The sequence below is a fragment of the Eulemur rufifrons genome, chromosome 7 (genome assembly GCF_041146395.1).
Source record: "Eulemur rufifrons isolate Redbay chromosome 7, OSU_ERuf_1, whole genome shotgun sequence".
Taxonomy (NCBI): domain Eukaryota; kingdom Metazoa; phylum Chordata; class Mammalia; order Primates; family Lemuridae; genus Eulemur; species Eulemur rufifrons.
Window position 1 is genome coordinate 259,995,881 of NC_090989.1, and position 72,089 is coordinate 260,067,969.

At 36.1% G+C, this 72,089-nt stretch overlaps 1 protein-coding gene across 1 annotated transcript; it reads left to right on the plus strand.

Annotated features, from left to right (window-relative positions):
• Positions 1 to 3,407: 3,407 nt before the first annotated feature.
• Positions 3,408 to 49,727, plus strand: SMC2 (structural maintenance of chromosomes 2). Its single transcript, XM_069474504.1, has 25 exons — positions 3,408 to 3,448; positions 4,271 to 4,499; positions 5,094 to 5,243; positions 7,171 to 7,293; positions 8,394 to 8,432; positions 8,855 to 8,965; positions 9,156 to 9,200; positions 10,574 to 10,807; positions 11,033 to 11,182; positions 15,589 to 15,822; positions 17,395 to 17,554; positions 18,054 to 18,171; positions 18,777 to 18,915; positions 23,132 to 23,251; positions 25,493 to 25,697; positions 27,641 to 27,776; positions 31,481 to 31,605; positions 32,985 to 33,178; positions 34,342 to 34,485; positions 34,957 to 35,151; positions 37,044 to 37,244; positions 39,658 to 39,774; positions 45,037 to 45,197; positions 48,500 to 48,647; positions 49,551 to 49,727. The coding sequence occupies exons 2-25, from the start codon at positions 4,332 to 4,334 to the stop codon at positions 49,725 to 49,727; spliced, it is 3,594 nt and encodes a 1,197-aa protein (XP_069330605.1). The 5' UTR covers positions 3,408 to 3,448; positions 4,271 to 4,331.
• Positions 49,728 to 72,089: the final 22,362 nt, after the last annotated feature.

A 72,089-nucleotide genomic window follows, 5' to 3' on the forward strand; every position in this document is an offset into this window, starting at 1 on the left:
ATAATAGAAATTATGATGAGAGAATAAGCAGATTTCACAAAGAACCAAACAAAACATGTAGTTTTGAAAACAATATTGTCACTGAAATTAAAATAAATGAGTCTAACCAGATCCCATGCGTGAATGAATATAATTGCCTCCTTTTCTATTCCTCATTTAAAATTATGCTTAGCTATGTTTCTTTCCAACTTTGCCAGAGAGGTTATACTCAATAAAACACAGTACAAATAATATGGTGGTAGAAATGAAATACAGTCATGTGTCACTTAACAATGGGATACATTCTGAGAAATGTGGTGTTGGGAGATTTCATCTTTGTGAGAACATCATAGTGTACTTACACAAACCTGGATGGTATATAGCCTGTTCCTCCTAAGCTACAGACCTGTACAGTACATTTCTGTACTGAATACTGTAGGCAACTGTATGACAATGGAAGTATTTGTGTACCTAAACATAGAAAAGGCAATGCATTGTGCTATGATGTTACGACACCACTAGGAAATAGGAATTTTCAGCTCCATTATAATCTTTTGGGACCACAGTCATATAATACAGTCCATGGTTGACCGAAATGTTATGTGGCATATGACTGTAATCAAAGTGTGCTGCTACTCAATACAATTTAAAAATATAAACTTCCTGTCATTATCAATTCATCCCTTTGAATCCCAAAATAATTCCTTAGGAAAAAAAAAAAAAAAATCACCCTAGCTTATTTCTGCAGTAAAATCCTTTCTTTTTCTTCTTCTGTCCCAAGTTCCAGGGAGAGAGGACTCACTCAGGTCTCTGTAAGAGCTGCTTACTTTGGCACTCTAAAATTAGAAAAGTATACCCTGGGAGTAGAAGACCCATCTTTCTCCTAGGTTCTGCTTTATTACTTTATCTGAGTCCTTGCTGGTGTTGACGCTTTCCACATAAGCACTAGGACTCCCCACCCGCTACCAGATTTCTGCTTGAATCACTGCCTGCCAGTGTTGAAGCTTTCAAAAGATTTTAATCCATAGTGATGAAAGAAGTGTTCTGTTTATACCACATCTACCCTACAGTCTGTTTCCTGCCCTCACCTCTCCAAATTAGGGAGTATGTTGGCTTAGTACCTTGGTTTTCTCCACTTAACTTGTGGTGATCTCAGGAGGCAGAGTTGTAACTTAGCTATCACTGATTTCCTCAAGTCCACCTGTCTTATATTAACAGAAATTCCTTGGTGTTTCTGGCATGTGCTAAGAATAAAACTAATAGAAATCTCTACCTTTACTAGCAATTTTCACTTCAATAAATAGTCTTAATGAAAGTCGTTAGATGTGTGTATTCTTATAACCACCTCAAAGTCCTTATTGAACAAAAGTGCATTTGTATGTAAGTTTTCATTCATTTGACATGAGCATATCACCTAGTTATTAAGGTAACTGCAAAGGCTAATGTCTGTCCTAACACTTATATTTTCATGCCAAAGCATAGATGAAAGAAAGGGGACATAGCTTAAAGCATTATGTGTAAGATTCAATAGAATCAATACAAGTGAATAGCTGTGATGCAGAAGATGCAGGAATCAAGGTAGACAAAGATATCTGCTTAATTAAATTGATGTAGGCCATGACCTGTGGTAGACATCACCAGGAAGTGGGTAGTGTATCAGAGTAAATATATGAGTTTTTTAAACAAATACACAAACAAAACAACCCATAAAACTTATTTTATTCCCTTAAGTAAGGAAAGAAATTCAAAGTGTAGGCCCATTCTTGGTAGTTTGACTGGTTCCAAGTACTGCAATTCCATTCCAGGGCCAAGAAAGCAACTTTTAAATACATGCCCTATCCTACTAAATATGTGTCACATGTTGAAAACCTAACCCCTAAAGTGATGGCTTTAGCATGTGAGGCCTTTTGGGTGATGATGAATGGGATTAGAGCCTTATAAAATAGGCCCAAGGGTCCTCTCCATGTGCGGAAGCACCATGTGAAGACAGTTAGAAGGCACTCTTTATCAATCAGAAGCCCTTACAGACACTGAATCTGCCAGTGCCTTGATCTTGGACTTTCCAGCCTCCAGAAATACGAAGTATAAATTGTTCATAAGATCCCCAGTCTATGATATTTTGTTATAGCAGCCCAAAAGGATTCACACACCTTAAAATAGTATTATTGGCTACTCCATCTTTTTGTACCTCACCTAGGATAGTACCATATCCATTCTGGAGTTATGCCCTTACTAACTCATTAGTATTAACGTGCATAAACGTGAGTAAACCTGACACCTTTTTCCTTCTTAAGGACAATATATACTGATGACAGGATTGGTTACTAGCAATACTGGCTTCTACACACGAAGTATGTAATAAATATGTAATACTTTAAAACACCCGCTCTGGAGCCAGGCTTGCCCGAGAACAAATCTCGGCTTCTTTACTTGCTATTCAGACAAGCTGCTTAACCTTTTGTGACTCATTTTACTTATCTGTAAAATAAAAACAATATCAGATTTCGCGGGTTTGCTAAGGGCATTTAAAAAGCCTTTGGAACACAGCCTGACATACAGAACTCAATAAATAGTAGCTGTCCTAAAGTTTCCAGAAACATTCCCTGAGTGCTAGGTCTGCTTATTACACAGAAAGACACATTTGTCTGGCCCCTACTACTCGCCCCACACAATTTCTCCCCCGGGCTCAGAACAACTCTAGAGAGAGTATCTTAGTCCCTTCCGGACGTAGAAATTTGAGATGAAAAGGCTCGCCAGGGTCAGAAGCCAGCGAGGGGCGGAGCCAGGGGCAGAGTTCCCAGAAGGCTGGCGCCTCCCTGGTCCCAACAAAGTACAGCTTCCATTTCTCAGGAGTCTGAGCCAACCCGAGAAGATACTGAGGCTTCCGAAACAGAACGAGAACACTGAAAGGAACCCTCTCCACTCGCGGCCTCCGTCTCTTTGAGACGGTAGCAGCCAGCCAAAGCGACCACCACCAGGCCCTGGAGAAGGCGGAGTCTGGAGGGCGCGGCAGGCGGGCTGAAGGGCCTGCGGAGGGGCGGGGCTGGCAAAGGCGAGGCCCCGAGGCCGCGGTGTGGGGCTGGCCTTGGGTGTGCCGGACGCCAGTGTCAATATATATCACCTGCTCCTTTAGTCCGCAAGCCCGTGCCGTTGCATTCTGGGAGCTGCCATCATCGAGACTCTCTTTCCTGGCGCCTTGTCACTTTTATCGTTCTAGTGGAGGGAAAAGATGGAACCCTAAAGTCAGGCAGCTTCTAGTCACCAACAGAGGAAATAAGAGTGGCAGTGGGGTCCTTTCCTCGCGCCGAAATTTAAAGTAGTAAATAGTTCCGGTGAGGGTGCTGAGCTTGGGGCCGCTATGGCAGAGTTTGCTTCGTAGCGCTTGCTACGGGAGGGTTGACTTTCTCTCTGCTTTTGTGACCGGGAGGAGCTTTGAAGACGCCCCAAGCCTAGGCGACCTGAGGCAGCGGTAAGGCGGCAGAGTGCGCACGGCCGGCTGGGCCCGGCCTGGCGTCTTGGCGGGAAATGGGGTCAGGGGGGGAGGAGGATGGGTAGCAGAGAACCTTGATAATTAGGAGCCGGTGGAGGAGATGTAAAGAGAAAGGCCGGGGCAGACGAGGGGACAATCTGAGTAAAAGTAAGAAGCTGGAGAACATGAGATTCATCTCATCTCTTTCATTAATACTCAGTGACCTTCCCTCCCCCCGGAGTCGGGCACTATTCGCGGATACAACGTCGGACGTAGGCGAAGATTCTACGAGAACTCATAGTCGTAATGGGTTGTATGGACAAGTAATTACCATTTAGAGTAATCTTTAATTGCCATGGAGGAAAAAGAAAGCCGAGTTGAGGGGATGAGTAAGGGTGCTCTTTTACATAGGGAGGTCAGGATGGACCCCATTGAGTTGACGTTTGAGCAGAGACATGACTGTAGCAGAGTGAGCCATGCCAGTATTGGAGAGAAGCATGTTATGGGCAAAGAGAATGGGGTGTGAAGTAATCAGTAGTCTTTGTTAGCTAAAGTATGATAAATGTGGAAGGCAAGCCTGGAAAAATAGGTAGGAGAAGTGGTAAGGAGTTACGACTTCCAAGTTGAGTGGTTTAACTTGCAGATAGTGGCTTTCTCTTCTATATTTTTAGGTAGGCAAAGGATATCTTTACCGCAGAGAAGATAGTGTGGCAACTGGCTATTTTATTTCGATTTCCCTGTCATTCTTGTTTTAGTCTCTCACATGTATTATGATTCCAGGTTTATATGCCACTTACGTGGTGTCATTTCTGTTTTGTACAGAACTGGTTTGTGTCCTGTTTGATTCCCAGCAGAGGTTGATGGGCCCACGACAATATCGAAAATGCATATTAAGTCAATCGTTCTGGAGGGATTCAAGTCCTATGCTCAGAGAACCGAAGTTAATGGTTTTGATCCCCTTTTCAATGCTATTACTGGTTTAAATGGTAGTGGAAAATCCAACATATTGGACTCTATCTGCTTTTTGTTGGGCATTTCCAATCTGTCTCAGGTAAAGTGTAAACTTTCTGATTTATGTGAGTTTAAGTTTAGCAAGGAAATCCTCGCTGAATTTAGGAGATGCTGATATTCTCTTCATTTGCATTTTTTTGTACTTTGTGTGAATTGTCTTATACTTCACAGCAGCCTTTTAAGGAAAGTTTTTATTCCATCTGTTAGATGAGAAAACAGAAACTTAGAGAGGTTGCCTCAGGTTTATCCTCTCAAGATGTTTAGGAGTAACACTCAAACTCAGACATTCTGACTTTAAGGCAGGCTCAATGCAGAGTTTGTATTTTCACTCCTGTATCATAAAGCCTTTTCAAATCCTAATGGATTAGATGACTAATGAAAATTATAGGTACTGTCTTCCCCTAAATCTTGTAAGTTAAGTTTTGTTAAGAAATGAGTAGAAAACAATTCAGAGTTGAAGGGTCCCTTTGTAGAAAGTTGCCTGTTTTCCTTGCCAGTGGATGCAACTGCCTGTCCTTGTCTCCTTAATGGGTACTACACTGATGGGTTTTCCAACAGCAAGAAATCCATTTTTAGTGTTAATTTGTACAATATGGAATTTTGTAGTGGGTAAACTTTTCTTCTTTTATTTTAGGTTCGGGCTTCTAATTTACAAGATTTAGTTTACAAAAATGGGCAGGCTGGTATTACCAAAGCCTCGGTGTCAATTACTTTTGATAATTCTGACAAAAAGCAAAGTCCTTTAGGATTTGAGGTTCATGATGAAATCACAGTAACTAGACAGGTGAGTGGCTACTAAACAATTGGATACCTTAAGAACTTTTCATGTCCTATGTGGGCTTTTGGCAGTTTGGCTTTGCAAAATGATAAAATTCATGAGCACAATTGATGTATCAAATATTTACTAGATTCCTTAAGAATATTTTCTTATATTAAAATTTTGATGATGCAGATTCCATCAAGAGGATTGAAAGAGATCTGAAAAATTGTCCATCCAGTATAAGGACTGAACCATTCTTAAATTTTTTTTTTTTTTTTAATGATTTTTTTTCTTTCAGGTCACATGGTAACATGCTTAAATCTTGAACCATACTTATGTCTTCTCTGGCAGTGCTTGAACACCACCAGTACCTGAGATCTTGCTATCTTCTGAGATAACCCATTCTGGTTTTCGACAGATCTTATTAGAAAGTTATTCCTATAAATTCAGCCTATGTTTTCTGTCTTAAAGTTTTACTCTTTAATCCTGGTCCTCTTGAGAGCACCAAGAGCAAATCTTATTTATCCCATATTTCAGTATTTAAAAGATCTGCAAGTATAAATGTTTTCTAAGCGAAATTTCACCAGGTCTTTGACTTGATGTTTGTTTCTAGTTCCTTCACTTGCCTGATCACACCACGGTATATTCCAGTTTCCCTTCTTGCCCCCCATCTGTCTATCTATCCATATGTTGTTTTTAAGACATGGCACCTCAAATTGTATGTCAGAGTTGGTCTAGTTAGAATTAAGCAGAATTATTACTTCTTTTCATTTTAGATACTCTGCTTCTATTTTTTCCCAGTATGACATTGGAGTGTTCCTACTACATTGTTGATTCATACCATATTTACTTGAAACCACTCTGATTTTTTTCAGGTGTGATATTACTCAGCTGTGTTACTGCCATTCTTTTATGTATGCAGGTTTTTGAAACCAAAGAAGAACCTTACATTTGTCCCTTAAATTTTTTTCTTATTATAGTCAGGCAATGTTTTCAGCTTGTGAGAATTTTGTTTTTAAAAATCTGCTCCCGTTTACTCTCCATCTTAGCATTATGTCACTTATAGATTTTCTCCTCTCTATTAATGAAAGCCTCTGATTAAAAGAAAAATGGTTGACTAGGTTGAGACAGAATCCTATTCTATGTCATTAGGCTTCCATCAAATAATTACCCTATGAGAATTGTCACTAATTGTTACTAATCTACCTGATTGGTTCTGTTCTCATTTAGGCAATAAGCCTGTATCTTTACCAAAATATTGTCATGCAGTCCTTGTCAAATTACTTATGGCAGGTGTACTAGGTCTGTCTTTCAGGACCTCAAAACCTGGTGGGTGAGACGGTCTTACCCAATAAATGATGGTTTAAGTATGATAATAGAATATGAATAGTGTCTGGCATGACTTGTTCTTAATGAACTCATATTAAAGCTCCACAATTACTCTTTTTCTTTTAAGGGATCATGTCTTCATTAATGCCTTTTAGAATCTTGTCAAGAATTGAGGTCAAGCGTCTTGTCTTTAGGTTTTAATATCTGACTTCTGTTCCCCTTGAAAAGTGGAAAAATAGAGATTAACCTCTGAGTACGGAAAAATTACAGAAAGAAGATGATAAAGAAAGGAAAATATGTTTTACACATACTTAGAAACATAAAGCTACATAAACCTTATGGAAACATAAACCTTAGAGACCTAGTCTAATGTAAGGTAGGTTAGGAGGCCTGTGGTTGGTTATATAACTAGTTAGCAAAAGTGCCTGGATTAGAAGCTAGTTGTCCTGACTCAAGTTAGTGTTTTTGACCATGTCACACTTCCACTGTTTACTCAGAATTGGTTTTGTTTACCATTAGTTGGACAGAACAAATAAGTGCAAAGTAATATACTTAGTAATTTATCATTTTAGCATAAGGTGTGTGTGTACATTCATATTTTTAAAAATTCTTCCTTTTTTAGGTGGTTATTGGTGGCAGAAATAAATATTTAATCAATGGAGTAAATGCAAACAACACCAGAGTACAGGATCTCTTCTGTTCTGTTGGCCTTAATGTTAACAACCCTCACTTTCTCATCATGCAGGTATTTTGTTTGAGGTCTTTATATCTCTTTGATAATAGTGTTGATATCTTTTATTTTTAAGTACTACAATAGAAGTACCTTCTTTTTTGGATTTTCCATTTTTTATTTGCTTTTATGCTGTGTTTGGGGACATATTAAGAAATGTGGTTTAATTATTTGCACTGGTATCTTCTACCGTATTACATACATTTGAATTTTGGAGAATGTTTAGAAATTTTTCTTTAATTTTATTTTATCACTATAAGAATAATGCATGTTAACTCTTAAAAAATTGTCATATTCTTTTATTGTTAGATTAAAGCATTTTAATATTTTAAGCATAAAGTAATTTTCTTCATTAGTGACTTATGCAAATAAAAAGTAAAGGCAGATGTTATCTTGACTTCTATTATTTCACTTGACCCATCCAGCTGTCCCTTGAGAGAGTCACAGTAAGGCCAATGGGAAGATCCTGATGAGACCAACATAAAAATATTTTCACTACATCACATTTTCAAAGCTGGAAGTTTGCTTCAAGTGAATCTCAGGCCTAGTAATATAATTCTCTGAGTGTGCAGGTTTTTTTGTTTGGTTTTGGTAATGAATGAATTTAATGATTTTATAGCATTGGAATAAAATATTTTTTTATTCTATTTGAGGCCTAGAAATGTGTCCTCTATTTCATGAAATTATTTTGGAAGGATATCGTTCAAAGAAATCAAGAAATGTTCATTAATTATGCTAAAATGTATCTATTTACTTTCCATTTTTAAAATTGTTTGTTTCTGCATCTTTAATATTAACTGTCTCAGAAAAATGGTCTGAGTTAACTTTGTATCATCTAATATATTGTTTCATTTGTATCATTTAGTAACTTATGTAACACATCACTGGTAAGTCAGGAAGTAAATAGCAAAGTTCCAAAATTCTAGAGTTACATAAGCTGTCTTTGGTAACAAATTTAACAGAAGAAACATCTTTTCATGTAGGTAGACGATAGACCTCCCCTAAGATTGGTATATTGAGATTCAGCAGTTTCAGTAGAGATAAACATGAATGCCTTTAGGTTGAATTTTCTGTAATTTATTATCATTATAGTAAGTTTACCATTTTATTTTCAGGGCCGAATTACAAAAGTATTGAATATGAAACCTCCAGAGGTAAGAGTACTATTTATGAACACTAAAAATAGTAATTATAGATATTGTTTTAATCTTCTAGGTAATCAGTTTTTTAGTATAATTTCTCTAATTACAAAGTTCTTGGAAATATTGTTTAAGAATGATTAATAAAGTAATATGTTTATTTAATATTTGGCAGTATACCCAATATTAAAAGAAATTTTGACTGTATAATGTGGCCTTGCTCAACTGATATTCTGCATTAGGATTCATCCTTACAAAAAAACCCTACAGAAGAAGATTTATATAAAATTACTGTGTTTAACTTCTTTGGTCTATTTGGGCCATTATTTTTGTAAGATGCTTAGTGAGGTCAAGACTATAAATGACATACTTAGTGTAAACTCCAATGAGACACATTATCTTGAATTCTTAAAACATTAATACAATTGTCATTCCAGATTTTATCCATGATAGAAGAAGCAGCTGGAACCAGGATGTATGAGTACAAAAAAATAGCTGCCCAGAAAACTATAGAAAAAAAGGAGGCTAAGCTGAAAGAAATTAAGACGGTAATTAAATTTTTATAAAACATTTTTGGAGAAGAGTGTAATCTTGTATTTGGAGTTTGTGCTATACAGATGGAATTTTTTTTTCTCAGTTCAGTTTTCCATAGTCTTCCATGACACTTCTCTTTTGAAAATTTTTTATGGTACTTTTCATACTAAAAATACTGATTTTTTTTTTTCCTTTATTTTCCAGATACTTGAAGAAGAGATTACTCCAACCATTCAAAAATTAAAAGAGGTATATACTATATATGGGAGGACAGTGAGAATGTGTGGTGATATATCCAAAATTATGCACATGGGGATGAAGTATATACTATTTCTTGGGGATTGTTTTCTGGAATGAGATAAGGAGTTAGAATTGGTACTCTATAACTCAGTCTTCTGCTTGCAGAGAATATGTACTTCATATCTGTTAAGTCATAATGATATTGGAGAATGATCTTTCTTTTTTTTTTTTTTTTTTTTTTTTTTTTTTTTTTTTTTGTTGAGACAGAGTCTCACTTTGTTGCCCAGGCTAGAGTGAGTGCCGTGGCGTCAGCTTAGGTCACAGCAACCTCAGACTCCTCGGCTTAAGCGATCCTACTGCCTCAGCCTCCCGAGTAGCTGGGACTACAGGCATGCGCCACTATGCCCGGCTAATTTTTTCTATATAGATTTTTTTAGTTGTCCATATAATGTCTTTCTATTTTTAGTAGAGACGGGGTCTCGCTCAGGCTGGTCTCGAACTCCTGACCTTGAGCAATCCACCCGCCTCGGCCTCCCAGAGTGCTAGGATTACAGGCGTGAGCCACCGCGCCCGGCCGAGAATGATCTTTCTAGTCTCAGAAAATGATATATCAGATTTTCATTATTAAACAAGTGTGGATTTCCCTGGATGATTTGACTAGAACAACATTTCTTAACTGTACGGCACACTTAGTAACCCTTGTTGGTAGAATGAATGAATAACTTCTAGGATAAGAGAGGCTAGCACTGTAATTATTGCTGTCAAGGCATTTTGTAAGTGAAAGGTATTAAAACAGAGTTGAGTTTTCTCTTTGATTTTTGTAGCTCCTGATATAAAACTTGGCCATGTTTCAGTGAAAGAATACATTTATAAACTACATTGTTTTTATAGATATCCATTGAGGAATTTATTAAATGCCTGTTAAAATTTGGTAATGCTGAAAGCTGTTTTATTAATTCTTGTAGCAATGTAGGTGTTGGAAAAAATGAAAAATTGTGATTTCTGAAGGTGCCCTTTGTGTATACATGATTTAAAAATATACTTAATAGTGTATCACTGTTGGGTATGTAGATCATCTTTGTAGATTTCTTGCCACCAGTTTATGGACCTATCTTTCTTTGTTAATCCCAGCTGCTTGATTATATATTAGAAGAAATAGCCACATAGGATTCACTAGAGATGGTATAATGCTATCTAAAAATCCAGAATTTTAGTGTAATGTAATGTTTCCTAAAATTTAAAATGCCATGATCGTTCAATATGAGACAGAAATCTATTATATCATGTAATGGGAAATATGATACTTGTTATAGTTTGATTCTTTCCAAATTTGTTTAAAAATATGAATTTTGAATTATTTTCATTGGTGACTTCTCTTTCAGGAAAGATCTTCCTATTTGGAGTACCAAAAAGTAATGAGAGAAATAGAACATTTGAGTCGATTATATATTGCTTATCAGTTTTTGCTGGCTGAAGATACCAAAGCACGCTCGGCTGAGGAGTTAAAAGAAATGCAGGATAAAGTTGTACAGCTTCAAGAAAAATTGTCTGAGAATGATAAAAAAATAAAAGCACTTAATCATGAAATAGAAGAATTGGAAAAAAGTAAAGATAAGGTCTGGACATATATATTAGTACAGATAATATACTCTGAAAAAAAATATTAAATGATATAACTATTTAGGATTTGCTGGGCATTGTGTTCCATATTGATTTGTTAATCTTAAAGTAGGTTAATGAAATAGCTTGTAAAAAAGTAAATATTTCATATGGGAATCATATAAGAAAATGACAACATGAACAAATTTTGAATAATTTGAATCGGGTGCATTTGATTATAGGAAATTGGAGGTATACTTCGATCTTTAGAAGATGCTCTTGCAGAGGCTCAGCGAGTTAATACTAAATCTCAAAGTGCATTTGATCTCAAGAAGACAAATCTGGCAAGTGAAGAAAACAAACGCACAGAGCTGGAAAACAATATGGCTGAGGTAAGCAAATAAGCCTAACTTAATTGCTGCTAGTGTACATTTATCCATTTATCCATTAAATGTTTTGTATTTGTCTACTGTGAGCTAAGTGTAGTTATTTGGGCTGGGTATATAGCAATGGACAAAATGGTCAAAAGTCCTTGCCTTGTGGGTCCTTCATTCCAGTGGGGGAAATGATGATAAAATAAATAAAATGTATAGCATGTTATATAGTGATAACTGATGTGGAGAAAAAGTAAAGCAGAGAAAGGGATTAGGAGTATAGCGAAGAAGAGTGCAATTTGGTATTTTAAATTGAGTAGCCATTGAAGTATGGAGTTACCATTACCTAACATGGAAAACAGGAAGAACAGGTTTGAGTGGAGAAAATAAATATAGTGTGAACAATATAGGCTTGAGATGCCTGTTAGACATCTTAAGTGGTGATGCTGAGTAGGTAATTAAATATGTTTGAGTATTGAATCTAGTCAAAAATACAGATTTGGGGGTCATCAATGTATACATGATATTTAAATCCATGAGACTATATAAAATTATTAAGGGTGTGAGTATATAAGAAGAAAAGAGGCTTAAGGTTTGAGTGCTGAATACTTTAGAAGTTAGGAGACATGAGAAAGAATGAGCAAAGAGATTGCGGAGGTATGAGCAAAGTCTCAGGGCAGGAAGTTGTCATGGAGGCCAAATGGAAAAGGTGTTTCAAGGAGAGGTGGCCCTGAGTTCCTGATTAGTGTGTGTTCATACTCTCACAGAACGAAGGCAAAAACATTTAAGAGTGAGTATACATAACTTCTTGAGAAGTTTTCTGAAAAGGCTAAATAGGGAGCTAACTGGAGGGTAATGTAAAAGTAAAGAGATTTTTTTGGCTTGATTTTTATATTGGATAAATAACAAATTGTATTGATGGAAAAGATCCAGTAGAAAAGGCATCATTTGTGATTCAGAAAAGAGAGATTGGAGAATTATTAAAACAAGGTTCCTCAGTGGATGAGAGTAGAATAGAAACTATACAATGAGATGAGGTCACCTTTGCAAGTAGTAGGACTTGGTCATCCATAGTAACAGAAGATTCAAGTGTATAGTCTCATATACGGGTAGATAAGTAGGTGTGTATTGGAGCTTATGGAACTTCTCTTGAGGGTGATTCTGTTGTCCCAGTGAAAATATACATTTGTCATTTGTCTTTTCATTGAAAAAAATAATGAAAATAAAATATTTCTGTATACTTTCATATTAGATGTATTTGCACGTTCAATTATAAACTTAAACAGTAAGGTAAAATTTAGACAAAAGCAATATGAATGTGATATAGCAGCAGTCTGTATTTTGACACATAGCAGCTGAAGTCAGTGCATCAGATTTTTTTTTTTTTTAACTGAGGTTTGTAAAGCTCTAAAGTATGGACCTTTCTTGGTTTGGGTTCATTTTTCATTAATCTTATCAGGTCCTTAAGCCTCACATAGTGGCACTGATTACTCCTTTTTTATCTTCTTTTCTGTATCCCCTTATTCTTCCTGATCTCTAAATTTTAGCATGTTCCAGGGCTAACACTCAGACATCTATATATACACTCATTCAGTCCTGTTGCTCATACCATCTGTATGTTGATGCCTTCCAAATCTATAACTAGGCTTAAATCTTTCCTTTGACTCTGTGAAGAAGGTTCACTGTGCACTGGTTACTAACTTGTGTGAGGTCAGTAAGACAAAACACACTCATATATGTCATATTACATGAAGTGAATGTATTACTTATAGATAGGCAGCAAAGGAAAACAAAAGTCCACGGTTCGTTGCAAGCTTCGTAGCTGAATGGCTGGGATCCTGGGCGAGTCGGTGCTCCAGGCAGGCCTGATCACCCTGCTTCTGATAGTGGTCCTCCTGGGCTAGTGAAAATGCATTCTGGCTATGGCTCAACAATACTCAAGGAGATTATGTCAGTCATAGTGTTACATCCATCTGAGAAGACACACAACCTCCTTTTCCAGATTCATGCCCATAGAGCATGCATTCTAAAGGCAAATAGGAAAAAAAAAAGTATGGTTGGGAACACTGATACTAGAATTTCATAGGTGCTAACAGGTGATTAGAAATGCTGAGATTGGGATTTTACAGGTGCAGTCTAAGCAGACAGCTGCCTGGTCCACCTCCACCCCCCGCAAGTTCAGTGTTTCTCAACATGCACTGCAGTACTGTTTCCCTTGTGCTGGAATATAGTATTTAGTGTCCATACTGCCCTTGTCCTGTGGTGGTGTACCACCTGTAAGCCCATCCTTTTGATGTCCCTCAGTTTTATGAGTCAGCTGTTCCATTTTGAGTGGCTCCATTGGCCTGTGGATGACAGGGTACATGAAAAGTTTATCTTATTCCATAATGAGAGTGCCCTTTGTCGTGTTGCTTGGGCAGTAAAGGATGTTCCTTGATCAGAGTAAAGTCTGATGGGGTATCTAAAAATATGACAGAAATTCCTTTCGATGGTGGCCTCAGCATTCACATGAGTGACATATATTTGTCCCTTTCAGGCAGCAAGCTGTTGCCATAGTCCTTATCTCCACATAGTGGATCTTTTATCAGTCTAGTCACTCAGTTGCCATTCTCCTGAGCAGATGGCTAGGCTGTTGGCAGCAGCCCACGAGTTGGTGAACATGTAGCAAGATACAATGGTAGGGTGACCTGAGTAGACATCACCACTGCCTATAGTTTGGCCCATTGGGTAGAATATCCATGTTCAGTCTCAGTCAAATGATGGCCATTCATTGGCCTGATGGTGGCTACAGTCCAGTGGACCCTTTCTGCCTTGTTTCTTCTCAGAATCTTGGGCCCCAGGTAGCCAGAGGAGGAGTCATCAAAGCATCCCCTCTGGGTCACTTGGACCCTTCTGGTAAGCTAGTCATTTGTTCATGGAGCCTAGTGATCCCTTGGGGTTCCCACTGGACCTGATCTCAAATATATCATTTCCGTTTGAAAATTGAGCTCTATTGAGCTTAGCCAAATTATTGGTGAGGTTTGTAAGCACCCAAGTTAGGAATGGGCAGTTCAAGTTGCAGACACATATGTATGGCATACTGGCTTTACATGTTCAATCCCTACCAGTGCACAACAGCAAGCAAAGAGTTACCATTCAAAATGATCATATCTGGTGGCTGCCTTAGGCAATTTACAAGTCAGAAAATCTGAGATCCTAGTGCACTTTAGTGGCAATTTTCTGTTGCCACAGACTCCAGTCAGTGTGCATGGAAGCTGTGGATACTGTCATTGCATGGGGCTAGCAGGTTCTAAAGGTTTTAAAAGCAGTGCCTGAGCCACGAAGTGTTGAATGACTTCTAAGGCCTGCAAAAGGCCCCAATCAAAGTTGGCAGCTTTTTTGGTCACCTTGACTAAGGGAACCAAAGAACGCCCACATGGGGTACATATTGTGTTCAGTATCCCAGAGGCCTCCCAGCTGTCAGGCTACCAAGGCCAAGAATTTTTGTTTATATTACTCACTATGCTCTTGCTGCAGTTCTTCAAACACTCAAACATGTTCTAGGGATTGTCAAGTATATTGCCCTCCACCCAAGTATTCGCATGGTAATTCCTCTCTCTTCAGTCTTCTGCTCAAATGTTATCTCACAAAGGCCTTCCCTTATTATTATTACTAAGATAGTACTTCCTATCACTTTCTGTCTCCTTCCCTTGCTTCATTTGTTTCCCTTGCTTTATTTGTTTACTGTGTCTTCCACCCTTGAATATAGCCTCCCTGAGAACAAGGTCGTAGTCTGTGTCTTTAATTTTTTTAGAACAGTGCCTGCTGTATAGTAAGTGCCTAATAAATACTTGATGAATCATGAACTAATCAAGTGGGCCAAAATTGGTGGTCACTTTCTTGTAAATAAGATAGCTAGATTTTTTTTTTTTCATTTTCCAGTACTGGTATCTTGCATGGTGTTGGATATCTGGTTAATATTACTTAAAAGATATTAAATATTGGTAATACTTTCCCTACAACTGTTTAGTACTTAAATTTTATGGCTTTTAATAATTTATAAAATATTTTCATATACATGTTCTTAATCCTAAAACCTCTACTTTTAAGCTTAGTGTAGGATGGGTATTATTTCAACTTTATAGCTTTAGAAATTGATTTTTAGTCTCTTCAATATGCAATGATTTTTAGCTCAGTTTCTCTTAGATTTGATAATATATGGAATGAAAATATTTCAGGTAGTATAAGAGTTACATTTATCCCCAAAACTGAGAGTGAATTTCAAAGTAGTAATTCAGTATTTATAAAGTTATGATGGTTGAATTATTTTCTTTATCTTGCTCACTTCAAATTGCTGTGAAATGTGATAAGGTGAGGGTATATGCGTGTAAAAAAGTGAATGTTTTTCCTAACATATATTTTTCAATTTGAAACTCTTCCTAAAGGACTCTAAAACTTTAGCAGGGAAGGAAAAAGAGGTTAAAAAGATAACAGATGGGCTTCATGCCCTTCAAGAAGCAAGTAATAAAGATGCCGAAGCTCTGGCTGCCGCACAGCAGCACTTCAACGCTGTTTCCGCTGGCCTGTCCAGCAGTGAAGATGGAGCAGAAGCGACTCTAGCCACTCAGATGATGGCCTGTAAAAATGATATAAGTAAAGCTCAGACAGAAGCCAAACAGGTAACTACAGACATTAAGCAGTGTGTGATTACTTTTTTTCTCTTTTACGAAGTTTCTTTTCACATTATGCTTTGGCAGTTGTTACAAAATTCTGAAAATAACCAGTGTCAGTGAACCTGTTTACTTTATTCTGTCTCATCTCTGTGATACCTAATACAGCAAAAATATATGTTAATTGCTAAATATTGATTTAGCAATTTAATTTGTCAAGATGCTGTAAAACATAAATTATCTTAATTCAGTTCATAAGTGCATTAAATGGTTTGCTCTGTTTACAGCATTGTATGGAATATTGGACGTTAGTCAATTCTTTTCTGGCTGTTTGTTTTTATTGACATCATAGTGTTGAAGTCTTAAGCTTTAACAGGAAAACAAAAAAACCCTATCCTCTCCATTGCTTTGCTTTTCCTACCTAGTTCTTAAAAACCTTGTTTCTGGAACTTTACAACATCTTTCTAGGAAATCTCTTTACATGAGCTCACGTTTACACACATTCCAATCTTTGGTCTCCCTACTCTGATTTCATAATCTTCTGAGTCTTGTCAGTCTATGTAATTTTCGTCAAATATAATCACATAGTGTAAAGTCCTATGAACGCAAGAGTTTTGCTGGCAGAAAAAAAAATATTTTTTTTATATATATGTGCGTATGTGTATGTATATGTACACATACATACACAAACACACACAGGTCATTCCTTTCTTTTTATAATGGAGGATGCAACTTTTAAATGTGCACACAAATATGGGAGATTGTGGATTAATCCTCAAGTTTTTCTATGTATGTATTTGCAACTTTTTCATTCAGGGCTGACAGAAATGTTAGTCACAAAAATTTATAGGAATTCGACAATAGAAAAACTTGAAAGTACTCTAAGTTTTTCTGTTCACTTATTTTGTAAAAGAACCATGAAAAATCTGTTATTCAGTTTTAGAGGGAGGGTACTGCCTTATACATCTTACAATACTAGTTCATGGTTTTAAGCAGCATTGCTCAATTATGTAAACTTCAGATGTATTAAGGTCTGACGCATTTAAATAGTGCTAGTATTTAAATATTTTACTCCTAGCATTTAAATTTCTCTGTCAGTTTAGCCTCCTTTTCCTATATAATCTTATTTCTCATTGCTCAGTGCAGCTTCTCCACTGTTACTGGACAGTACTCACATATGTACACATACAAATAACACCTAAGTAGAAAGGAAGGAAACTAGAGTTGTGATTTCTAGCTTTCTATTGTATTTTTAATTTAACCAGCTACTGACATTTTTACTGTAATATAATTTTTCAACCTTGTTAATATGTCATGTTTTATAAATGTTAAAATATGGACTTATATTGCAAATTATTTAATAATGTATATTAATTATATATTAGTTTATACTCCATGTAATTTCTTGAGGAGGAAATACTGGGAAATGATTGATCTGTTGAAATGCCAATCCAAGAGACCAAACAGTTATGTTTTCTAGGCTAAGGTCTCTTAATTTAACCAATCTGAATCCGTGCCCATTTAATTATTTGCATTATCTGCTTCATATTTCATATAGTCTGTTACATTTCTCTATCATAGGCTCAGATGAAGTTGAAACATGCCCAGCAGGAATTAAAGAATAAACAAGCTGAAGTTAAGAAGATGGATAGTGGCTACAGGAAGGATCAAGAAGCTTTAGAAGCTGTAAAGAGAGTTAAAGAAAAACTTGAAGCTGAAATGAAAAAGCTAAATTATGAAGGTTTGCCTTTAAAAACATGCTAAATTATTAGGAGGGTAGTGATTGTTGATAAAAAGTAATTTAAATAAAGGAAATAAGGAAGTAGGAAACACTTTAGCCTCTTAATGGGTATTAGTATAAGAAGAATTTGTAAAAATAGTCAGAAAAATACCCAATTATAAAACAGTGCTTTGAATTTTTGAGAACCTCGTATTGAGAATTTCCTGTTTTCATCATTTGAAAGCTCAAAAATGTCATTTGTATATTTTTACATTAGTAGGCATTCAATTTATATGTTGTTTCTTAGAATGAAAATTTTGTTATTTGTTGTTGGAAATAATGCCTGCTTGACATTTGATAGGAATTTGAATGTTAAGCATTTTTCAAATTTAATACTTATCAGAAATTTATAGTTTGCTTCTAGGAATGCTTTTGAATGAAATAGAGTTTACTAATATTTTCCTTAAAACAGTAGAATGAGTTTTTAAAATTTGGTTTCTATTTATGATTTACTCTTCAGAAAATAAGGAGGAAAGACTTTTGGAAAAGCGCAGGCAGCTGTCTCGTGATATCAGTAGATTGAAAGAAACCTATGAAGCTCTCTTGGCCAGATTTCCCAATCTTCGATTTGCATACAAGTGAGAGATTTAAACTTTGAATTTTATCATAGTAATAACCAAGACATATTTTTATTTAAGCTGGAACCAGTCTGAAAATTAACACTAAGATTTTTGTGTGGAACTTCTTTTTAAGCTGCTTTTCCTTAATGGGTATTTTTGCCTTAAACATTTATTGAAATGCTTCAAATGTTGGCAGGGGGAATGTTTTTGAAATTTAATGGCTGCTGATGCCACTCATCTTAAAACCAAAATGAGGGGAATTTAATCTCAGTTCAAAGTATCTAAAGTTGTTCCATCATTATTGTTAAATATCTACATTTACGTCTTATAACTTGTTTAGCTATATGGGTTTTCTTAATGGAATACTTACTGTAATCATATGTATTATAGCGATGAGGACATCAGAATTGTTTTTATTACATTGAAAACATACTGAAATATCTATTGATTGATTTAAAAACAACAGCTGGCTAGTCATTTGAAACATGTTAAAATTTTTGTTTTCTTGAAACTATGTGATTCTTCTACTTTCAGTGTAATGTGTTGTCAAAGAGTATTTGGTAAAATATGCCTTTCTCTATTTTCTTATCTAAGATTAATTTTTGTCAACTTTTCTATTTTAGGGATCCAGAGAAGAACTGGAATAGAAATTGTGTGAAAGGACTCGTAGCTTCTCTGATTAGTGTGAAAGATACTTCTGCAACTACAGCTTTAGAATTGGTGGCTGGGGAACGACTCTACAATGTTGTGGTAGACACAGAGGTAAATTGATTTTAATAAAGAATATTTAAAATTGCTGTGTAGCTTGAAAAGTTACATGCTGCTAGAAGAATTGGACGCTCTCTTGATGTTTTAAGATTCTATTTTAAGGTCACGTATCTTATAGGGTAAAACTGTTCAGTTAATGACTTCTGGATAATTGTACTTTAAAGGAAGTCTCAGGCTTATTTAGGAACTCAGAATGCATATTATCAATCAGTCTTTTTGGAGATTGTTTTTGCTGTGTAACTTTGAGTTTATTTAAATTTGTGAAATAATCTGGAAATAAATGACCTGTTTTTAATGTCAGTCTTCCCATCAAGGTAATAGTGAATTTATCTACATTTCTTCAATTCTCATTTTTTATCCCTCTGTAGAGTGCTCTTCTTCCTTCATATGAATGCTACATAGTCATTGTTGAATTTACTTGCTTGTGTCTTTTGAATTTTTTTATTGTATATATTTAAGGTGTACAATATGTTTTGTTACATATACATGGTATACATACATCACTTTCCATAGTTACCTTTTTTGTGTGTTAAGAGCACCTAAAATCTCTCTGCAAATTTTCAGTATGTAATATTAATTATAGTTCTCATGCTGTACATTACATCTCGAAATGGGTAGATTTATTTATCCTACCTAACTGCAAATTTGTACCCTTTGGCATATGATCTACTTCTACCCATTTCCTTCCCCCTCCCCACCTCTGGTAACCACTCTTCTCCTCTCTGGTTCTTTTTATTCAACTTTTGTTTTTGTTTTTCAAGTACATGTATAATTGATGCCATACAGTAATTGTTTTTCTGTGTCTGGTTATATCACTTAGCATAATGTCTTCCAGATTCATCTCTGTTGTTGCAAATGGTAGAATCTCTTTTTTAAGCCTGAATAATATTCCATATTGTGTGTGTGTGTGTGTGTGTGTGTGTGTGTGTGTGTGTATAAGAGAGACGAGAGATTGAAGGCACTAAACATTTCTTTATTCATTCCTAATTTCAAAATATCAATGGAATACAAATGCTTTTTATTTGTTTGTTTGTTTTAACATGGCTAGCTTTTATAATACTTCAATCAGGGCTGTTAGTGTGCCCATTACCCAAATAGTGTTCATTGTACCTGTTAGGTAGCTTTTTACCCCTCCCTTCCTCCCACCTCCCCACTTCTTGATTTCCAATGACTGACTTCTCTGTGCCCATATGTGCCTATTGATTAGTTCCAAATTATTAAAGAGTACATGTGGTGTTTGTTTTTCCATTCCTGAAATACTTCAGTTAGGATAATGGTCTCCAGTTCCATGCAAATTGCTGCAAAAGACATTATTTCATTCCTTTTTGTGGCTGAGTAGTACTCTATGGCAGCAGTCTCCAACCCTTTTGGCAGCAGGGACTGGTTTCATGGAAGACAATTTATCCACAGATTGGGATGTAGGGAGGTGGAGCTCAGGTGGTGATGTGAGTGATGGGGAGCAGCTGTAAATACAGATGAAGCTGCTTCTTCGCTCCCTTGCCTGTTCACCTCCTGCTGTGCAGCTAGTTTCCTAAGTTTCAGGGAAGATAGTTTTTCCACAGACAGTGGATTGGGGGGAGGCAGAGTTCAGGTGGTGATACGGTACAGTTCCTAACAGGCTGCAGACCAGTACCAGTCCTTGGCCTGGGGGCTGGGGAGCGCAGCTCTGTGGTGCATATATATGTATATATATATACACCACATTTTGTTAATCCACTCATGAATTAATGGGAACTTAGGTTGATTCCACTACTTTGCAGTTTTTCCATAGAGGGCATACTAATTTGCAGTCCCACCAACAGTATTGGCGTACCTCCTTTCTGTCTGCATCCACTGCAGCATCTATTGTTTTTGAGTGTTTATACTGAGTGTTATTGATATGTAGGATCATGTTGGGTAATGCCTTATTGCTTTGTTTTCCTTCTTGTGCTATTTTATAAGAGCTATGAGCTTTAGCTTTTGGGTGATTTTACACTGGTGGGTATCTGTTGTGCTAATCCATATATAATTCTGTCTGAGTATTTCCTGTAGGACAGGTCTGGTTATGACAGATTCCCCCAGTGTGTGCTTGCCTGGAAAAGTCTTTATTTCTCCATCCTTTGTAAAACTCAGTTTTGTTAGGATACAAAATTCTTGGCTGGCTGTTCTGTTTGAGAAGACTGAAGATGGAGTTCCAGTCCCTTCTAGCTTGTAACATCTCCACTGAGAAGTTTGCTGTTAGTTTCATGGGTTTTCCTTGGTAGATTAGTTGTTGCTTTTGTCTTACTGCTTTTAGAATTTTCTCCTTCATTTTGACTTTGGCCAGGTTGATGACTATGTGTCTTGTAGATCACCTATTTGCTACGCATCTTCTCAGTCTTCAATGACCATCTTCTATCTAGATACCTGAATCTCTGGTGATACCAGTGATTGTATTTTGAAATGTCCTAAATGAATCTTTCATCTCTTTAAGTTCTGTTACATCCTTTTTATGTTGTCTAGCTCTTTAGTTACTTTTTATTTTCTGAAATTTTTTTGCTTTCTTGTTGGCTTTCAACTTTCTCTTCATTTCTGTTCATCTTATTTGCCATTCATATTCTGAATTCAAATTCTAATATTTTGACATTTTCCTTTTGGTTGGGATCCACTGCTGTAGCTTCATTATAGTCCCTTGGGGGTGTCAAACTGCTTTGTTTTTTCATGTTGCCAGAATTTTTTTCCTGGTTTCTTGTAGCTCAGGACTGATATGTTTTCAGGGCACCTGTTCTTTTTTGCTGGGAACTCTCCTAACTTAGTGAGAATTCTGAAAGAGAGGTCCCTAGATGGCGCTTTTGTGTCCTACTGTGTAATGTTGACCCAGCAGGGGAGGGGTGGGCACACTCAGATACTGTAGTGTAGCTGTTGCCTTTGTTCCTTCTGCTGTGATTGTCACTGTTCAAGCCACTGCTGGATGAACCTTGTGCAGGGTGGTGGGTTATTCTCCAGCTAGTTTTGGAAACTGGAGTTTGAGACTGGGTGAGACCCTCCCCACAGAGGCTGGCTTTGGGAGGGATTGCTCTGCCTGGGGTCTCCCCACGGAGGTGACAGTGGAAGCTGGGTTAGGCTGTCTAGTCAGTGGTTGTGGGTATCCCAGATATGGGTGTTTTTTCAAACCAGGTCCAGGTGTAATGTCAGCTTGAGGATGGGAGTCCCTGGTGGGGTGTTGGGCCTCTGGGCAGTTCTGCAGTCTCAGGGCAGCCCTATAGTTTCAGGGGGTGGAGCCGTGGTCTCAGCAACTGCTGTGAAGCCTCCAGGACAGAGCCTCAGGCCTTGGCATACCGGGAGCCTCTAAGCTAAAACTGAGGCCGGGAGGCAGGGCAAGAGTTGTGTGGGCGGGGCCCCGGGTTCAGACCACAGTGTAGAACTGCAGAGGTTGTGCTGCATAGGTGGGTCATGGCTCCGGCAGCACAGGACCCTGGAGGTGGAGCCACACGTGGGCCGAGCCGCAAGGCTTCTCAGGTGGTATCTGCAGTGCCTGCGGTGCCTCCTGTGTTCCGATCCTGTGTTGGGGGGAAGGGGCTCTCGGCACACAGTCACAGGGCACAGCAGGAGGGAGTGTCCACTCTGTCTGCTCCTCTACCCACTCTGCGGTGGCTGTGTGGAGGGCTGGTGTTGCAAAGCCAAGCCCCTGCAGACCTGGCATCCTGTACCTGAAAGCTCAGAGTGGCATCACTTGCAGAAACTCAGATGAGTAGCCACCAAATTGCTGCTGTGCCCCACTCTGTGGTGAAGTGTCTCTGCCCAGACTCCTAGCAGCTCCCTGTATAAGTCCAGAGGTCTGTGGTGGTGGTGGTTGTGGAGGCCGACTTACAAATCTGGCCCAGAGCCTGCAGGGTGAATGTGGAGCCCCAGGGCTCTCTCCTCCTGACCCTCCCCATGTGTGGATGCCTCCCCAAAGTTCCCCTCAATCCTGCTGAATGAATCGCTGGATCACCTTCTCCTTCACTCTGAATGTCCCCTGTCACTCCTTACAATGCTCTTTCCAAGAAGAGCCATCCATAGGTAGGCCTCTGCCTGCAACTTTCTATCCTTCTTGAGAGCAGCACATACAAGCTGCTTCTAGTCTGCCATCTTCTCCGGTCCTCCGTAAACATTTATTTGATTATGGATTTCTAAACTTGTATTCTTTCCATTTTAAGGTTTCCTATCATTATTAATATATATTTTTTTAAATTTCAAATGCATGTTTTAGGTTACTGGTAAAAAGCTACTTGAAAAAGGGGAACTGAAGCGTCGATACACCATAATTCCACTGAATAAAATTTCAGCCAGATGTATTGCTCCAGAAACTCTGAAGGTTGCCCAGAATCTTGTAAGTCTTATTTTATCTTATGTCTATGTTTAACCTTCATCTTTTTTTTTTTAAGTTAGGAGATGTTAATTTGAGGACACATGATCATAAGCAGAACCACAGATTTTTAATTTTGTTCTATAAAAATTAAGATACAAGAAATAGGGCTGGCTCTTGTGCAATTGGATGGCGAGAGAATAGAAATGTTGGAAGACTAGAACTTCCTTTGATACTTGGAAGTGTAGCATTGGAATGTCTTTAAACCTTAAGTCACATAACTATCAGATGATAGTAAAAATTATACTTCTGATTTCTGAGTAGAATTTAGCTTATAGATAAATATCCAAAATTCTTTAAGTTTTTTAAATGTCAGACATACTTAAAATGCCTACAAGGACAACCATTATGGAAGACATCTATCAGTATTGTAGTGAAACTTACTTTATTAGAGTTCTTCTAGATGGCTATTCAGCCTGTACATAGCAGGTGCCCAGCATCCTGGTCAACTGCTCATGTGGATCTAAGGTGCTATGCTTGCTAGTAGGAAAATAGATGAGTACACAGAAATACGTTTAAAAAGCTATCGTGATTGTGTAATACTGACATGAAGCCATTCATAAAACATTAGCAGAGTATCAGTTTGTTATTGAGCAGGCATTCCAAGTGCATGAGTTGAAAAGACAGTTCTATGAAATCTAGGAATAAATCTGTAACTAAGTGCATATAGTGTGTCCTTGCTGAAATTGAGGTTTCAATGAAAATGATTTAAAAATATAGTTGTATTGATATGTATACTATCAAGAGAGGGAGAATAAGTACAGAGTAATTGGAAGGTTGTGTTTTGGGTTGATAATTTCTTCACTTGAAAAGACACCTTTGAATTAAAAAGGCTCAGGAAGTTAATTCAGCCATAGGTCTATCCCAGTGTTAGAAGTAAATTGGGATTTTAAGTAACAGCAAAGATAGTTTTCACTCAGATCCCTTAGCCAGACCTGTTTAATGGTAGCTGCTATGTTAAAGAACAATACTGAACATATGTTAATGGAGCTGCCTTCATTTTGATTTCTGCAGCTGCTATAAAGCTCCGAAAGGGATGCTTAGTTTTTTAAAAAAGATGGTCAGAAGTAGACTATATAAACAAAAACTGAAAAGAGGCAGTTGGATCAAAATAGAAAATTAAGGAATTTTTAAAAATTACTATTATGTTTTACTCAATTCTGTTTTTATTTCTGTAACTGGCAGGCGGCTACTCTAGCATGTTTAATTTGAATGGAAGAATATTTGTTGTGGGATAACCAAATTACTAATAATTAAAACAAACATTTTATGTAATTGTGTTGATGTGGGAATCATAGTTTGAGCATCCCAAGTTTGAAAATCTGAAATCCGAATAATTTTCCCAAATCTGAAACTTTTTGATCACCAACATGATACTCAAAAGAAATGCTCATTGCAGCATTTTGGATTTTTTGGGAAAAAGCACTAGAAATGTTATTTAAAGCTTGGTGTAACTGTAGCAAAGCTTCAAAAAAATCAAGAAGATAGGTTGGCTTCTGTGGAACAAGGTGATAGGGTAGGCTGAGCATATAAAGTCTGATTTAAACAAAAAATAAAAATTGATCTCTTTATTAATGTCATAGTTTTATTACATTTTTACATGATTATAGTACCAACCAGCTAGTTTCACAGTTAAGAAAATACAAAATGGTTTTTGTTTTACTTGTACAGGTTAAGCATCCCAAATCTAAAAATCTAAAATGCTTCAGAATCTGAAACTTCTTGAGCGCTGACTTGATGTTCAAAGGAAATGCGTACTGGAGCCTTTTGGCCTTCAGATTTGGGATGTTCCACTGGCATAATGCAAATATACCAAAATCCCCCCAAAATCAGAAATCTAAAACATTGTGGTTCCAAGCATTTAGGATAAGGGATTCTCAACCTATACTGTACTTACATTGAGAAAGTTGTGTCTAGGTTAGTCTATTTTGGATTTAGAAACTTAGTAATTGCTTTGTCTTGATAGAAACTCTCATAATGCCTGGTATTAGCTAAATATTGTACTTAGCAATAGATCTTTCAATATTTAAGCCTGCAGTTTTTCCTTAAAACTTTTGAGTTTTACATAGTTTTTAGAAAGTTCAAAAAGAATTTTAATGCTAGGTAATACTTATATTTCTATTATAGCAGTTCTTATTAGTGTAATATTTGAAAGGAAAAGAAATAAATGGTATATATTATGGCACATCTGTTTTTTTCCCACAGGTTGGCCCTAACAATGTTCATGTGGCTCTTTCCCTGGTGGACTATAAACCAGAACTTCAGAAAGCAATGGAATTTGTGTTTGGAACAACATTTGTTTGTGACACTATGGATAATGCCAAAAAAGTGGCCTTTGATAAAAGGATAATGACTAGAACTGTAACCCTAGGAGGTGATGTGTTTGATCCTCACGGGACATTAAGTGGAGGTAAGTTTTACATTTTTTTTGTCTTCACAATTCTGTGTGGTAAGTAGGAAGCCCTCCCTTCCATTTTTAAAAATAGGGAATAGAGGGGTTGGGATGACTTAATTCAGAGTTTTATTCCTAGTCTTTGGTTAGAACCAGGACTAACGACCAGGTTTTATACTTAAGATCAAATGTATACTTGCATTCCATACTTACATTTACTTAATGTAAATCTAAGGATTGAGTTTAATTTTTAAATACTTACCATGTGACAAGTACTTAATAATATTGAGAAATCATATAATGTCATAACCGTCAAGGGTCTCATAGTTTACTAATCAATTTCTTAGCTGCTTTTATCTCAAATCTATTTCTTTTTATTATTGCCTTTTGCTCTATCAGAATATTCCTTCCAGTCACTGGGAAATTAAATCTTTCTATTAAGTACATATTTAGCCTAACTATCCACTTCAGGAAACATGTTAACTCCTGATTTGTGTATATACCGGTACTGTCACTGCTCCTGTCAAAAGTGAAAAAAACAAAAAAATCTGCCCTTCACATGGTGCCTTAATGCCTCAAAGGAATTCTTAGTTGGTGATTATATTCCTTTTGTTGTAATATTTGCCACATTGAGTTTCCAGATCTGTGTCAAGTGATAATATCATAACAAACACAGAATAGTACTTAAGTACAGGCAAAGTTCTGAGACTGTGCATACAGTACACTAGCCACTAGCAACATGTGGCTCTTTACATTTTATTAAATAAAAGTGATTTTCTCAGTTGCACTGCTCACGCTTCAAGGGCTCAAATGGTTAAGGGATAGACAATGCAGATGTAGAACCTTTCTATCATTCCATAAGTCCCTACTGTATGGGCTTTAAATAACTTATGTAATTCTTAACTATGAGGTAGACATATTATTATCATCTCTGTTATACAGTTGCAGCTATGAAGGTAGAGAGTGGTTAAATGACTCACTATTAAGTGGCAGAACTCAGAATTTGAAGCCAGGCACTCTGATTTCAGAGTTTGTGCTTTTAACCAAGTAGACAATATAGAACCTCTTGAAATACCAAGTGACTTAATGTCTTTTTTGGCCAAGAAAACAATAGCCAATTTGGTGACTTTCATGATCAAGTATTAAAGTTCTTCAGTAAACTGACTAGTATCTTCAAATGGAAGATAAAGAGAAAATATTTTCAAATATCTATAACAAAAACATTTTAGGTTTTATTGATTTGGATATTCTTGAAGTTTCTTCTTAAGGGATAGCAAAACCCCTTAGCAAAGTGTTCATAACAGCATTTCTAATTGTTCTTGTCATTCTTCCATCAAATCTACAGAGTTTCCTTGTCAACATAATCCCTCTCTGTCACTACTGGATGATTATAGTTGCTTACAATGTGAAATCAGTTTACTCTGCTTGCCTAGCTGTATCAGAGCTTGGGTCAGATTATGATGTGGTAACAAACAGCCCCAAAATCTTAGTAGCTTACAACAAATTTATTCCATAATTATACTGCATTTATGGCAGGTCAGATGCCCCTCTGCTCCATGATGTTATTCTGGGACTTAGTCTGAAGGAGAAGAAATGCTTAATTATGTGCTACCTCCTAAAGCTTACTTTCAAAAGAGGTGCATTTCCTATTTCATTGGTCAAAACACATCACATGGGCAAGTCTATTGTCAGTGGAGTGGAAGATGGGCTTTGGAGGGATGGGCCCAGTGGACAAGGCAATGGTTATTTTGAATAAATAATCTACCGCATCTACTTAGATCTGTTTGTTACCAATTCTTTATGTCCTAAAGATGAAGTGATAGAATGAATTGTGTAGTTTCATAAGCGTACTGAAAGATTGGCTATTGAATCATTTCCAGTATAATTCTCTTAGAAGACTTTTTATTGTTTAATATGTGGTAGCTTAATGTGCAAGCCCTGTTTCAATTTGCCTCTATCAGGTGCTCGATCCCAGGCAGCTTCTATTTTGACCAAGTTTCAAGAACTCAAAGATGTTCAGGATGAGCTAAGAATGAAAGAGAATGAGCTACAGGCTCTAGAGGAGGAATTAGCAGGTCTTAAAAACACTGCCGAAAAGTAAGACTTCTGTTGGATTAAGTTCTGTGTGTGTGTGTGTGTTTTGCTTTTTGATTGAAGGCATGGTAGAAAATTATAGAAAATTTACTTTCATTTAAAGAAATATGACTTCTGATTTTTTAAATAGTATCCTTGGTTTTATTTAAATATTTGAATGAATTATGAGTTGATAATTTATGCTATTTTTTTCTGATAAAAGTATTGTCTTTGTTATAAGAAATTAGTATAATCTTATTTAAGCAAAAGGAAAAAAATATTTTACTCTCCCTGCTGTGATATATATTGTTATTAAATATGAAATGTCCCATTTCCTTAAGTACTAAGTTTGACAGTTAATATTTCTGACATTTCACTTTGACAGTTCTTGTTTTATTTTTATTGTGAAGGTACATCTTTAGTCTTTCAAACGCACGTTTTAGCTTGAGATTACCTTTCACGTGTTTTCTTAGAGCAATTTTTATGAAACCATGGATAAGTCAGAAATTCGTGTTATTTTCGAATTTTAATTCTGTTGTGGAAACAATGCAGCTCAGATAGCTCGAAATATCAATGAAGTGTTTGGGAAAGATGTGGCTGATGAACTCACAGTACGTCCAGTGGTTTGAGAAGTTCCGTTCTGGTGATTTTAATCTTGAAAATGAGCCACGTGGGTGACCTGAGACCAAGGTGGATAATGATTGAGTTGAAAGATGTAGTAGAAGTGAATCCATCTCAACCTATGCGTGAATTAGCAACAAGGTTTGATGTTACTATTGCAACAATATTGGACCATTTGAAACAAATTGGCAAGATAAAAAACTGGATAGATGGGTTATGCATGAATTAAACAAGCGTCAGAAAAGAAGTCGTCTTGAAGCTTGCCTTTCTTTGCTGTCATGACATAAAGGCAAGCCAGTTCTACACCATACTGTTATGTGTAAGGAAAAATGTATTCTTTTTGACAATCACGAGTGTTCAGCACAATGGTTGGATAAAGACGAAGTGCTGAAACATAGTCCAAAACTGAATATTCATCAGAAAAGCTAATGATATCTGTTTGGTGGTCCACCACTGGTATTATCCACTATACCTTCATGAAACCTGGTTAATCGATTACAGTGAATGTCTGCTGCAACCAATTGGATGAAATGATGAAGATGCTTGTGATGACGCTAGGACTGGTCAATAGAGATCAGCCTATCCTCTTGCAAGACAAGATTCGACCACATGTCACACAAATAATGCTTCTCAAACTACAGAGGCTAGACTTGAAAACTCTCTGTCATCCACAGTATTCACCAGACATTGCACCAACTGACTACCACTTTTTCAGGCTTTGGACCACTTCTTGCAAGGAAAAATATTCAATTCTCAAAAAGCTGTTAAAAATGCCTTTCATGATTTCATCACCACTCGCTCTCCAGGCTTCTTCGCTGCTGGTGTAAATGAACTACCATTAAGATGGCAAAACTCTGTCAGTAGTTTAGGTGCATACTTTGATTAATTCTCCCGCTTCTTGAGGTATAATAAAATAAACTTTTGATTAGAATTCGGACATTTCAGATTTAATGAACCTAACAGCTGCTGGGATTGGTGGGGGCATCCTTAGATACTCTGGAATCTGATACCAGAGGATACTTGAGTTTTTTATTTGAAATTATATGACACAGTATAGCATTGATCGGGTATCTGCGCTAAGTTTAGCAGCATTATGGCTATCCTACAGATATTGAAGACTACCACATTGCCTAATGAAGAGATAAACAAGTTCACGTCAGAAAGTCAGCACTAAAATTTTAGTATTTCCTTATAGTGTTTCTTCTTTGTGAGTGTAGGTATAGTTATGTATGTATACTTTTCATCATTACTTCTGTTTGTGTATAATAGAAGTATATGCATATTTTAATTTTTTCAAAATTGGGGTCATGCTATTTAACTTCTTTTTTTCACTCAATGTTATTTACTCAATAAATATTTATTGAATGCCTCCTGATGTGCTAAGTATTCCTGGGAGCTGGGGATACAGCAGTGAATCAAGCAAATAAGTATCTCTGCTTTCATCTAGTTTTTCTATAGTTGGGGAAATAGACAATAAAGAAAGATAAATTGGTAAAACATATATTAGATAGTCGTGAGAAGAGAAAAGTAAATCAGGAAAGGAGATAGAAACTACCTAGGGCAAAGATGTGTTGAAATTTTACAGTGGCCAGCAAAAGCCTGAGAACATGACTGTTGAGTAGGCACCTGAAAGATGTGACCCTGTGGTTATTTGGGAGAAGAGACCCCACTTGCTTTGAAAGCTCCAGGAGTTCATATGTTATAGACTTACAAAGTTGCATTATCTGAAAGTCTAATTATAATTTTTTTCAGTCCCTCTGAAGATCAAAAGTAGGGACTCAAAAAAACATTTTATTCAGAATTTACCATACTGAATATAGGTGTAAAAAGTCTAAATAAATTTTGAAATGATTTTTTTGGAGGTCAGTGTTTAGCATTCAGTTTCTGAAACTTTAAAAGCTTAAAATGGCACCAAAACTTTTGGGACACTATATATGGAAGAGATTTTTATAACCATTCAGAATGGCTGTTCAAAGATATAAATTATATCAAAATGTTCACTTTCAAACATCGCATTTACATACAAAGCATGCATTTTACCTTTATTGGCATAAATTAAGTTAACCATAGAGTGAATGAACTTTTTGTGTTAGAAAGTTACAACAAAATTTTTTGTAATATGTGGAAACTCTAGCAAGGTGATGTGTTCATAGCCACATTTGGCTTAGAACTATTACTTTTGTTGAGTAGTATTAGATCACTTATTCTGCAGAATTAGTTTGTTGACTAATTGTGGCACTGAGGTCAAGGAAAGGAAATAGATTTTGAAAAATAGGAGAATAAAAGGATCAGCTAAAGCCATTATTTCATACCATATCAGGAAAATAACATATCTCTTTTCTTCAAAATTTCTACATGCCACAGTTTTAAATAACTTGAACTTAAAATTACTATTTTAATACCACAGTTTCAGGCAAGAATACTTAAGGTAGCATTTATATTTTATAAATTTTGTCCTTTTTTCCTCAAACCTCATGAATTTCTAATGACAAGGCACTTTGTGAATTTATATTAACTTGAAATTTCACTGTAACTGAATTAGCTAAATACCTTTCAAAGAAATTTCGGAACAGCCAGAACTTGGATAGAATTATAAGGATTTCAAGAAAGTATAGTGCAGATGATTAAGTTCAATACTAAGTCTTCCTAAACTGTCAGTCTCATTATAAAAAGTAGGGAATATTATTTAACATTTGAAAATGGGCATTAATAACCAAATATTTGAAATTTTGTATAATGGTTATAATTTATTTTTGTGGTGAGTAGTGTGTACTTTTTTCTTATAGGAAGTCAGCAGAAGGGACTATTTTTAAGGAAACCAATTTATTCAGAAATTATTTTTAGTGTTTTCTAAAAATGACTATTTCTGTAAATAGTTATTATGGATTTTGGTCTTTTAGAGTTGTTACCTTTAATGACCAAATCAGATTTGAATTAATTGATGCCTCAGAAACTTGAGCGTCATCAAAACTATTCTTGTAGCAAGTAGCATCTTATATTGTTTATATTATATGTGAGTTTAATTTAGGTAAGAGCCTGAAGTTTGAATTATGTCTCAAATACCAGAAAAATTATAGACATTTATTATATACTTCTCTTTTTGTAAGGTATCGCCAACTAAAACAACAGTGGGAGATGAAAACTGAGGAGGCAGATTTATTACAAACCAAGCTCCAACAAAGCTCATATCACAAGCAACAAGAAGAATTAGATGCCCTTAAAAAAACCATTGGTAAGATGAAAACATTCTGTGCTTAATCTCTGGTCTGTTGATATCTCTTACCATACTTTAGGTATTTGGAGGACTCTGTTAACACATGTAGGAGTGTTTCTTTAGGGTAAATCCAAATATGGGATTTCTAAGTCTTAGAGTAGGGTTGTCTTCATTTTTATTATACATTGTCAAAGTTCTGTCCATTTTTACCAATATTCATTTCCACTAGTAGCATATGAAAATTTCTATTTTTCCAAATCCTTTTCTTTATAGATTTTTAAAAGTCTCCAGTCTGTTGGTTATGAAGAGATAGTATATTAACATTTTAATTTGCATTTCCCTGATTGCTGGTGAAATTTGGGATTTTTTTTTTTATGTGTTCATTGGACTTGTGTGTTTCTACTTCTGTGAATTTTCTATTTATTTCTTTGCCCATGAGTGGTTCATATTTTTTTTCTCATTGTTCTCATACTTAAGAGTTCTCATTTCTTGTAGGATATGTGCATTGCAAATACCTTTTTTGGCTTATGTGCTTGTCTTTTAATTTTTTGTTCACAGTATTTGTCAGACAAAAGTTTTTAATATTTAATATAATTTACTATATTGCTATCTCCCTTATTTTAAGAAGCTGTCTTATACTTTTTTCTCAGAATTTAATTGCATATGATAGTTTTTGTTTTGTCATTCCTTGGGACAATATCCACACGCCTATTTCTCCACTAATATTTTTGTTCTGCAGTGAAAGGTAGTTTAGGAAATTCTGCAGTCATGGCTTCCAGGGTTATATTTGCACTTAAAGTGCTAACACTGACAATGTATGTCAGTTGTGACAGCACCATGTCTATTCTGTCTTGCTGTTTTATTTGTTTCTTTCATAAATTTTCGGATAATGTTTTTATCTATATTGTATCCTGTAAACATGTTCTCACAATACTTGCCTACTTTATCGACAGGTTTCTTGAATATGTATAAATGGACAAAGAACACAAAATAAGCTTGTTTATGATATTGATTTTTAAGCTTTCTGGCAACTAAAATTAGGGGAAAATATCATGGTTTTACTGTCAGTTCTGAATTTAGGAAGCACATAGTTACGTTAAAAATATGAAGTGTGATCTTTTTTATATGTTGCTTCAAAACCTTTTTAAAAGTAGGATAAAGTTTATGTTACTCAATTTTATACCAATAGAAATTATTTCTTTACAGATCTTAGATAATTCAAGTATGGCTCTTAGGATGTATGTTTCAATATACCATTTCTAGACTATTGTTGGTATAGTTAATTTTTTAAACTCGAGCCTATAATTTTCCAGATCATTTCTTCTATTAAAAGTTACATTTATAAGCCTTTATCTATAACTATTAATTTAGCCACATTTGCCTACTTTATGATGTAGAGGAAAGTGAGGAGACTTTAAGAAACACTAAAGAAATTCAAAAGAAAGCTGAAGAAAAATATGAAGTGTTGGAGAATAAAATGAAAAATGCCGAAGCTGAAAGAGAGAGAGAGCTGAAGGATGCTCAGGAAAAATTGGATTGTGCCAAAACAAAAGCAGATGCATCTAGCAAGAAAATGAAAGAAAAACAACAGGTAATAACCTTTCTTGAAACGGAACCAATCTTTTAATGTCTACATGGAGCTGAAGGTGGTAGAGCATCATCTGTTGGCCTTATTCATCAGATTTGATCCCCAAATCTAAAAGCAAGCTGTGTTCTTTAGCACACAAATTATGCATCTTACAAATAAATATACAGGATGAGCATCTCAAATCCAAAATGCTGCAAAATCAAACTTTTTGAGTGTCAACGTGACACTCAAAGGAAATGCTCTTTGGAGCATTTTATATTTGAGATGCTCAGTCAGTATAATGCAAGTATTCCAAAACTCTAAAAAGTCCAAAACAGTTCTGTTCCCAAGTATTTTTGATAAGGGATACTCAACCTGTATATTTCTCTGAAAACCCTATAATTGAGTGTCATATAGTTGTGAGTATAGGATGCATTGGCTTGCTAATTTTAGGCAAAGAGCAAAGTTGCCTTTTGGTAAATGGATTCTTAGGAGTGGACAACTCTCCACCAGGAATGGATTACATGATGTTGTGGAGCTGTAATATCAGAGGTTCAGCAAGTCAACGTTTCTATTTGATAATCCCATATGTGGATGTGCACTTTGAAAGAATGATGTAAGAAGAGCATGTTATGGTTACAACAGTGCTAAAGCTGGAATTTGAACATAGAGTTTTGTCTCCAAAGGCTGTGTTCTTAATCATTGTTCTATACAATGTTACCTAAATATATTTTCTTCACAAGTTTTTTAACTCACTATAAGATTCTATCATTAAATAGCTGTACAAAGTATTTTCTAATTAACTAAAGGCTATAGTGAGAAAGAAGAAAATTGAGAAAATTTTGTGCACGTTCAGTAGTTTTGTTTAAAAAAACTGTTATCTCCACTAATTAATTTGTTACATGGAATTTTATATTGTTTTCCCTATAGAAGTTAAAGGATAAAGGAAATAATTTATGGAGAGTTCTTTGAACCCATAAAAATTACACATTTGTCATTTTTTTTTTTTTAAGTATAAGAAAATAAACTTCTTTCTTGCCTTGTGGGGAAGATTAACATGTACTTTTGATAGTTGAGTGATAACTAAACTGTTACATGAGAATATTATTAATTTAGCTGCTCTGTGTGTGTTTATTTTTTAGTAGTTGACAACCCATGTGAATACCCAGTTACTGTGTCTTTTATAGGAAGTTGAAGCTATCACTCTGGAGCTGGAAGAGCTTAAGAGAGAGTATGCATCCTATAAACAACAGCTTGAAGCTGTAAATGACGCTATCAAATCCTATGAAGGTCAGATTGAAGTAATGGCAGCTGAAGTGGCTAAAAATAAGGTAAGACTTTTTTTTTATCAAATTGGAATAATTGAAAATGCTAATCTCTTTATGAAATGTTGGCTTAAGGTGTTTGACTTTAGTGCTCTTGATGTTTTTACTCTTGTTATGGTAAGAGCATGAGACAAAAGTGTTGATTACTGTTCTAGAATTGTCACTTTTTTGAGAGATCTTACAGGTCAGCTTCCAGTAGTCCCTCTTCCTCTCACCCAGTGTTAATCCCATCTAAACTGCATCCAGCAGAAACTCTCTATTTTCAGCGTGAACATTGCATTTCAACCCTTTTTTCTCGTGGTAATTCATTAGTCTTTTTAATGATGATAGAAAGTATAGAGAGTTAGGTGACCATCATCTGCCTGTAATCAAGTTGCCTTCTTACCCAGAAGTCTCTCAGACAATTCTTCAGTAAACTAAAAACATTTATATAATATTTTACCTAACTATATAATTTCTTCTAATTTTTTGTTTCAGGAGTCAGTAAATAAAGCTCAAGAAGAGGTGACTAAGCAAAAAGAAGTGATAACAGCCCAAGACAGTGTAATTAAAGCTAAATGTGCAGAAGTGGCAAAACACAAGGAGCAAAACAATGATGCTCAGCTTAAAATTAAGGAATTAGACCACAACATCAGCAAACATAAACGGGAAGCTGAAGATGGTGCTGCGAAGGCACGTTCGTGTTCATTTTTATCCTTAGTAATCAAATTTTATGTCTGGGCTGTTGCAAAATTTTAGTAAACTACTCGATGGAGAAGACTCAGTATAAATAGCAAAACTACAGCCTCATGTGTTAACTGCTTTTCAACAATGTTCATTTTTAACAAATGGCATGTTTCATTTTTAAATTTAATTTCAGATATTTGTTCCTATCTACCACATGTATTTACCAAATGCCTGGTGCTCTCCCATGGAAATAACTGTTTTTTTACCCCCAAATGTTGATAGAACTAATTTCTAATGTATTAGTAATAATAATTTATATTTTTTGCCTTATTTCATATTGAATTAAAATAATTCACAAACATATATACAGGCAACTTAAAAAAGGTACTTACTTGGCTTTCAGATGTCCTTATGTGGGTTACTACTGTCAATTTTTGTAACTTTATAAAAAATCTGATATTTGGCCAAGCAGTTATATTATTGAGGTTATCCTGCTGTTTTTTGATCACTCTTAACATTTCCTTCTTTCATTTATCACAGTGCCTTTACTTAAGTACTTTAAAGAGAACACATGCTTTTGCAGAAATTTATTGCTTGGTTGAGAGGCTACATTTGTGTTGTATTAATAATTCATCCTTCATGTTTTCTTTTGAGTTTATAACAGTTTGGTACCAGCCTTTTCAATGCCCAGGATCTTTTTTAGCATCATAAAAAATACACCAGCTTTAACTTCAGAAGGATCAAGAATATATGAGACAGTCTCCCCACACTCTGAAAGAACCACAGAACTTGGTTTAAAGAACATTTTTTATGGCTACATTATAATCTCCCACTTTATTTTATTACTATTGATTTCCCATTAGCCTAGTAGCTTAGTGTTAGTGGATTCACTGAGATATTACCAATCCCAATGTTATTGCTAATAGTTTTTTGGTAGTATTGGTGATTGCTAGGGGATTTTATTTGCTATTGAAGAGGTAAAAGGGGAGACTTGCAAGGCGAGCTGCTAGAAGCCAAGGATTCTATGAAAAACATAGTTTATCAAATATTTATTGCTTAGCTACTAGTATCAGATACTAATGCCATGTACTGAAGATATAAAGATGAGCAATATGCACACAGAATGCCTTCAAAGAGCTTACAGGTCAGTAGGGAAGATAGACTATAAATGATAATTTTACTTTGGGGCCCAGAGGTGGGATCATACCCATGGAATTAATAAGGATAAACAAATTGACAAGGATTGGAATCTACCAGTCAGAATGAACCTTAAATAATTTTAGTAGAAGAAAGTCTGTAAGCACTATAATTTGAACTTTATAATCAGTCATATTATATGAACAAATATACTGTGTCATTGTCAAAAGTGGGTGGCAGCAGAAAGACAGTCAACATTTAAGGCAGTTTTTTTTCTCCGTCTTAGGTTATAATTCTTAGAAAAAATTATTAGATACCAGTCAGGATTAGGTTCCCATTTTACCAATCTATCACTTAAGTATTATAAGAAGAATTTTGACTTCTCACAAGTTGTTTTTTGAAGTGATAGAATTTGGTAAAATCTGAAGGAACCTCATCTGATTTATTAATATATTTCATTCTAATGGAATTGTTTTGCATATACTCTGTAGAAATTTCTCTATAAGTTGGCTCCTCTTCTAATGCTTAAATATTTAATAATAGAAAGATGTCTTGCTATACAATCTCTTGTTTCTGTAGCCTGTGCTCCAGGCAAAAATACTCATCTTTATTCCTGTCAATAATGAACTTCATTTTTTTAAATAGTCATTATGGGGTTTTCCCCCAATATTTGATTTAAAATTAATAAGTATTTAAGAAACTGGTTTATAAATGTTAGTTTGTAAACAATCATAGATCCTTTTATCTTCATATGTGGCTAGGTATCCAAAATGTTGAAAGATTATGACTGGATTAATGCAGAGAAACACCTCTTTGGCCAACCCAATAGTGCCTATGATTTCAAAACTAACAACCCCAAAGAAGCTGGTCAGAGACTTCACAAGTTGCAAGAAATGAAGGAGAAACTAGGAAGAAATGTCAATATGAGAGCTATGAATGTACTGACAGAAGCAGAAGAGCGAGTAAGTCAATTTCCTATGAATAACTGGCCACATTCAGACATGACTGGCATTGATAGCACTATATGATTTCTGATGCAATTGTTAGACTTAACCTTTTGCTAGATGTCCTTGATACTTGTTTTCTTTCTGCCTTCCTTTTCTCCCTTTTCTTCATTTTTTTCTTATTTCATTCTTTTTCATAATCAGTTGTTTTTATATTCTATTATATGTCATGAATGACTTTTCTACTAGCTTTTGTTCTGCTGTAAACATGTTCGACTATTTTCTTATTCTTGGTGTAAATACAACACTTTTGGATCCTGTTAATTCTTCCCATTTCTATCATTCCTTTCACTTGCCCTGAAAAGCCTTGAAAAATAGGGTGGTATGCTGCTGTCTGCCTCCTGACCAGTCACTCCGTAACTGCTGCTTCCTTTTGACTCTAGTGTATACAGAAACCATTATAGGCCGGGCGCGGTGGCTCACGCCTGTAATCCTAGCACTCTGGGAGGCCGAGGTGGGCGGATCGTTTGAGCTCAGGAGTTCGAGACCAGCCTGAGCAAGAGCGAGACCCCATCTCTACTAAAAATAGAAAGAAATTATATGGACAGCTAAAAAATATATATAGAAAAAATTAGCCGGGCATGGTGGTGCATGCCTGTAGTCCCAGCCACTCGGGAGGCTGAGACAGGAGGATCGCTTGAGCTCAGGAGTTTGAGGTTGCTGTGAGCTAGGCTGACGCCACGGCACTCACTCTAGCCTGGGCAACAGAGTGAGACTCTGTCTCAAAAAAAAAAAAAAAAAAAAAAGAAACCATTATATAAGTAATGTCCAGAATTGTTATATACATAACCACTGTTTCACTAATCTGTAAATACAGCAGCATCTACTTGGTTTTAATGCTCTCAATTACTAGATAATGTTACCCATCTCCCCTACCCTGACAGCTTTTAGAATCTGAGAAGGGAGTTTTAATGTCATCTAGTAATGAACTTGGGAGGCCCTGTCACTAGAGAAACCCAGTGGGAGAAGCAGTCCTACTCTTGACAGCAACATAAAAAAAGAGCAGTCTTAAAAATTTTATATTAATGTTCCATACCTTCTTTAATTCTGTAAAATTCTATTTGAATTTGTATATTAAAGTAAAATAAGATACCTGCAAGACTGATAATGCTTATGAGCTCAATTACTTTTAAGAAATTTTTCTATAATGAATTTTATTTAAAACTGTTATTGACATAAGTATGCACAAAGAATCTAGGTTATGTTAGATACCAAACAAGCTAATAATGTAGATGTTGCGATCTCTCTATAAAATACTCCTGCTGGTTTTCAATTTTACATTAAAGCTTTACAATATGTGGCATATTTGTGGAAGGAAATCTTTGGTCTGAATTTGAGGTGTATAACGTGGTGAAATGTGTTTTTCTTTTACTTGTTTGCTTTTATTATATAATGAGAACTGGGTCTCATTTTTTTTTTCCAAAAGAATTCATCAACTCCCATCTCCTTACAAGAGAGGAAGGTGCTTGTTGATCAATAGGTGGCCTTTTGTTTTTTCTTGTGTTCTGTGTCTCTCCATATAAGAAATCACATAGACTTATGTAAGAAATAAGATAACGATGTGGAGAGGAGGTTTTGGGATCTTGGCCATAAAGGAGAGCGACAGCAAGGAAGATGGCAGGACTGGCCAGAGTTGTTAAGGAAGAATATGAACCCTCCTTAAAACGTGAGGCTTTGAGGAGAAAGTTAGGAGAGTTTTAGAAAGTTCCACAGCTGTTCATAGTATAATTATTCCTCTACAGCCTTTCTCAAAGGAAGGCCACACTGGAGAGATAATGTGTAAGCTGACATTTGAGGCACCAGTTATGTCTGGTAGAAAGAGTATTCCAGGGAGAAAGAACAATGCAGGGGCCATAAGACAATAATGAGTTTATTATGTTCCAAGAACTGTAAAAGACCATAAGACCAGAACCTGGGGGAGGAGTCTGATGCCATGAAGTCAAGGGATAAAAGGGCCAACTTATGTAGGACATATACATCATGGTAAAGAACTGAAATTTTACTCATGTTGCTGTTAAGACTGACCGATGAAGAGAGCATTCAGGGCTACTTTTACTTGAATTTATATATGACAGGGTTTTTTTTTGTCTTGGCTGCTTGAGAGATAAGGGAATATTTGTGGAATCAAAATATTTCAAGACCTTGTACTATAAATTCTCAATTCTAGTAATTGAATTTTATGATGCATATGTGGATGATTTTACTCATAATTTGGTTTATATTATAACTCTTCATGTATTATATCTTTTTTGGTAAACAGGAGAGTATGTATTATATATTTAAAAAAATGAAACCTTTTTAACTCCTGACTGAATTTCAGAACATAGAGGAAATTTTATATTTTCCCAATTAACTGCTTTTTATCTCACAGTATAATGACTTGATGAAGAAGAAGAGAATTGTAGAAAATGACAAAGCCAAAATCCTTACAACTATAGAAGACCTTGACCAAAAGAAAAACCAAGCCCTCAATATTGCCTGGCAAAAGGTATGTCTTTTATTTTTTATGAGGAGGCAAGAATGAAAAATATTGTCATTGAGTTTATACTCAGAGAAATTTGTGTTTGAATGAGGCACATGTTCATACCTGAATTAAAACCTCATAGACTTTGTCTTTTAAATGCATTTTGTCTTTTGGACTTGACTACTACTGGATGCTGTCACCCTGTTTCTCTTTAAAAATTGGACAGTGAACGAGCAAGTTTAGTACTCTCTTTTATGGGACTCTTACTCAACAGTCCCAATTCCATTTTTGCTTTATGACAGCTTTGGCAGATCTCAAGCTTCTTCACTGTTATTTCCACTTTCCTGCCTTCATATATCTCTCTTTAGGATAATTCCTTAGCCTCTCATGTGAAAGTTTTCTCATTTTTCCTATAGCAAAAGACTCTTGCTTAAAAGATTCTAAACATAGTCGCTGTGCTATTTGATACTTTAGCAAACCTATGCTTTCTGAGATTCACTTGGGCACCTTGCCTCTTTTTCTTTGTAATTCTACAGGAACTTTATTTTCAGCAATGGCAACTCAATTATCTCTTCAGTCATCTTGTTTTTCTTGCACTAAGACTTTGAAATTCAGTGTTCCCTTCCCCTGTAATATTTGTCTTTTACTAAAAATTCCATGTAAAAAGTTGACTCCATTATTCTTGTACATATCCATTTTATCCATTTAACATTGGATCTGAGAGGTTTTGTTCTTTTTTTTTCCCATTATGGTTCTTAGATTTACTACAAATTAGAATCTGTTGTTTAAATTAACCTTGCTCTTCCTATTATGTGTCAGTCACTATTCACAAATTAATTTTCTCATCTAATGCTCACAATATCCTAAAAAGGTAGGTATTTTCAGCATTATAGTCTTCCTTCTGGCATCAAGCATACTTGATTGACAAAGCCAGATTATTATAGGCATTTTTTATTTGTTTTCATACTTGCATAATTTCTGTTTTATTTCATCTTTACATCAGTCTTCTTCGCTGCCCATTAACTTGATAAGTCTTTTTTCTCTTTTGGAGGAATTATCACATGGGGTCCATGGTTGTGTTCAGAGTTTAGTAACACTCCACTCTTAGTCCTGAGCTGTCTCTCCTCCACCTGGCCTAATAGGAAAAGAAAAAGAACTTAGGGTGTTTATACATACTGTGCTATCTTCCATCATTCTCAGAAAGACAGTGGTTCTTGCCCCCTTTTTTGATGATCATTGCCTAGTTCTGGAAATCTATCCCAGATAAAACTACAACTTGCTTCTGTGTAGGATATTACTTAGCAGGTGTGTAACTGCTTTTAAAATGTGTGTTCCTCAGTAAATCTATATTTAGGAGCACTGCTTGTGTCTAGGAGATTTCCTTGTTATAAGTATTCATAAAAAAGTATATTTACATTTAAATATTGAATTTGAAGATTTCTGTAGAAAACATGGCTGTCAAATCCTTGTGTGTTGCACTCTAAAATTTGATTACAGAACTAAGATTATTAGTCATGTTTTTAAAAACAGATGGCCAGAATCCCAAATAAGTGTAGGCACAAAAATTACCCTCTTACAAGTGAGCATTTTGGCCCTAAATCACTATGTAGTCTTTTTCTTTTCTTTTTTTTTTTTTTTTTTTTTTCATTTTTTTTAATTCAGGATATTATGGGGGTACAAACATTTTGGTCACATGTAATGTGTTTGCTTCACTCAAACCAGGGCTACAAGCATGTTCTTCCCCCATACAATGCGTTCTGCTTCCATTAGTTGTAGGTTTACTTCTCCAACCCTCCCCACCTGACCAGCACCCAATGAGTATTACTACCATGTGAACACCTTAGTGTTGATCAGTTAGTACTAATTTGATAGCGAGTACATGTGGTGAGCGTTTTTTCATCCTTGTGATACCTCACTTCAAAGGATGGCCTCAGTCTTTATATAATATAAGGGGTAATAGTTCAGGATAATATAAGAGGTAATAGTTCACCAATTTTTTTTTGTAGTTGAGTAGTATTCCATGGTCTATGTATACCACAGTTTATTAGTCCACTCGTGTTGATGGGCACTTGGGTTGTTCCCACATCTTTGAAATTGTGAATTGTGCTACTATAAACATTTGAGTGCAGATGTCTTTATTATAGAATGTCTTTTTTTCTTTGGATAGATGCCTAGTAGTGGGATTGCCAGATCAAATGGTATTTCTATTTTTAGCTCTTTGAGGTATCTCCAAATTACTTTTCACAGGAATTGTACTAATTTGCAGTCCCACCAGCAGTGTAAGAGTGTTCCAATCTCTCCACATCCATGCCAGCATTTCTTGTTTTAGGACTTTTTGATAAAGGCTACTCTCACTGGACTTAGGTGATATCTCATTGTGGTTTTGATTTGCATTTCCCTAATGATTAGAAATGTTGAGCACTTTTTTATGTTTGCTGGCCATTAGTCTGTCTTCTTTTGAAAAGTTTCTGATCATGTCTTTTGCCCATTTATTGATGGGGTTGTTTGATTTTTTTCTTGTTGATTTTCTTAAGTTCTGTGTAGATTCGTGTTATCAGCCCTTTATCAGATGTGTAGAAAGCAAATATTTTCTCCCTTTCTCTAGGTTGTCTATTCACTCTAATGATAGTTTCCTTGGCTGTGCAGAAGCTTTTTAATTTGGTTAGGTCCCATTTGTTTATTTTTGTTGCTGTGATTGCTTTGGGGGTCTTTCTTCATAAATTCTTTGCTCAGGCCAATGTCTGAAAGGGTCTTCCCAAGATTTTCTTCCAGAATTCTTAATTAAGGTTTAATGCCTTAGATTTAAGTCTGTTATCCATTTTAAATTGATTTTTGTGAGAGGTGGGGATCTAATTTCAGTCTTCTGCATGTGGATATCCAGTTTTGCCAGCACCACTTACTGAATAGAGATTCTTTTTCCCAGTGTATATTTTTGTCTGCTTTGTTGAAGATTAGATGACAATATGAGGATGGTTTTATATCTGGGATCTCCATCCTATTCCAAAGGTCTATATTTCTGTTCTTGTGCCAGTACCACACTGTTTTGGTTACTACAGCCTTGTAGTAAAGTTTGAAGTCTGGCAGACTGATGCCTCCCAATGTGTTCTTTTTGCTTAAGATTGCTTTGGCTATACGCGGTCTTCTCTGGTTCCAGACGAAGCATAGAATTATTTTTTTCTAAATCTGTAAAGAATGATGGTGGTATTTTGATAGGGATTACATTAATTCTGTAGATCACTTTAGGTAATATGGACATTTTAACAATATTGATTCTGCCAATCCATGAGCCTGGTAGATACCACCTAACTCCAGTGAGAATGGTCTTTATCAAAAAGTCCCAAAACAAGAAATGCTGGCATGGATGTAGAGAGATTGGAACAGGATTTTTCTTCCTTGATCATAAACCCCACTGTTGGCTGCTGCTCCGGTGCGCAGAACAGGGCCTAGAGTTATGTTCTTATTAGACGATCTAAGCTGGTCTGGTAGGCTGAATCAATGGGCTATCATTATTGATGAGCACCAAAGCCCCACAGATTCACACCAGTTGCACTGGGAAAGCGGCTTTTCTCGCTTCTCCCAACCTCCAGGGGCAGAGCCCTCCACGTCTGGTGCAAAAGTTGCTGGGCTAGGGGAGGGGTGTGGTGATGCCCAAGTCTGCCCAGCTTCCCAGCATCTGGGGTGCCCATAGGTGGCGGCCTCCCACTGCTGGGGAACTAGCATTATGGGAAAGCACTCAAGATTTGCCCATCAACGCAACATAGGCCCTGCTGCCTGAATCAACAATTGCGGAAGGGCAGGCTGGGGAGGGGTGCTGCCCGAAACTGTAGCACTGCACAGCATCCAGGTTGTAGACCCCCAAAATGGAGGCTATCCACCCGCGTAGAGCTAGTGCTGGGGGCGACTGCTCAGGAGTTGGCAGATGGTCTTGCTCTTTCTGTCCTGCCTGGAACTGGCCTAATTGTCAGCTGTTTCCAGGGGTAGAGCCCCCTTTTCAGTATTCACCTCCTTTGTGCTGGCCCCTGCTGACCACCGGAAGCGAGGTGTCTTGTCTCCTAACTCACTGGAGTGGTCGCGGGAAGTGATCACTTAGACCAGTCCCTCTCCCACCCACTGCAGTCCTAGCACCGGGGGGGAGTTCAAAATGTTTCCAGCTATCGTCCCCTCTCCACAGAGCCCACCATCTCATGCTGCGATTTTGCACTGACTTCAGGCACATCCCTGTCTGAGTGGGTGTAGAGGTTAGTGGGGGAGCAGGACGTTCTCCTGTGGGTCAGAGCCCACTGCACTGGCTGGCCAGGTGGGCATGGCCGTCCCATGCTCTGTTCTCTCTTGTTCATCTCGCACTCTCCAGACTTTGCATTTGTATTTCCCATTCACCTTTTTTTTTCCCTGCGTTGCAAGTCCCACGCTGTTTCTCTGCAGTTATACAACGCTGTTCTTGGCGGGGAGCGGTCCTCTCGTGTGGCCGACTGAGTTCTTCACCTCTTTCTGTGGGAATAGAGAGCCAGGAGGTCACCTCTCTTCCACCATTTTCCTACCCCCTGCCTTTCCCCCATGTAATCGTCTTGCCACAGTAGAAAAGGGCAGGCCAAACAGCTTCGTATTCTCTTGGGACCCGGTCCCAATCCTGGCCCTCAAGACCTTAATCTCATTGGCTATGAAATGAGACATATAGAAAAGAATACTTTAAAACCTTGAACAAATCTAGTCCTTTGATTTTATGCCACTTTTTCCTGGACCTCACACCCTGATCTACTTAGGTTTTTAGCTAGTAATGACAGCCCCATCCTACCCTATCAATAAACAGAAAAGTTTAATAAGAAAACACTTTATTCCAAAAAGAGTTTGAGTTTCATGTTTGCTTCTCCAAATATTTTGGGTTTTCTTCTCCTATGTGATACAGTTGTGTGTGTCTTAAGGATTCCTGCAATATGTTCTATAAAAGTGTCAAAACTTTGGAGTAGAGTTAGAGGTATAGCTTCTAGTTCCCCTTGGAAATAGAAACTATTTTTTAAGGGGTCAGATAGTAAATATTTCTCGGTTTGTTAGCCACCCAGTCTCTGTTGGAACTACTTAATTCTGTTGTAGCACTAGCGCTAGCACCCATACATAATTTGTAAAGAAATGGGCATGACCAGATTTGTCACATGGGCCATAGTTTGCCAGCCCCTGAGTTAGAGTAACAGACAACAGAATGGACCTGCTGAATTGCATGTACATATATCAACAACTTATTCTTCTTAGAAAGCATTCTGATATTTTAATATGATTTTTTTTTTAATCCAGGTGAACAAAGACTTTGGGTCTATTTTTTCTACTCTTTTGCCTGGTGCTAATGCTATGCTTGCACCACCAGAGGGGCAAACTGTTTTAGATGGTCTGGAGTTCAAGGTTGCCTTAGGAAATACCTGGAAAGAAAACCTAACTGAACTTAGTGGTGGTCAGAGGTGAGTAGTACCTTTGCAATATTATTTTTCATTTTTCATACTTTATTGTAATCCATCATCTCATTACCCCCTAATTTTATTTATGTTTTGATTTTCTTAGCTACCTTTGCATGTAGAGTTTAAGGAGCCTAATACATAGATCTAAAAATTTTGGTTGGAACATTTGATTGAAATAATAGGCGACAAAAGAGATACAAGAATAAGGAACTAGGCCGGGCGCGGTGGCTCACGCCTGTAATCCTAGCACTCTGGGAGGCCGAGGCCGGTGGATCGCTTGAGGTCAGGAGTTCGAGACCAGCCTGAGCAAGAGTGAGACCCCATCTCTACTAAAAATAGAAAGAAATTATCTGGCCAACTAAAAAATATATATAGAAAAAAATTAGCTGGGCATAGTGGCGCATGCCTGTAGTCCCAGCTCCTCGGGAGGCTGAGGCAGAAGGATTGCTTGAGCCCAGGAGTTTGAGGTTGCTGTGAGCTAGGCTGACGCCACGGCACTCACTCTAGCCCGGGCAACAGAGTGAGACTCTGTCTCAAAAAAAAAAAAAAAAAAAAAAGAAAAGACTAAGGAACTAGAAAACTAGACAAAATACATGAAAAATAATTATTTTCAAATATTGGAAAATGAGTAGCACAAGATTATGATACCTCAAAGAGGAAACAGGAGTGCTGAGCCCTGTGTTCACTCTGGCTTTCTCTCTAGTAGCAGTTGCTGGACTTCAGATACAGAGAAGGAAACCCAAACATAGTCTAAGTTAAAAAGACAGATACTATTAGAATTTTGTGAGGCCCAGAGAGCTTGGCATTAGGTCTATACTGTCCCTAAAAGTGAAGGTTACTAGACTCACCCTAGGAAACTTAACAACAGGCCTTAAAGAGCTCAAGCTGATCTACATGTTACTTAATTGTTTATCAGAACAAAGCCCAGTGCTCTTTAAAGGAAGACAAAAGAAAAAGAGATATTAAACAACATATCATCACAATAGCCAGCATCTAATAAAAATTATAAGACAAAAATCAATAAAATTTGACTCTAACGAAGAGAAATCAGTCAGTAGAAACATACTCAAAAATAACGGAGATGAACCTCAGACACAGGCTGGCAGGAGGATCCCTTAAGCCCAGGAGTTTGAGGCTATAGTGAGATGTGATTGTGCCTTAGCACTCTAACCTAGGCAATAGCGAGACCTTGTCTCTAAAAAGAATAAAAGTAAATTTAAATGAACTTAAAAAAAAAAAAAAAACAGCAAGACATATATAAAATTGCCAAAAACCAGTAATTAGGAGTAAAATATTAAAAAACAGGCCAAAGGAAAAGAGGCATATTATGTGCCAGTGAACAAAGATAAGAATGACTTCAGACTTCTTGTCAAAAACTATGTAAGCCCAAAGTCTGGAACATCTATAAAGTGTTGGAAGAAAAACATGTCAACTTAGAATTATATATCTAACAGAAATATTCTGCAAATTGAAAGCAGTATGAATAATTTTTGAGATAAAAACTGAAAAAGTTAGATCCAACAGAATCATACTACAGGTTAAAGGAAGTTCTCAGGCAAAAGGAAAATGATACCAGATGGAACCTTGCATCTACATAAAGGCATGAAGAAGAGTGTTGGAGAAAACATGGATTTGGGGAAGTTTTTCCCAGCCTTACAACAGTGACTCAGAAAATCAACATAGTGATAGAAACTTAAAAGGTCCTGTGTCCTAACACTTTACCTGCAGGCAGCCAAATAATTAAAACCTCCGAAAAGAAAATTATGAATATCCACGTAATTGAAATTGGTTATTAATTTAGTATTTGCTTTTTCTCCTGTCAAATGTATAATCTATAGGCCTTGAATTGTTTTTCTGTGTCCTATTATCATGTAACTTTTTTTATGTACATAGAAAAGTTAATTTTCCCTATGAATTCTTTTATTATTTTCATGAGTAGAAATGTATTTATACTTTTCATCATTTATAAAATTCCTAAATATTTTAAGCACCTAAAAGACAGTTCCTGCTGCCTGTTAATCAAAATCGAATTCTACAATTTAGATTACGGTATCTTTTAACTATGTTTAGCAAATGCCTGGAAAATGTTTTGAGGAAAATAGGAAATGTTTGTTTCTCTTCTTGGGGGAGCCTACAGATTATTTCCATAATTAAGATGCTGTAAAATTATTTTTAGATGTACCACTGTCGAGCATAGCAGTTCAACTCTTAGTGTGAAATACATTTTTTTAAAAAATTAAGTTTAAAGCTGAATGCTTTACGCAGTTGGCACAAAGAAAGCCAATCCTCTGTAGAGGTAAATATCAGTCTCACTATGCCTTGTTTTTTATTGTACTGTTTCATCCCTTTCCTTTTCTAGAAATCTTGATTTTTCCTCCACTTGTGTACACATTCTTTCCTCACTTATGTGTTTCTTAATTAATACCCTATTGGAATGCAGCAAGCATTGGATTGACTATTCTAGTACTGCATGCCAGGAGGTATTTCATTATAGAATAAGTATGTGACAATTGTTATTGTAATTTTTATTCTAATGTTAAATAAGTATAAATATTTTATATTAAAAAATACAAGGCTTTTTAATAAAATATGATTCTTAAGACAAAATATAAGATTATTGTGACTATTCATATCAGATTAGAATGAAAACAGCTTCATTTAAAGTGAATGGTGAGCTGGAAGAGCACTGAAAACAGAACTATAGAATTTTTGAGTAGGTGTAACTATAAATCTTACACAAGGATTGTTTGAACATCTTGACACTGTAAAGTACTTAGGATAATGACCATAATCTCTGCCGCTTCCTAGCAAATGGTGCCTATATATTTATAGTGTCTGTGTATGTGGGTGCCTACATAGTTTAAAAGAGGACATCTAAACCAGTTATACTGTTACCAAGACAAGAGCTATTGTCTTAACAAATAAATACGTAGCACTCACTCACCTGCTACCTGAGCTCTAATAAGCAATTGGGGAAGGAAAAAAAAAAAAAACTATTAAAACTACCATAATCTTTTCTTAAGGACAAGTACTGAACGAACACAATATGGCAATATTAAAATTATCGTATGAAAACAATATACTTATGAAGAGAGGAAAAGTAGAAAGCTAAAATAAAAAATATTTTAATTCAACAAAAGTGTTGACATTTGAAACTTAAGATTCTTTTTTATATGACAATCTTTCAGATTAATCTGCACTATTCACCATAGTAATAGTATCACAGATTTGTTTCAGTGTTTTGATAAAAAGTGGTATTATAAAATCAAATTTTTATGGATGTTCTTCCACTGACCTTTTCCTAGGTCTTTAGTGGCTTTGTCATTAATACTGTCCATGCTCCTCTTCAAACCTGCTCCAATTTATATCCTTGATGAGGTAGATGCTGCCTTGGATCTTTCTCATACCCAGAATATTGGACAGATGCTGCGTACTCATTTCACACATTCTCAGGTAAGACTAGAAAAAAAGTTCCGGTAATAGTTTAAGTAAGATACTTAGGATTGAAGAATATTAAAGCATTATATATCTATTTAAATAAACTTACGTTCAAATGGGTATAAGAGGAAAAAGGGTTCAGTCTCCTTTTAAAGGAAGAGCCAGGCATTAAAAACGTTGATTGAAACCTGAGGGAGAATCTAATTTAGTCATAATTTAGAATTGATGTAGGGTTAATATTGTTTAGCTGGCTGCCATGAAGATGTACAATTAAAACTGTTTTGGGGACATAGCTCAGGTATCAGACAGTTACGCGGGACTTGATAGGGGAACTTTGTCCTGGCTAAAAAGTAAAAACAAGCCTCCTGAAACTAGGGAGAGTTTGTTATTGTTGTACTATGACTGTGTAGGAACTGGGACTGCCAAATATACATGGTACAACTCTGGGGGCTCCATTCATCATACTTATCAGATTGTGTATTTCTTTATTATGGCAGTTTTTTGGCAGATAACATTGAAGTGGTGCCTTAATTATGTAAAGGTTCCATTTGGGCTAGTGGTAGTGCTGTAGGAACTTGAAACCTTCTTTGACATTAAAATATCACAAGGAAAAATATTTCACCAGGTCTGTTAGAGCTAGCAGCAAAACAGTGAATAAATGCCAGCTACAAAAGATAGCAAGAAGCAGTCAACCACCAGGAAACAGTAAACCTGTGTAAGAAAGATCTTGAGATAAAACTGAGACATCTAAAACCAAATAATAAAAAGCTAGCATTTATTTAGGTGCCTAATATAACTGTTTAAAGAAATAACAAAATCAAAATGATCTCCAAACAATTCTCATCCTCAGTATAAAGGACTAAACTTCTTTAATAATATTATATAATTTTTTTATGCTTTTTTTCTTTTTCTCTTAAGTTCATTGTAGTGTCGCTAAAAGAAGGTATGTTTAACAATGCAAACGTTCTTTTCAAAACCAAGTTTGTGGATGGTGTTTCTACAGTAGCCAGATTTACACAATGTCAAAATGGAAAGATTCCAAAGGAAACAAAATCAAAGGCAAAAGGACCTAAAGGAGCACATGTGGAAGTTTAAACTACAAATTGAAGAACTTGGAATATCTAATTTGTTTATATAAAAAAATTAACATTTTGTTACTTAACCTATATTTTCTCTTCCTTTGTGTAATCACTTACAAATGAACATAGATTCCTCATCTCTTAATTAGTATAGCTATGATCCAATTACTGTGGTTGTGATTTTATGCATATCATCGAAATGTTTTTTCTTCTGCATGTCTTTTATAAATTAGGGATCCTGAGATATCTGGTTGGTGATAAATTCTGTATGTAAAAGCAAATATATACAAAGAAACAGATGAAATTAAATTACAGAATAAGTATAGCTGATAGTCAGCTTTTAATTAGTTTAATTCCTAAGGCAATATTAATGTGTTTTTTATTGCTAATAAAGTCATTCAGGTAAGGAAGAATTATAAAGCAAGTAAGTGGACCTGCAATGGAAACCCAAAGAAAGCTATTATGCAGGCACTGAGCTATTTGAGACTAGTTCCTTGAGGCTACAACTCCAGATCCCTGATTTAGACTGAGATGGGAAACAGATCTTGAAAGATTTTTTCATTTTAATGATGTTTGAATATCATGTTTCTATATGCTTAATTGGTCTTTGCAACCTTAAGTTTTTTGTTTTAAGCCTTACGAATATTTTAATTGAAGCTTGGGAGGAGGTGTGTTGTATCATGCTTATCTGCTGCAAGTTTATCTGAAGTCTAATATTTTCAAAGATTCTTGTCAGCCTTTTCATAATCCAGTCAGTAACAACCTGTTAGTGAGTGAGAATGTAGGAGCCAGAAGACTAAATCAAATTTATCTTTTTCCTTGAGCCTGATAAATATATAAATAGATCCATCTGTTCCACCAAAATAACTCAAAAGTTTAATGATGATTGTAATTCTTAGGGTCTTCTGCTTTTCAGTTCAGAGGGTTGAAATTTCTTTAGAACTTGAAAAATGGAGCTAAGAAACACTGTAAGAATACTATTTATATTAGTATCTCTAGCTACATCAACAGAACATTGTCTCCAAACTGAATCCTAAAAGCTCTGACATGATCTAATCTGACTTTCAGTGTTTTTATTTTGTACCCACATCTTTTCCTGATATTTGAGTCTTAGTTCCTGAGTGTTATTATCTTACTTTCCCAGATAGATGCTCGTACTCCTTGGCTCTGGGTTTGACATTTCTCACTCTTCATTCTCCATACCTATCTGAGATGTCAGAACATACCCAAGGAATTGATATTATGGGACACACTGGAAAGGATTGAATCTGAAATTAGTTATGTACACTGTTTGTTGGAGAGAGAATGCTATCAATACTGAGTTCCAGGAAGTCCCATATCACAGGCATACAAAGTTTGTTTCCATTCAAATGTATTGCAAACACTTTGCCAAAACCGTTGTATAAATTCACATTGTCACCAATAAAGTACAGTATACCATTTGACCACAAACTATTCAGTACTGGCTGCTAATTTTAATATTTCTGATTTAATAGCTATAAAATGGTACTTCATTGCTGTTTTAGCCAGCATTTTAAAAATACTTTGTAAAGTTGAATATTTGGGCTATGTACTAATTTTCTTCTTCCTCTGATACAAATTTTCTGTTTGTGTGCTTGCTTTCCTAATTTTTGTCATACATAATCTTGATCCTTGAAAGTCCTCAAACATATTAAAATTTTGTGAGTAATGCTGTTGTTTTTTTTTTTTTGATTAGAGGGACATTTATTTCACACATCTGCAGTAATGTGAGTTAATTAACATCAAGCTCTTTCTATATATCAGACACTGTTCTCATTTGTGTGTATTTTCACATTGAATCTTCACAGTAACACAGTGAGGTAAGTACAGTTATTAGCATTATGTAATTGAGGAAAGTGTGTTGAGCAGAGAAGTTAGGAAATTTGCCTAGGATGATAATACAGTTAGTGAGTGGCAGAGCCAATATGCAGATCTTGGCAGTTTGTCTCCAGAACCTATATTACCTCACTGACATACTAAACATTTGCACTTGCATTTATTGTACAAAATAAATTTAAGACATACCTGTATGAGCAAGGTGAATATTATCATCAAGAACAACCTCTAAAACATTTGAAGAGAGGATTTGTTGTATTGTTTTTGGCATTCCAAGTAAGCAAACAGCAAATGCACAGCGAAGACATGGTAGAGTAATCTACCAGGCCAACACTCCCACAGATAATAAATATAGATTCTGGGCAAAATACCAGAAACAACTACCCAAGAGCTCCAAAAACTGAAGAAAAAGCAGGAAAATTTTGGATGGGATATGAAATTTGGAAGAGGAGACAGGCACAAGCTAAATTTAATGCTCTTGCACCTTGGACTTAAGTGCTAGCTATAGTCCTGATGTAACTGTAGGACAGCTGAAACTGCAACAGAAAGCCTGCTGTCTATCTGGCCTGGACAAGTAGAGGACAAGTAAAGGATAAGGTCTGGTATAACCACAACTTCTAGATAGTAAGGGAGAAATCTCAGAAGGGGGAGCTAGAGAAGAGGGTCCCCAGATTGATAGAACTCAACCTATTGACCCCTGCACTATGCAAACACAGAACAAGTCAAAGATAAAGCCAGATTACCGGTTAAATTAATAAGGACAGATTTTAATCAGTAATATACTACTGCAATAAGAAGAGTCCAGCATAACTGAACTTTGATTTATATTGAATTGACTGGGTGTTTTAAAGGGAGAATAGGGAGGGGCAAGTGGGGACTCAGAGTCAGGGAAGTATTATATTGATAAATGGGAAAGGGAAGGTTGGTCCATGTGAAACCCATTTGGGTTTGTTAACTGGATCTTATCCCCAAGCTAGGTTCTCACCCTCATACACAGACTGGGACACAGGGACTGTGTCTTTAGGTGTTGGCTGGAACAGAGTAAATTCTTAGCAACCTTGAATTTTCTCAGACAAGCACTTCCGGGGCTAGGCTTATCCTAGGGATATGAGTTGTTAGAAACAATGTCCATGATTTCTAAGTCTTTGCAGGCAAAGGTTTAGGGCTAGTAGAGAAAGGGCTCAGAGAAGCCTGGCTAGAGTTTAGTCAAAGAGAATCTGTCAAACAGACAAGTAGTTTACAGTTTAGCCTAATAAAACTGAATTTTAATTTGAACTGCCACTACAGGGCAGTTCTTCAGGTGGCCTTGGACCAACCCACTTCAACCCCCTTTTCTCACTTGTAGTTGTCAAAAAGAACCATAGAATGTGCTGGGAATGCAAACTCTAGAGGAGGGACTGATAGGAACTGCCCAAGTGCTGTTCTAGTCCCATCCCCGTTCCCTAAGACACGGTTTCCTTCAACACTTTAGCCCAACATGTCCTGTGTCCCTGGGTATAAAACCTATGCAGGCAGCTTTCCAGCCTCCCCTCTGCCCTGGGCAGATTTCCTGAACTTTGGGGGACTGACTTGCCATGGATCCTAGGCTTCTGTTGTCCCTTGCTGCCTATCTGTAAGTAATAAATCTACTTTGTGTCATTTGTTGTTGTCACCAGACTCAGGTTGGTAACCAGTGCACAATAAACCTGCTTCACAAAAACTCGCAGTGAGCAAGGTTCAGGCTGACAATAACCATGGTTTTTGATGATGCTGGCAGGGCAATATCCCTTAGTACCTGGCCTAGGGTGGAGTATCTGCCTCAGGGCCAGAGAGCTCAGAAAGTGGGTACCACTCAGATGGACACCATACTAAGTGGAGAACAGTAAGTTAACAGTGGTAATTCAAAACCTGCTGCAGATAAAAATGTTACAAACCACCATGTTACAATATACTGGCCCAGTTTGGCTGGTCAGAAAGCCTTTGAGACATGGAGACTAACAATGAACTGCCAGAGGCTGAATACCAAGACCACTTGGGCAGGAAACCAAAGAAGTATTCCAGATAATATCAAGTGAAAATTGTTGGTCTTGGCAGGACCCACTCAGAAAGGAGGCCCCAATAGCTGGTAGGCCTCTTGCGTACTCAACACAGCATGTGCCCAACTTGGGTGTTCTTTTGGCTCCATGGTCAAGGTGAGCTGTCCAACAAAGCTGCCAGCTTTGAACAGGGCGCTTTGCAGCAGAAGGCCTTAGAAGTCATTTAACAAGCTGTGACCCAAGCACTGCTTTTAAAATTTTCAGAGCCTGCTAACCCTATGCAACAATGTGTGTCCATAACCTCCATGCATGCTAAATGGCGTCTGTGGCAACAGAAAATTGCCACTCGGGTACACATGTCAGATTTTAGACAAGTTACCTGAGGCAACCCCCAGATAGATCCCTTTGAATAGTAATACCCCTCTTGCTATTGTGCATTCATGGAGGCTGAATGTCTTAAAGCTAGAGTGCTATATGTAACTGCTACTTGAACTGCCCATTCTTATTTGGATGCTTACAAACTCTACCAATAAATTTAGCCACACTCAACAGAGCTCAATTATCAAATGGAATTGGTACATTCAAGACAATGCCCAGCCAGAACCCCAAGGGATCAGTAGGCTCCATGAAGAAAGTTTACCAAAAGGTACCAAGTGACCCAAAGTGGATGCTTTAGCCCTTGTGGTTACCTGTGGCCCAGAATTCAAAAACTTTGATAGTGACCATACGTATTGTATACACATCCCATATTTTCTTTATATCTGGATTGTCTCCAGTTTTTTGCTAATATGAATAACTGCCATAAACATTTGTGACAGGCCAGGGACATCTGATTCCTCCATTCTGGTGGGCGATTTCATCAGAAATGTCAAGTTTGTCGAGGACATGACCTCCCTTGTGGGACTGGAAGACTGAGGCCAAAGGGTCTGAGTCAATCAACAAGGGCAGTGAGGCTGCAGAAGTAGCAGCCTCAGGATAGAGAGAGACAGACTGGATCCCTACACCAACTCAGCCCACCCCCTACCCCACAGTTAGGGAACCTGAGAGATCTGGACAGGTAGGGGTGAGGCACTAACCTGTCAATATGCTTTCTACACAAGGATGAAGCATCAAAGGTCTGGAAGCATAATACCTTGCTTAGGAACTCCCAAGCTGTGGCCAATGCTGATTGCCTGACAAAGTGTTTGAACTGCCATCCCCCACTTCATTCTGTCACAGACCACAACGATTTAAGTCTCATTAATGCTATCATTGCATTAGCTCAGTTTCTTCCATACAATATTATTCATGAAGCCCCTACCCAGAGGGCTAGCAATACCCCAGTCCTTGTTTTTGTTGTTGCCATTGGGACACTTCTCCCTGTAATCAAAAGAAGTGCATTGAAGTACCAGCCCACCAAGGTCCTGACACTTTGCCAGAGTTCCTTAAATTGAAACAGGGCACCAGCATTCCTGACACCACAGAGTACACCAATAGAACCTGAGCCCTCACTTACTGAGTAAGCAGCTGGGGGTGGGGGGGGGGAGGTGCCCTGTTCTTTTTTTTTTTATTATTTGTTTTTGTTTTACCTATGGATATCCAATTGCACTAGCACAATTTGTTGAAAAGACTATCTTTCCTCCTAGGAAAACATTGAAGTGCTGTTGCACCTGTGTCAAAAATTACTTGGGCATATTTTGTAAGTCTGCTTTTATGTTCTCTATTCTGTTCCATTGATCTATGTGTTTATCCCTCTTCCAATACCACAGTCTTTATTGCTGTAGCTATATAATAAGTCTTGAAATCAGTTAGATTGATTCTTCCTACTTTATTCCTCTTTGTCAAAATTGATTTATTCTAGATTGTTGCCTTTCCATATAAATTTGAGAATGATCTTAACTGTATCTAAAAAATACCTGTTGGGATTTTTATAAGAATTTGCATTTACCCTAGATATTAATTTGAGGAAAATTGACACCTTTATTATTTAAGCCTGACAATCCATGGACATGGATTGGATGTCTCTCCGTTTATTTAGATCTTTGATGTCTTTCATCACTGTTTTATAATTTTCAGCATTCACATTCTGTACATGTTTTGTTAGACTTATACCTAAATATTTCTTTTGAGCTACTATAAAGGATATTGTACATGAAAAGCTTTAATGGCCATGTGTTCATAGTTAGTATATATAAATACAATTGATTTCTGTATGTCTGTCTTGTAAATTTTGTCCTGACTGAACTTATTAGTTCTAGGAGGTTTTTTGTAGATTTTGGAGAATTTTCTATGTAGACAATCATATAATCTGCAAATAGAGGCAGTTTTATTTCTTCTCTTTTGATCCGTATGCATTTCACTTCCTTTTGTGCTTTAATGCACGGGCTGGAACTTCCAGCACTATATTGTACAAGAATGGTGAGAACCAGTACACTTGCCTTGTTCCCACAATTGTTGAGAAAGCATTCCATCTTTCTTCACTAAGTATAATGTTAACTGTAGGTTTTTGGTAGATGCTCTTTATCAAGTTGAGGATCTTTATCATTTGCTACTACTCCTAGTTTGATGATAGTTTTTACCATGAATGTGTATTGAATTTTGTTAATGCTTTTTCTGTATTGATTGATATGATCATGTGATTTCTTCTTTAGCCTGTTAATATCATGAATTACATGGCTAGATTTTTTAATACTGAATCAGTCTTGTATCCCTCAAATAAACCCCATGTGTTCATGGTGTGTGTAATTCTTCTATATTGCAGAATTCTAATTGCTAACAATTTGGTCATGATTTTAGTGTCTATATTCATGAGGCACATGGCCTATAGTTTTTTTCCTACTATCTTTCTTTGGTTGCAGGGTAATACTAGCTTCATGGAATTGAATTCGGAAAAGTTCCTTCTTCTACCCTCTTCTATTTTCTGGAAGATCATGCAGAACTAGTGTAATTCTTTAAATATTTGGTAGAATTCTGTGAAACCATCTGGGCATGGAGATTTTGGGGTGGTGGTTGTGGTAAAATTATTAATACAATTTCCATAATGGTTATAGGACTATTTAAATCATATGGTTTTTTTGTTTGTTTGTTTGTTTGTTTTTATTTCATCTTGTTATGGGGGATACAGAATTTCAGGTTACATACGTTGCTCCTGTTCCGCCTTTCCCCCCAAGCCAGAGCTCCAGACGTGTCTATTCCCCAGGTCGTGCGCATTGCACCCATCATGTAGGTATATATCCCTCCCTTCCCCACCCCCCCCCTTCCCAAGTCAGCACCTTCAAGTGTTACCACTCCCCAAACGGTGCACAATGCACTCATTGTGTAGGCATACCCCCATCCCCTCCCCCACCCCCCACCTCAGTCTGACATCCAATTGGTGTCCTTTCCAGATGTGTATTTAGGTGATGATCAGGGGAACCAATTTTCTGGTGAGTACATGTGATGCTTGTTTTTCCATTCTTGGGATACTTCACTTAATATAATGGGTTCCAGTTCTCTCCAGGAGAACCATAGAGATGTCGTATCTTCATCATTCCTTATAGCTGAGTAATATTCCATGGTATACATATACCACAGCTTACTAATCCAATCATGTATTGATGGGCATTTGGGTTGCTTCCACATCTTTGCTATTGTGAATTGTGCTGCTATAAACATTCGGGTACATGTGTCTTTGTTAAAGAATGACCTTTTTTCCTTTGGGTATATGCCCAGTAATGGGATTGCTGGGTCAAATGGCAGGTCTACTTGAATCTGTTTAAGGTATCTCCACATTGCTTTCCACAGGGGCTGCACTAGTTTACAGTCCCACCAGCAGTGTATGAGTGTTCCTGTCTCTCCACACCCACGCCAACATGTGTTGTTTTGGGTTTTTTTGATAAAGGCCATTCTCACTGGGGTTAAGTGATATCTCATTGTGGTTTTGATTTGCATTTCTCTGATGATTAGGGATGTTGAGCATTTTTTCATATGTTTGTTAGCCATTCTTATATCTTCTTTCGAGAAGTTTCTATTCATGTCATTTGCCCACTTTTTGATAGGGTTACTTGATTTTTTCTTGCTGATTTTCCTGAGTTCTAAATAGATTCTTGTTATCAGTCCTTTATCTGATGTGTAGTATGCAAAAATTTTTTCCCATTCTGTAGGTGGTCTGTTTATTCTCATGACTGTTTCTTTGGCTGTGCAGAAGCTTTTTAATTTAATCATGTCCCATTCATTAATTTTTGTTGCTGCTGTGATTGCCTTGGGGGTCTTCTTCATAAATTCTTTGCCTAGGCCAATGTCTGTAAGAGTCTTTCCTACATTTTCTTCTAGAATTCTGATTGTATCACGCCTAAGGTTTAAGTCTGTTATCCACCGTGATTTGATTTTTGTGAGAGGTGAAAGCTGTGGGTCCTGTTTCAGTCTTCTACAAGTGGCTAACCAATTCTCCCAGCACCATTTATTGAATAGGGATTCTTGTCCCCAGAGTATATTCTTTCCCGCTTTGTCAAAAATTAGGTGACTATATGAGGATGGTTCTATATTTGGATTTTCTGTTGTGTTCCACTGGTCTGTGTCCCTGTACTTGTGCCAGTACCAGGCTGTTTTAAGAACCACGGCCTTGTAGTATAGTTTGAGGTCTGGCAAATTAATACCTCCCATTTTGTTTTTGTTGCTTAAAATTGCTTTTGCTATACGGGGTCTTCTCTGGTTCCATACAAAGTGTATAATTATTTTCTCTACATCTGTGAAGAATGATGTTGGTAATTTAATAGGGATTGCATTGAATCTGTAGATCACTTTGGGTAGTATAGACATTTTAACAATGTTGATTCTTCCGATCCACGAGCATGGTATATTTTTCCATCTATTTGCAAGTTCTGCTATTTCTTTTCTCAGTGTTTCATAGTTTTCCTTATAGAGGTCCTTTACCTCTTTAGTTAGGTATATACTTAGATATTTTATTTTCTTTGTTGCTATTTTGAAGGGTATTGAGTCTTTAATTTGGTTTTCTGATTGACTGTTGTTGGCATATATAAATGCCTCTGATTTGTGTATATTAATTTTGTAGCCTGAGACTTTGCTATATTCGTTAATCAATTCCAGGAGTCTCATGGTTGAATCCTGGGGGTTTTCCAGATATAGCATCATATCGTCAGCAAAAAGTGAGAGTTTGATCTCTTCCTTCCCTATTTGGACTCCCTTGATTTTGCTCTCTTGCCTGATAGCTCTCGCAAGGACTTCCAATACTATGTTGAAAAGTAATGGGGACAGTGGGCAGCCCTGTCTGGTTCCAGTTCTAAGTGGGAGTGCTTTCAATTTTTCCCCGTTCAGAATGATGTTGGCTGTGGGTCTGTCATATATGGCTCGTATCATTTTTAGGTAGGTTCCATCTACGCCTATTTTGTTAAGCGTTTTTATCATAAAAGAGTGTTGAATTTTGTCAAATGCCTTTTCTGCATCTAATGAGAGTATCATATGGTTTTTGGTTTTGCTTCTATTTATGTGGTGAATTACATTTATAGATTTATGTATGTTGAACCACCCCTGCATCTCTGGGATGAAGCCCACTTGGTCGTGGTGGATTATTTTATTGATAAGTACTTGGATTCGATTTGCTAGTATTTTATTGAAAATTTTTGCATCTATATTCATGAGAGAAATTGGTCTGTAGTTCTCTATTTTTGTTGCGTCCTTTCCTGGTTTTGGTATCAATGTTATATTGGCTTGGTAGAACGTGTTGGGGAGAATTCCATCCTTCTCAATATTGGAGAATAGTTTATGTAGGATGGGCACCAGTTCTTCTTTGTATGTATGGTAAAATTCAGGTGTGAACCCATCTGGACCAGGGCTTTTCTTTTTGGGAAGGTTTTTTATTGCTGATTCAATTTCGGTTCTTGATATTGGTCTGTTCAGGTACTCTATTTCTTCCTGGTTGAGCCTGGGAAGATTATATGTTTCTAAAAATTTGTCCATTTCCTCCACATTCTCCAGTTTGTGTGCATAAAGTAAATCATATGTTTTATATTGAGTGAATTGTAGGAGTTCACGTTTGAGGAATTGTTCCCTTTCATCTAAATTGTCAAATTTGTGTGTAGTCATGATACTTCCTTATTATTATTCTTTTGATGTCTTCAGATTCTCTAGTTGATATCCGGATACTGGTAAGTTATGTTTTTCTTTTCTTTTCTTTTTTTTTGGTCAGTCTTGCTAAGTAGAGGTTTGTCTATTGTCTATCTATTTTATTGATCTTTTCAAAGAACCAGCTTTTTGTTTCATTTGGTTTCTCTATTGTCTTTCTGATTTCAATTGATTTCTGCTTTTAGCTTAATTATTTCCTTTCTTCTGCTTGCTTTGGGCTTACTTTGTTCTTCCTTTTTTAGTTTCTTATGAAGAAAGCTTAGATTATTGATTTGAGAACTCTGAGTTTTTCTAATAAGCAGTTAATGCCATAAACATCCCTCTTAAGTAATCTTTTAGCTTCATCTCACAGATTTTGACATGTTGTATTTTCCCTGTAAGTTAAAAATTTTCTAATTTACCTTGACATTTTTTCTTTGACTTATGGTTTTTTTGGAGTGTATTTCTTAATTTCCAAATACTTGATAGTTCCCAGGTATCATTTTCATCCTGAGTTCTAGTTTAATTCTCTTTTGGTCAGGGATCATACTTTGTATCATTTCAATTTTTAAAAAATGTTTAGAGAGAAACTGATAGGTGTAAATGCTTCTCTTAAGAAACAAAAAAGGTATAAATTTAGTGGTCTAAGATTCTACCCTAATCTTGTCTTCTAAATAAATAAGAACAAAGTAAACCCAAATTAAGTAGAAAGATGGAAATAATAAAGGGTAGAAATCTACAATACCCAAAACAATGGAGAAAATCGATGAAACCAACATCTGGTTCTCAATCAACAAAATCGGTATATCCCTAACTACCCATCAAGTAAACTAGAGAAATTACAAATCGCTAACATCAGGAATGAAAAAAGAGTCACTACTGTGGATGTTACCTGGATTAAAAAGGTACAAAATTATGACTATATGCCAGTAAATTTGACAACTTAGACACAATGGAAAAATTCTTTTAAAAACACAAGTTACCAAAATTGGCACAAGAATAGACCAATCTGAATAGTCTCACATCTACTAATAAAATCAAAATTATTATTAAATGTCTTTCAACAAAGAAAACTCTAATCCCGTATGGTTTCACTCATAAATTTTAGCACTCAAGGAAGAAACAACATGAGTCGTACACAAAGTCTTTCAGAAAATAGAGGAGGGAACACATCCCAGCTTGTTTTATGAGGCTAGTCTTGTTCTAATATTAAAACTCAACAAAGACATCATGAAACAAAGAAATTACAAGAGTCCTCATGAATATGGAAACAAAAAATTTTAAACTATTAGCAACTTGAGTCTAACAACATATTATGAAAATAAGCCATTTCCAAGTTGTTTTTTCAACAGATGGTACTGACAGCTTGATATTTATATGAAAAAATGTAAACATTGACCCTTCACAACATATACAAAAAATAACTAGAAATGGATTATAGGCCTAAAAGTAATAGCTATAACACTTTTAGAAGAAACCATATTAATCTTATAGTATGCAAAGTTTTCTTAGAGCACAAGAAACACAAAGAAAAATTGATAAATTGGGCATCAAGTTGAAAAAAATCTCTTCAAATGAAAATGAAAAAACAAGCTACAAAATAGGAGAAATTATTTGCAATGTACAGACTTGACAGAAGAATTGCATCCTAAGTATATAAAAAACTCTTGTAACTCATTTGGTGATATTTGCATGAATGGTGAGTAAAATTACTAACACCTTAGCATAAATCAAGGTAGTGCAACACACTGTACTTGGAGTGATTGCATTTTTTCACTGCCATGCATTTGAATTTTTCTAGAAAACAGCAGTTTCACTTACGCATCTTTGATGAAGCTATAAAAATCATTACATTTTTTATGTCTAAACTCCCTGAGTACATGTCTTTAATAATCTATGTGATGAAATGAGAATTATATATAAAGCACTTCTACTGCATAGCAAAACATGATGGTTATTTTACAGAAATGCAGTTGTTTTTGATAGGGTCTGAAGTAAATGCTTTTTTCTTCTTGGAATACCATTTTTACTTGAGCAAATGACTGACAGAAAAACTATGGTTATTAAGTCTATGGTATTTGGTAGACATTTCTCAAAAAGGAACAAAATGAGCCTGTCACATAAACCTGACATATTTGTTGCCAATAATAAAATTGTAGCTTTCAAATGAAAATTAGAATTTTGGCAAACTTGTATTCATCATTGTGAGCTTGACATCCTTTTAATACTTCAGGACTTTTCTAATAAAACTGGTGGCAATATTAACAATGAGGTTTTCTTTATATTGTATTATGAAATGTGTTAACATTTAGAAGATATGCACAACTTAGTGGATAGTATTTTCCAATGACCTATATGTGATGTTACAAAGTCACTATGTGAGTAAAATAACCATTCAAAGTGTAGGATTTTAATATTACAGAGTACAAAAAGTTTATTGATATGGTTTCAGATTCCACATTGCAACTAAATTTTGAGAAGCTGTTGTTAGCATTAAGAAAGAATATCAACATTATTTGAAAAGACTCTTAAAAATACTTCTCCTTTTCCACTTATTTGTTCTCAATACTAGGTGGGGAACTTCATTTGCCCAGAGTTATACAGACTGTATAGCTGACAAGCCCACACTTTCAGCCACCACACCATCATAGTGAATTGGTTATACTTCTGGGTTTGTGCCTGGAGCTGAGATAACATTTAGATTCCCCCAACATAGAAATGCAAGATTCTCTTCTTTCTTGTCATACATGGGTGGTAGCAAGGAGATATATATTTAAATCTATGGTAGTAAAATGTTTCGATTTGGTCCTGAGACTCATGTTAGTGGTTTATTTTATGCTAATCTAGTGAGATACTATAGCTACCAGTGCCTAAATGTGTGACAGAATGGTAGGGGTAAGCTGTCCCTTCTTTTGCCACCAGTTAAAGACCTAACTTTTCTATGCATTGAGGCTTCACATGTTATCTGTTACAACTTTACTTATGTGGTTTGTAGAATGAGCTGTGTTACTTGATGGTCATTAAGTATCTTCTAAAGCTCTTTTAAACCTCAAAGATCACTCCTGCTCCATTCTGCATATTAGTCCTGGTTCATATTATACGCTATTTAAACAGTCTGGCATTCTAAGGCCTCTATTGCTTGCTTTCCAGGGTTCCAGTCTGTCTCAAACTAACTGGCTGTATGAATCCTACTTTCCATCCAACCCAAACAGCTGCTGCTCCCAGAGCTTCCTTCTTTGTCTTTGCTCATGCTCTTCCCTCAAGGTGGAACCGTCATTCCATGCCAATCCTTCTAACAGTGTGCTCATCCGTAAAGGTTCTGCTCAAAGATCACCACTTCTATGGATCCTTCTCTATTCCCACCCACTATTACAAGATATTTAGTAGAAAATATTCTGTGATAATAGTATTATAACTGAACACATCTTAATTCTTCTAGTAGACTGCAAACTCAGTGCTTCTCTGTAGCACCCACATTGCCTATTTGATGCCTCAATCTCAAAGATTATTTGTTTAATGAATGTAGTGAATCATAAAAGTTAAAGATGCAAGAGTCTATGGGGGTTACTCAGCTCCTGTGCCAACTGTATGGATTATAAATTGACTAGTATGAGATTGTTTGACCTAGGTTCATTCTCTGAAAAGTTACTATCAGGATTTTGTTATACACCTATGCTTGTAATGAAGTCTCACAGTAAAATGCTATAAGCAAAAATTTCATGCTGGAAACTTTTTTTCTCCAAAGAATTAAAAAAATCAGATCAGTAGTATCAGCCCTTTTATATATTACAGCTATTATTAATACTTCCTATTCTATTTTTGTATGTGTGAAAAGTATATAAATTGCCTAAGCTATTATGTTCCAAGGTTGAAAGATTTTTATTTTCATATCTTTCAACTTTAATCAAAGACAAATTTTTAAATCCCTTAGTAATTTGGTTATAGAAGTCTACTATATTGCTAATTACTTAGGATTGAAAATTCAAGGCAGATGTTAATTTGAAGAAAAAGAAAACTAATGGGAGAGAAAAAGATTTTTATCCTGATATTGCGTCTAGCTCAGCATAAAGAAGCAGGTGTTAAACATATCCTGATTACCTCTGCTTTTGGGGACCAGAAAGAGCATGGGTAATTTACTTTTATAAATAATTCCAATGCTTTAAGCCTTATCTTCCACGCACTCTCTCATATAATTTCCATCAGGACTAAATGGACCGAAAGTGCACTTGCTGCAGGCCCATGCTATCCTGGTGGGTTGCTACAAAAAAATTGAGATGGAAAATGTGGGTTCAAGGTAAAGAGAGAAAAGAAAGGAAGAAAACAAGGATATATTGACTGCACATAGTTTCATCTGTTATCTCATTTTAACAACTTGACAAAGTTGATACTGTCATTCTCATAGACAAGAAAATACAGCTCAAAGAAGTTAATTTACTTCCTCAGCTGAGGTGCAGCAGAATCAGAATTTGAATGTCTCTTTACTTCCAAGGTACATGATCTTTAAATTATACAAGTGTTTACAAAATGCTATTTAAAAACATAAAAACTATTTAAAAGAAAAAACCTTTCTACACAGATTTAAATATATGTGAGCATAAACTTAGAAATGGATTCCTTTTGTTCCTATAAAACTAAAAATCAAAAAATAGACAACAATACAAACAACCATGAAAACAAAATTTAGCTCAACATCTATTTAATTATGCAGATAAAGGGGTGATATAAAATTATTGCTTAGAGTGAGGCTAAGATATTATCTGCTACAGTGCAAGCCCTTTTAATTTTAACATGCTACCATGTAATCACTCATTCCCCCACCACTTTTCTCAATAGAAACCACTGCACAACCTTGTACAGTGTGCTATAATGTCATTTGGTCATCATTCACTAGGAACACTCCATGTTCATATTTAGAACATTTTATGTTCTTTTATTCTATGGCCCATTGCATTAAAATACCCCTACTTCATGCTAAAGAAATTGTTATAGAATTATAAATATATAAATGCAAGCAATGAAATCACCATGCAGTGCTTAAGGTACACATTGTCTATTGAGATGAGCCTCAAATATGCATGTTCTTATCAAAATAAAAGCACAAAATTTACAATATTGAGAAGTTTATAGACCCTGAGAATATATTCTAAGACCCTTCCCCAAAGGACCTCAAACTGCAGTTTGAGAAAAATGGCACTATAGCATATGGAAGATACACTTGGTCATTATTCTCTGATAAAGTTTCCTTCCAGGGTAGCATTTTCCTCAGTGGATTTTTACCGGTATGTCTCATCTATGTTCCACTGTACTTTGTGTAAAGTCAAGCTTTTTCCCCATCTTCCTGAAAGGTGACAGCTTCCAGAACATCCCTGTTATTTGGGACTAAGGAAAGCTAGCTAGACTAGCTCTTCCCATTTGGGTCTAGCCTTGAATTTCTCAAAGTCTTGTACCAATGCTAAATGTAATATAATCTATTGGTCCTTCTCTTTCATAATGTGAAATTGATAATATTAATTTGATAGATTGATAGAAAAATTAAATCAGAACATGGAAAATATTCTTGTACTTTCTTAACACATACAAGGTACTAAAAACTGTTAAACCCTATCACTACTAGTATAAATCAAAATTATTCTATAATATTCCAAATGTACATTTCCAGTTATATATCATTTTGTCATACAGGTTAATTTGTCACCCTAACTAATCTAAACTCTTTGGACTTGCAGAGTAGACTTATTCTAGAATTTTCAATGCCTAACATAGTGCCTAGCACTTAATAGTTTTTCTATTAATGAGAAATTGGTGAATCAGTAAATTCTAGCTAATGTTGCTTCACATTTGATGTATAATGCCTTGGTACAAAATTCCATTGTACTTAAAATTTTATTTTTGACATCTCCTTCCTACTCTTTTTGAATTCTCTTCCTTCTACGTAACACAATGCATGAAACATAAGAAATGATTGTATAAATTAAATCCCACCTCTACTCAACTGACATGCACACCGCTCCTAATAAGCTCATCTGATTGTATTTATTTTCCATATGAGGCTATTTAAGACTCAAGAGGTTAAGAAACTTCTGCAACTTGTCTCTGAATGCCCAACTCAATGCTTTCTCCATTATATGTGCTGCCTAACTATTCAGTCTGTGTCCTAGTCACTTCAATTTTTCTTTTTCTTTCTTTCTTTCTTTTTTTTTTTTTTTTTTTTTTTTGCTGTTTCTTAAACTTTCCATGCTCTTTTATTTGTCGCTTTTGCCTGGAAGCCCTTTATTCTGATCTCTGCCTAGAAATTATCACTGTATCTTTCAAGTATCAGATTAAATGGCATGTCTGTTGAGGCCTTGCCACCAGACAGAGTGAGATATCATCAAGACCTCTCTGAGAGCACTTACTATATTCTATTCTCTCTATTGGTGCTATCTCTCTGTAGGGCAAGGAGGGCAAGGACAATGTTTAATATATCTCTTTGTCCTTAGTCCCTGGCACAGTGCCTTATACAGAGGGGTCAACAAGTGTTTCTTAAATGGAAAGTGTTACACTTGCAAAAAAGTTTTTCATTTTTATTAGATAAAGATTAAAGAGTTTATGATTAGGGAAATCTCAAGCTCTTGGACAAGAGGTAGAGCAGAAATGTTCCTTGCAGGAGGTCCATTATGGTACCTGTAGCCAAACCACAAGTGGTCTATTTATAAGACATAGCTATAGTCATGGAGGCTCTGATTACTTCTAGGTAAGACTGGGAAATGAATGGCCTCCTTACTGGAAGCCAAAGGCAATGCCATTTCAGGAAAGAGGGAAGAAAACACATAACGCATGAAAATGTGAAAGAACACTGAATGTTGGGGGACTGAAAATATTTCTATATACCAGGATCATAGATTGTGAAAATGGAATCAAGAAAAGCAGCTGGAAAGGAAGTCTAGGACTGGAATGAGAAAAGTCTATTTGACTTTACACTGTCCTCCTCGCAAATCTGACTTGACTGGAAAATTAGAATAGCCTAAAATATAAAGAGAAAATGGTCAAACAGGAGAAAAGCAATGTGATACAAAATTTTTAAATGTGGATGTGGACTCCTGATCTAACCTTGAGAATTTAGCACAATCGTAACAAGAGCAATAACCAGAGACATAATTAAAATTCTCCTGAACAGGAAGAAAAATACTACAAAGCCAAATCAAAGGTGTTCCCTGTATTTTATGCAAAATCAATGAAAAAGGAACCATACTAAAAATTACCTTGGCCTTCTGATTTGCTTTCTGTTAAGAGGCACTATTCATAGCTACATTTGGAAGTTGACGTATTCAAACTCAAATTGAAGGTGTGGAAATTGTTGATTCACTAATTTTTAAACTGCAGGTACACTGTGAAAAACTACTACACTTTTTGCTACCTCCTGCTCTGTCCACCTCAAAGGTCCACCACAACAGACTTAACTCAGAAACCCAAGATGGAAATAAAGTTTGGCCTATATTAGGTGCTTGACCCTATAGAGAGTCTGGGTGACAGTCTCAGAATCAAGTCACTTTGGGGCTCCACTCATTCTGTTACCCATACCTCAGGTACTCTCCTCTTTCCTGCTTCCCTCCTGAAGCCACCCACTCAAGTCTTGCTGACTATAAATCAAATTTTCACATTTTCACATGGTCTCCTTTTGGTTTTTAATCACTGGCATGCTCTTGTAGGTCTTTTGCCAGTATTTCTACAGGTGTTTTCCCAAAAAAACTACAATCTTTTTCCAAAACCTTGCTCCTGCCCCACTCCCAGGTCCAGCCTTAGTTTCTAAAACTATAGCCCAGGCTAAGCCTTTGATCTGCTTGTCTGGGAAGAGGATTTGAACCTTTATAATATTTACAGCTGAAAATATCTGAGTTAGCAATTTAAGTCATAATTGTTTTCTTTCTCTAAAAGAAAATCAAAAGTTTGAAAGAGTAATACCAAACTAATCTAAGTAGGTGTAGTTATTGCAAGATCCCTTAAATAATGCCACTCTCTGACACATCACAGGAAACATCAAATAATCCAGATAGAAAGACATGTTGTACATTAAGTTTATAAATGTAGCAACTGCTACAATGAAATGTGCTACGAAATGAAAGAATTTCTTAGCACTGAATCTTTTAGGGTGAAAAACAACAGTTTAATGTGTTGGTACAAAGGCCTATTTTAGCCATGTGTAGTTTGTGACAAATTCCACTGAAACTGCAATTAGTAGCCTTCATGTTTTTACATTTGTTTTCCTGAGCACACATGTTCATAGATTTTTCAGTTCTAGTTTTTAACTTCTCACCCAAATTGTCATTCTTAATCCAAATTCCTGTTTGCACTAAACGCATGCCATTTCAAGTGGTACTTTTGAAGAGCATGTACATATTATTCAATGTTAAAAGGTTTCAGAGTGAACTTTTTTGAATAAACACACAGCTGCCTTTTGATCAGTTTGATTCAGAATACAGAATAAGCAGGCAGCAACTACTGGAGAGGAAGTAGCATCAAAGATCACTTTTTTAAAGATAATATGAGGTAAGCTACATGTTAAATACTTCTGCTATCTGCCATTTGCTAAGAAAGCAGAAATGCCCCAAACAACATGTAGCTTTTGTATTCTATTAATATATATATGAAACAAAATTAGAAAGTACTAATAATATTGCTAGGATTTTAGAGTTTTGCCAGGATATTTTTTCACTTCAAACTTTCAATTGTATCATTACAATTATTTTTACTATTTTATTTATTCTTAGTTATAAGTAAAACATGTACATGTGCACCAAAAGAAATTCAAATTTTATATTTTATACCCATAAAAAGAAAATTATCCCTCCCACTCTTCGCATACATTTCTATTTCCAGAGTAATCCCTTTAGACCATTTCTATTTTAGTCTTTCTTTCCTAATTAATATTAATTTCCTAATTAACTTATATTCCTAATTAATATCCAATTCCCTCTTTCCATTATGACAGTATCATAAAATTATTTGAGCAAGTTTTTTTTTGATCTAGGAGATATGGAAGAGACTCCCCTATTTAGCTGTCTTTGAACAGAAAACTCCTCATTATGTAGTAGACTTCTCACAAGCTAGATATGTCAAATGACTTTAGCCTAAGACAATATTTATATTGGAATGACAAATAATATTGGTTCACTCTCATTTTTCTCTCATTGGTGATATTGTTTTATGTCTATCACTCTTATTGTAAACATAGGACATTAGTTTATCTCTGATGCCATTCAATTATTTTTATAAAAGAATTCAAGGAAACATTTTGTCAGATTTTCTGCTGCTTCTCACATGCCTAGTTATTTAAGTTTCAATAATCAATAGCACAATTCTTATATAGTTTGAAAAAGGGACTCTGTTTAGATAATGTTGGATCAATTTTGCCATGGTCCACACAACTACCTCACTCTCCCCTAGGAAGAAAGAAAATTATACTCTGAGTGAGGAACAAACTTCCAGGTCCTAGCCACCTTACAAAGGTTTTATTAGTCAAACACAAACCTGCATTTCTCTTTATTTATAATTGCTTTCAGAAACATACTACATATATTTGCTTCTTTTATTTCTACTATGTGAAGTTTTGAAAGATTTGAAAAACAATATGCAAAAATGTGATATCACAAGAGAGTAGTATTATGAGGTTTTTATGTTAAAGTAATTTGTCCATATTATTGTTATAGTAGTATATTTCATGTTTCTTAAAATTATGTTTATAAGCATAACATTGTTAAGAACTCGGAACAACTGTAGTTTGTATCTGAATGGAATGCTAGGACACAAAGGAAGTTTGTTGCAATAAGATGATTCAGCTCAAAAGAAATCTAGTCTGTAACATGACATTTTTCTGCTTGAACTACCCCAACTGTTCTGTTTCCAAATCAGCCTACTCTGAGCTGATCATACACATTTATATCAATTTATTAGCTAGCCATATGAACATAAGGGAGGAAGATTCTAACAGTAATGAGAGTGGATAGTTAGGAGGTCCACCTACATACAGGTAAACATGGAGCTTTCAAACACCTCTAGTAGTTAAAGTAAGTAAACCAAAATATCACTGAATAGAATTTACTGGTCATTGATATCTCCTCCACAATGTTATACAGCAGAAGATATTTGAATAGAATCTACATGAGAAAAAGTTGTAACATAAATTCTATATTCAGCCAAGTTGTTAATCATGTGAGAGAGCAATAGAATGTTACTCCCAGCTATGCAAAGTTTCAAAAAAAAGTATCATCCACATAGTCTCCCTAACAAAACCAAACCAGAAATAACTCCAAGAAAATCTAGCTACTCAAGGGATGAAATAAGATACAGAATGAAATAGGGAAGCTGCAGTTTAAAAATCTTAATGGTAACCACTAAAATCAACATTGTTGAATATATCATTATTATTATTATTTTTTAGAGACAGGATCTTTCTCTGCTACCCAGGCTGTAGTGCAGTGGTGTAATGATAGCTCACAGCGGCCTTGAACTCCTGGACTCAGGCAATCCTCCATCCTCCTGCCTTAGCCTCCTGAGTAGCTGGGACTACTCACTCATACTACCACACCCGGCTAATTTATTTTATATTTTGTAGAGACAGGGTCTTGCTATGTTGCCCAGGCTGCCCTCGAACTCCTGCCCTCAGTGATCCTCTTGCCATGGCCTCCCACAGTGCTGGGATTGCAGGCAGGGGCCACCATACTCAGCCAGTGAAATTATTTTTAAAGTAAGGTTACAAAATAATGCAAATATAAAAATTAATTATTGAAAGAAAGCAATCAACAGATTTTGAGATATATCTGGCCAACAAATGCAGCATCATGGGCAGAACCAATCTTTGAGTTGTGCCAAAATGTCACATACTGTCATTAAGGAATCACATTGCAGGAATGTTAGTTGTACATTGCAGGGAGAGAGGCTTTAATGCTGCTTCCACAGATGTGCACTAACAAAGTCCTGATGTCCTGTTTGTCCATATGAAATGGGGTAAGGTGGATAGCTAACAATTTCTCGTTCATATTTGTGCAACATTCCCTAGTAAGCACTTTAAAATTTTTTACTTACTTAATTCTTACAACATTCTTGAAAGGTAGGTATTATGAGGCTTATTGTGCAGATGTGGACAATAAGAATCAGACTGGTTAAGTGCACAAGGACACACAGATGATAAATGACAGAACTGATATTATAATACAGGCCTGTATCATCCCAAAGCCTGGCTTTCCCTGTCTACATTACATCACTTCCTATCAATGTCCATTTAAATGGTTTTACCAATCACTTTAGTTAGGAAGGAAACTTTTCATCTTTGTTTCATCCTAGACTAAGCTTAACAATTCCACATGGAGTGCAGCCTCCCTTTATTCAATATATAATGTATAATGTATAAGCTATCCAAAAGTATACTGTTTCTCTAATTTTATTTTTTAAATATTTTTAGTTTTAAATATTATGGGTGTATACTAATTGTATGTCTTTATTAGGTACATGTGATGTTTTCATACAGGCATACAATGTGAATGAAGTAAATCAGGGTAATTGGGGTTTCCATCACCTCAGGAATGTAACTTTTTTTTATATTAGGAACATTCCAATTCCACTCTTTCAGTTATTTTAGAGTATACCCTAACTTATTGCTGATTATAGTCACTTTGTTGTGCTATCAAATATTGTTCATTCTAACTATATTCTTGCACCCATTGACCATTATTCCCATTTGATCCTCCTCCCCGCTGCCCTTCCCAGCCTCTAGTAACCAACCGTCATTCTACTGTCTCCATGAGATCAATTGTTTTTAATATTTATCTCCCACATGAGTGAGAACATGCAAGATTTGTCTTTCCGTGCTTGACTTATTTCACTTAACGTTCTCCAGTTCCATCTATGTTGTTGCAAATGACAGGATTTCATTCCTTTTTGTAGCTATATAATATTCCACTGTGTATGTATACCACAATTTCTTTATCCATTCATCCACAGATGGACACTTAGGTTGATTCCAAATGTTGGCTATTGTGAATAGTGCTGCAATAAACATGGGGGTACAGATATATTTTTGATATACTGAATTCTCCTCCTTTGGATATATACCCAGCAGTGCAATTGCGGGGTCATATGGTATTAATAGTACTATTTTTAGTTTTTTGAGGCACCTCCATACTTTTCTCCATAGTGGTTGCACTGATTTACATTCCCACCAACAGTGTATGAGAGTTCCCCTCGCCACATCCTCGCCAGCATTTGTTATTACCTTTTTGATAATAGCCATTTTAACTGGGAGGAGAAGATCTTTCCAATACTGAAAATATGTTAAATATAATAGTAGATTTTATTACTTAGAGTTTTTCATGGCCTTGCAGTATAGTATGTCTCTGTCTTTTGTCTATTCTTTAATGAGTCCATTGCCTACACTACTTCCAGTATCCTTCTAA

Coding starts and splice junctions, on each gene's coding strand:
- SMC2 (XM_069474504.1), top strand. CDS start 4,332: ATGCATATTAAGTCAATCGTTCTGGAGGGATTCAAGTCCTATGCTCAG. Junction 10,808..11,032: donor TGGAAAAAAGTAAAGATAAG/GTCTGGACATAT, acceptor ATTTGATTATAG/GAAATTGGAGGTATACTTCG. Junction 33,179..34,341: donor AAATGAAAGAAAAACAACAG/GTAATAACCTTT, acceptor TGTCTTTTATAG/GAAGTTGAAGCTATCACTCT.